General features: G+C 36.2%; 4 protein-coding genes across 4 annotated transcripts; 2 read left to right on the top strand and 2 right to left on the bottom strand.

Moving 5' to 3' along the window:
- Nucleotides 1-23,591: 23,591 nt before the first annotated feature.
- Nucleotides 23,592-31,610, top strand: LOC113709221 (SH3 domain-containing protein 3-like). The gene is made up of 10 exons (XM_027231929.2): nt 23,592-23,889; nt 24,202-24,324; nt 25,467-25,536; nt 25,703-25,848; nt 27,590-27,691; nt 27,849-28,046; nt 28,121-28,183; nt 28,264-28,353; nt 28,439-28,513; nt 31,295-31,610. Exons 1-10 carry the CDS (start codon nt 23,830-23,832, stop codon nt 31,412-31,414), a joined length of 1,047 nt encoding a protein of 348 aa, XP_027087730.1. The 5' UTR covers nt 23,592-23,829; the 3' UTR covers nt 31,415-31,610.
- Nucleotides 31,611-47,442: 15,832 nt separating this feature from the next.
- Nucleotides 47,443-55,205, top strand: LOC113709473 (ABC transporter B family member 9). Its single transcript, XM_027232245.2, has 12 exons — nt 47,443-48,189; nt 49,359-49,413; nt 50,117-50,292; nt 50,562-50,783; nt 50,883-51,121; nt 51,419-51,944; nt 52,039-52,312; nt 52,400-53,063; nt 53,152-53,380; nt 53,457-53,723; nt 53,811-54,074; nt 54,227-55,205. The coding sequence occupies exons 1-12, from the start codon at nt 47,935-47,937 to the stop codon at nt 54,869-54,871; spliced, it is 3,816 nt and encodes a 1,271-aa protein (XP_027088046.2). The 5' UTR covers nt 47,443-47,934; the 3' UTR covers nt 54,872-55,205.
- Nucleotides 55,206-55,811: 606 nt separating this feature from the next.
- Nucleotides 55,812-61,161, bottom strand: LOC113710286 (argininosuccinate synthase, chloroplastic). The gene is made up of 11 exons (XM_027233206.2): nt 61,023-61,161; nt 60,232-60,428; nt 60,084-60,124; nt 59,893-59,971; nt 59,212-59,353; nt 58,740-58,788; nt 58,371-58,553; nt 57,821-57,895; nt 57,512-57,697; nt 56,582-56,670; nt 55,812-56,455 (listed from the first exon to the last, which is right to left on the bottom strand). The coding sequence occupies exons 2-11, from the start codon at nt 60,296-60,298 to the stop codon at nt 55,897-55,899; spliced, it is 1,470 nt and encodes a 489-aa protein (XP_027089007.1). The 5' UTR covers nt 60,299-60,428; nt 61,023-61,161; the 3' UTR covers nt 55,812-55,896.
- Nucleotides 61,162-63,969: 2,808 nt separating this feature from the next.
- On the bottom strand, nt 63,970-69,945 carry LOC113710120 (ABC transporter B family member 9). The gene is made up of 11 exons (XM_027232959.2): nt 69,871-69,945; nt 68,873-69,048; nt 68,530-68,751; nt 68,187-68,425; nt 67,431-67,956; nt 66,959-67,232; nt 66,252-66,885; nt 65,904-66,132; nt 65,549-65,815; nt 65,207-65,470; nt 63,970-64,742 (listed from the first exon to the last, which is right to left on the bottom strand). Exons 1-11 carry the CDS (start codon nt 69,872-69,874, stop codon nt 64,095-64,097), a joined length of 3,483 nt encoding a protein of 1,160 aa, XP_027088760.2. The 5' UTR covers nt 69,875-69,945; the 3' UTR covers nt 63,970-64,094.
- Nucleotides 69,946-72,089: the final 2,144 nt, after the last annotated feature.

Raw genomic sequence — 72,089 nt, 5'->3', positions numbered from 1 at the left:
TTGCACGACTTAAAATTAGCAAAACAAAATGGCTATCTTCACTCTAGCAGCTCCAATACCATTCTTCCCAGCTCCAATTTCCATTCAAATTGACTAATTTTCCATTTAATGATGAAATTGGTTAAAATTTGACAGTTCAAATACTAAATGTGCTTTGTCAGAAAGTTTGAGACGAAATGCGTCCATAGTCCAAAGTTTACGGATGAAAAACTGGCATTTTCCCAATAATAGAAAAAAAAAAACAAGCTGATAGATGATCCATTAATGTTCAACTATCATCAAGTTAGTGTGTCAACCTATGAGTTGAACCAATTTGACCTTCTTACATTCATATTCCTGTCAACCCAATAATGATCCACTTATATCTAATTCATAATAAATCTATTAATATTAAGTCGTATTTGAATCGTATTATTGTGTTGTGCCAGAAATTACCACCCTTATGAGAGAATCAGTAGCTAGGGGGAACAAAGAGAAAAAGAGAAAGTTTTGGATGTCTTCTTGATGATAAACATTAAAAAGTTACATTTTCTTTCTTTTTGTTTAAGTTTCTTCAAAGAAATTACACGTGGCATTTGTGTTAATTCGTGTAAACTTGCATAGAAGCCTAGTTGATTATAGGGATAATTTGAGAAACCTCCCCTGAGATTTCTAACAGTTTTGTTACCCTCTTTTGAGGTTCTAAAAATATCACTAAACTCCCTTGAAACCAACTTTCTTATAACAATTTAGCCCAATTCAAAAAAGTAACAATTAAGAAAAATTTTAGGTGTGAGAAGATTTATTTATGCCAAGAGTACTCCTCAACTATTACACTAGTTGGATTAAATATTTGATCTAACTTGTTAATTTACTTATGGGGCCATTACTACACATGGTCAATAAAAAATTTCCATCATCCATAACAAAAATAACAACTTTCAAAATTTAACAAAACAATTTTATTCCATACCTTAAGATACCACAATTACAAAAAAAAAATTAGTCCAATTGAAATCTCTTTATTTTTTATTCCTTTTATTTATCAAGTACATAAATTGGAAAAAGGGATGCCTAGTATTGGATCCCTTTTTAGAGGCCAAATTAGATTTTCTTTTTTACATATCAAATTATGGTTAATTAGTTTGTAAATGGCTTAATTGTTTCTCATCTCGAAATCCATTAATTTATCAACTGCATTACATTTGATTTCTTTTATTTGTCAAGTATATAAAAATTAAAAAAGATGCACCTAATATTACCTATTTTTAGATGGCGAATTAATTAACTTTTTACAATCCAAATTATGGTTAATGTAGTTAGCAAACATTTAACTCTTTTCCTTCAAATATATGTGTAATTATTCTAAATTATAAGGGTAATAGAGTCATTTAGCCATTAATGATATAAGCATTGGGTCCCAAATGATTGACAGGGGAGGCGAGTAAAATTTTTAAAATCTCAGGGGAGGGCAGTGAAATTGTCAAAAACTTCAAAGGAGGTTTCTAAAATTATCCCTTGATTATAGTCTTGGTATGTTTGTATGAATTTAAGCAAGACAAGTTTTTATCATTTTATGTAACCACTTTTCAAGTAAATTTGTGCAATACTTATGGAATATTTAAAATCCATCTCTTATATACAAAAAAAGCTAATTGCTACAATGAAGGATTTCTAAACAGCCACTAAGTCCAAGGATGGAAATGCCACAGCTGTTATTGCAACTAGGGCTGCATGTTGCTACCACAAACCAGGGATGTAATCGAACCGAGCTGCTCGCGAGCTAAAGCTTGACTCGAACTCGGTCAAACTGAGTTCGAGTCGAGTTCGAGCAGCTCGATAAGATTATCGAGTCGAGTTCGAGCATCCAGAAGCGATGCTCGAAGGCTCGACGAGTCTTATCGAGCATTTTAATTTTAATTATTTAATATATTATTATTATAAAATTACCCTTATACCCAAAAGAATTGTCGAATTTACGAAATGTTTCAAGTCATATAAAAATTTTAAAAGGGCAATAATGTCTTTTCACTAAAAAATTATCAAGAAAATGAAATTTAATAACTTGAGCTCGACCGAGCTCGATAAGGCTTGCATGGACTCGAGCCTATGCGAGTCGAGCTTGAGTACTGCGAGCAAGCTTCGAGCTCGAGCTCGAGCTCCAATAATACTACTCACTCGAGCTCGAGCACCTTTTCTGTATGTCGAGTCGAGCTCGAATATGGCGATACTCGAGCTCGACTCGACTCGATTACAGCCCTACCGCCAACTATAAATGGTGGCCTAGCCTGTCGTTGCATGGTTTTTGTGGTGGCAAGGTGGTGGTCACTAGTGGTGGTAAAATTAGTAAGTGTTGGGTAAAAGGGATGTGAAATTTTTTAAGAAAGTTAAGTTTTCAAAAATTGATTTCTTATTGTTCGAGAAGAAAACTTATTCATGATTTATCTTTCGTGAAAATCCCAAATTGCCATTAACAACTTTTCGACAACAATATTTATTTATTTGAAAGTATATCTTCTAAGAAATCCCTTGCTTTAATGAGTCGCTAAGTGATTAGTTTTAAAAGAAAACGTAAACTATTAGTTTTTGAATTTCTAGATCATCATAAAGAGGGTATTTATCAAAGCTTAAATCATGTTTTAAGGGATTTTTTAATTTATTATGTAATTTGCCATGAAAACTCCATGATTTGACAAAATAGATGGAGTTACTTAATAGGCAGCTCCTTGCTCATCTTATTTGGTTATATACTTTGTTAATGAAGATACATTTGACTAAAATGGCTATGATGAGGTGTGGATTAGTAGACTGAGTAGAGTGTTTAAAAATTATTTTGAGTCTTCTGACATTATTTCTAAACAATGTCAAACTATTTTTAAGCATAGTCTTTTTTTCAAGTATTTTTAGTTAGTTAGTTGGTTGTTAGTCTAGCCTATGATATATAGATTTGTACTTTGACAAATTATTGAGCCTTTCTACTGCAATGCCAATTATACTTCTCCTTCAACCTCTTTTTCTTGTGCATTTATATATTAGTGTTACTTCAACAGCAACACCAAATTCAACAACATGCCAATACTTTTTAAACATCAAGATGTTCTTGATTACTATACTCTAACGGTGATAGCGACCATCAAAATTTAGAATGACTAATTGCACAAAACATTTAGAAACCATTTGTAAAATTTTGTTTTTATCTCGCTTGCTTGAGGACTCTCACTTAAAAAACTCCATTATCTTTTATTTGTACTAGTATTAGTAATAGCTTAGAGAAAGAGAGAGAGAGAGAGAGAGAGAGCAAACAAGAAGTTCTCTTAACTTCTACTCTTTAGGTCTGCACACCTATTTCCTTCACCGTGTACATGTTGTATTTTGACTTGCTACAGCCTCCTATTAGCTCTGATTAGGATAAGATGTAAGAACCAAAACAACCGTGTTCAATTAAATTATGAGATGTGTGTGATATTTTGTAAAGCCAAGATGATTCTATCTCTGATTGCCCATTTCTCTGATGTTGAATTGGTAGCAATTCCAATGTTTCTGCTAAACCTAGCCAATCACTATCCTAGATGATATCTCAAGAGCCCACCAATACCTGCTTTCCCTAGATTACCTAGTGAGGCACCATTTGTGTTCAACGTGACAAAATGGGCAGGGGAAAAAGACCAACAAATAAGAATTTTATTTTTCAAGGAACTTGGTTGCTTAGAAGGTCCAATAAAAGAAAATTCAGATATAATGAATAAATAAAGTCGTAAAAGATCTTTAGTTCTCTTAATAGGATAAAAAATGAACATGTTTTAGTTATACCATAAATTCCAGCAAGCAAAAGGAAATAATGTGTCCTAAGGGATAGGATACACACTTGCTCTTGTGTTTTGAAAGCAACCCATCTTTAACTAGTCACAGAAAGAGAGATTAGTCATACCCATGCTCTGGGAATTAAATCTAAGAGAGTTCCAGAATTGAAGAGCCTCGGAGCAAAGTCTAATTACATGCTCAGAGGTCTTAATATGTCACAAAAAGGACATGAATTATCAGTAATGTTGTATCTCGAATACAACATATTTTTAGTAGGAAGTTTGTCAAGGAAACACAACCAAATAAAGTGTTTAACTCTCGATAAAGCTTGAATGCTCCAAACCCAAGAAGCGTTGAGTGGTTCAGAGATAGACTGATAAGGCTTAGAGAAGTGGAAAGCAAGCTTGTAAGCTTTTTTGGAGTAGAATTTGCTACAGCCCAAATAATGGCTTCTAGGCCATTATTATCTTTTTGCTTTAGAATTGCTTTGATTTCCTGAGTGATGGAGTCAGGGATGTCAAAAGAGATAGCATGCAAATTCCAAGGCTAGTTTGGACCAAAATAGTTTTTAACAAGGAGTACATCCTCTCCTTGAGCAAATGGACCTCGAATGAGATTTCTAAGGAGCCCTATGCTAGTACAATTTTCATGCGAGAACCTAATGTGAAGGCCATTTTTGATAATTCAATGTCTACTAACATTGAAAATGTCAACCCTTTGGAGAAGGCAATTTTGTTAATGGATCTAGGGCATTTTTTGAGAAAGAGTTTCCTACGGATGGTAGAGTTACCTTGATCTACATATTTAGCCCTAAAAATGGTGGCCTATAAGCTGCTATTATCATTGTAAAGTCTCCAATTGAGCTTGGCTAAGGCAGTCTCATTTGTGGCTTTCATCTTCTCAATGCCAAGACCTCCTTGATTTTTAGGTTGGGTTATAATGTCCCAATTGGTAACGCTAATTTTCTTATATTTATTAGCCTACACCAAAGAAATGCTTGTGAATTCTATCAATACTCTCACAAAAGGAACGAGAAAGGGGTGCATATGAATGTAAAAAGAAGGAATTGCAAAGGTGACTTACTAGATAAGAGTTCTTGTAGCAGCTAGAGAGAGGAGATTGGCTTGCCAACTATTGAGTTTTTACTAAATTTTTTCTACACTAAAATTGAAATAATTTTTACTGACTCTCTCATGGATTAGAGGAAACTCAAGGTACAACCAAGATTGCTAGCCTCTCTAATGCCTAGAGTATTGGAAATTTATTGTCTAGTTCCTTGAGAAGTGTCGGGGGAGAAACATATCCTAAACTTGTCAATGTTGACTTTGAGACTAAGTTGAGAACTCATCTAACATTTCTCTTATAGAGCAAATTTTGGAGAAAAGTATGATATCATCAGCAAATAGGCAGTGTAATATGGAGGATCTATTTTTACAGATGGTAATTGGTTCCCATTCTTATGACTATAGACTTATTGGATCTTAATAGAAAGGAATTCCATTAGGTTACCAAATTTCCCTCATTCTTAGAAAGAATACCATCAAGTAGTTTTGGCTAAGTCCAATTATTCTAGTTTGATGGCTGATGTGCGACCTGATCCTAATTGCCTTTATCTTTGGGTGTATTAAGATGATTATTTTTTTTTCTTCCATTAGTCTTACTGTTTAATACCGATGCCGAGCTAAACTTTTGCAGAATTTCGATTCTTGGCATGGTGCGCATGTTGTGACATTGATTTGGAACTCCTGATCCTAATGCTGGTTGGAGAGAAAGGTTCATTACTATTGAGTGCACATCCTTCTTCTAGTTCTATCTCCCCTGCATCTAGGTGGTGTTGCTCATAGGAGGACTTAGGATCTGCAAATTTGGATTCATCTACATAGAGCAAATTGTGATGTTTATGCATCCCATATGTTCATGCCAGGATCTGCAAGTTGGAACATTCTCTTTTCTAGTTTAAGCATTCGAATAGGTAGAAAAAGTTGAATCATAAGAATCATTAGATTTTATTTAACCACCAGTATGTCGGATCTGGTTGATTTCAATGTGTGGGACTAAGATTACCATACAAGCGTGTTACATAAGTTTTTTTTTTTTTAAATCTTCAATGTGTTTGTTAAAATGATAAGGTAGATTAGGGCATAATGAAAGTAATTGCCTAATCATTCCTAAATTGATTAAAATTATGGATAAGGTCTGCACTCAATGATATAGAGTGAAAGATATTCTAGAATTGTAGTGACATTTTTTTTTATTTTCTCTCTATTCATCATAGGCTAGTAACCTTTTGTAGATAACTTAAAATAGAGATGAATAAAAAAAGGAAATTCCTCTATCGATGCAAGAAAATGAAAGGGCAAAAAAAGAAAGATTCTGCTTAAGAAAAAGTTTACATACTTGGTTTATTGTTTTGCTAAAAGAAAAGGTAACACTAACTTCAATTGGTAGCTAAGGCAAAGAAGTTTCTACCTAGTGATGGGTTTTATTTTTTCCTAGTATCTTCGATGGGTAAGCCGAAAAAATCAATATGAATTGGCTATTTTTCAATGCCGTATTATGCTCCTTATACTTGGACTTGGGAGATACTTTAATTGAAGTGATAAATTAAATAGAAGCAAAAAAATTCAGACAATAAACAATTATTGGGATGTAAAGGCCAACTAATTTATGCATTGCTTTGATGATCAGCTATGAAATATGACACGATTATTTTGCTATATTATCCAAATAGTACTGTTCTTTTCTTAATAAGTTTTCTCGTAAATGCTTTTCATTAACGTGCTTATGTTTATTTATATAGTTATAAAAATGTTAAAGGATCCATTTGCGGTTCAATTGTGGGTATGCAAATGCAAAAAATGGCGGTAGTTGCTTCAAAAAAGTTACTAGAAAGTAAGAGAGTTTTTTATAGCACAATATACAAAATGAGTTAGCACTCTTAAAGCAAAGAAATCTTGAAGTTGGTCATAGGAGGATATGACAAAAGTGGAGTAAGAGGGTAAAAGATACATTTTGTTATATATTTTTATTTTATATGTGTTACTGTATTTAGTGTACAATGAGATGTTCTTTAGCTATTCTTAGAAATAAATGGTAGTTCATTTAAGTTATTGTTGAAGGTAATTTGACCTAGTAAGATGCACCTATTTGGCGTTCTCTTTCAAGGATAGGCAATCTTTAGAAGGGGTTGGATAATGAAAAAAAGTAAATTGTATGGAAAAATAAATGCAGTGGCTTGCTATATGTCGATTCAATTATAACGCCTAGTTTCATTGTCAATGGGTAATGAACAGTTTCAATCCATGGACTTGTGAGTTGTAGATGGATAGAGGAATTAGCCAGTGAAAGAGATAAATATCTATACAGTACTTGGTGTGACAGCCCCACCTTCCCCTAAGGCGTACCAAAGGGGTGAGCGGACTGCCTGCCCAACTCTCACCAGGACTACTAGCGCGACTATGTACAGTCTAAAACGTTCCGGAAGGTATTAGCGCACTCAAACTAAACAAAACCATGAAATGAAAACGGAATATCGGAGCCGCACATGAACAGTGCCAATCACATTTATACATGTAAGGTTTCCAGCTTACAACTCAAAAGATAGTGTTAAAACAAAATAATTTAGATTTTCCAACCATCAAGGAGCTATACAAAAGTATATTAAACTAGCTCAACTCGACTTCAAATTCACAGTTTCCAAAAGGTATTCACATCCCTGTAAAGAAAACAAAGGCAATGGAGTGAGCTTTCGCCCAATGAGGTACACTCATGCAGATCAGTAAAGTTCACATAAGCACAAATTTGCTCAGTCCAAAGGTTCAACAAGTAATCCGAACTAACATTACATTTAAATTCAATAAAAGGATACGGACGGCTCTCAAGAGCCCTTTTCCTCGCTTGCCGTACTTGATCTCGCCCCGTTGACCCTCCGTCAACGCTTAAAGAAGTAACCAATACCGTAGACCCCACTTTCTCCAATTTCCATCCACCTCACATACCCCTACCGGGCCCGAACTCTATTCAGTTTACAATGGTAATACTCGAGTATACCGGAATCAAGGGTCTCATACCCAATGATTCCATAGAAACAGTCCCCACGACTTATCAATCTCCTCGACCATGCCCTTGCTGGCTCGAGTCAATCGACCGCCAATGGGGTTGAACTCAGAGTAAACAGTAAGAGTCGTTAGATACATGTCCAAACGACACCAATTCAAGTATATTCAAAGACATTCAATTGATACAGTAACAGTCACATAAGCCATTGAATGTAAGAGTGATAAAGTATACCCTTAACTCAACCAAGCTCATCACTACACACAAGCATTCAAGCCATAGATTTCAAGTATAGCGAAGCCATGAAGTAACAAGTATGTGAGTAATACACTCACCAATCAAACAAAAGGAATTTTACAAATTTTCGTCCAATGAACGCCTTGGGTCACCGGCACGCCCTAAAACATTCAAGTAAACACAATGAGACTCGAATACGAGTCATAAACCGAATCCACATACTACTAGAGTAAAATCAAATAGAACGTATAAGTGCAAAATCAAACTAGGGAGAGTCCGGAAATGAAGTTTAAGCCCTAAACCCGAAAGGCAGATTTGATGTTATTTAGCGTAATGGACACAACCGGAGCTACAATTATCGGATTAAGGTGTAATTCATACCGTTTCGAAGCTAAGATAAAGGGCTACAACTTTACTGAAGACCACTCAGTCCAGTTCGTGGTGTAACTAGGTCAAAATTTCAATGTACCAAACTAGAATCGCACAAACAGGTTAGCTAACCACATTTTGGTTAAACGACCATAACTCGGGCTACCGAATCCAATTGGGGCCTTTCCAGGGCCGTTAGAAAGTGAAGACACAGCACTACAACTTTTGTGTTTTGGCCAAAATCAAACTCAGTACGCATCAGGGTGAACGGTCGCGGTCAGTTTGGGTGAACTGCCAACCCTGACCGCCGAATTCCTACCTAGGGCAGTCTGGGTATTTCCATCTTTTCACAAGTTACCGAGCTCAGATTGGGCTGAAATTTTACAGGAAACTATAAAACATTATTTCCTACAACTTTCATGTTTTAACCTAAGACTAATTCGGCCTTCTTCCTATCCAAACAGTACCGGGCATAACAGGGTTAATTGAAACCCTAATCTGGAATTTTCCGCACAAAGTGGAAATTTTCCGCAATTAGCTATAATTTACGCAATATAACTTCATTCTAGACTATCCCAAGCCATCATCCATGGCCACACAATATTAAACATATAAAAATAGAAAAATCAAGAATAAATATAAAAAATTTACCAATCTCTACCAAAAGTCAAGAAATCTTCCACAAAATCACATATTTAACCAACACAAGTTATTAATTTAATATTACCAAGACCAAAGATGGAGTTCCTTAGCTACTCACCTTGCAACCTCAAGAAAGGAAGCTACTTAGCACCACTTTCTTCCAACCCATTTCACCAACTACTTCAATACCACCTAGCTAAGGATTTTTATGGAGTGATTTGAAATTTTATCGGTTAGATTTGAAGATTGGAGCAAGTTTTGGAAGGAATATGTTGAAGGTTTTTCTTTCTTTTCTCTCCAAGATGTTCGGCCAAGAGGATGAAGAAAGTGATGAATTGTTGGTCAATTTTGGTTAATTGGTAAAGTAAATGAATAGTAGTCAAAGTCAAGATTAAATCACAAGTTGACACTTGTCACCCTTATTTAATGCAACTCTATCCTTTTGTCTCTCCAATGATAATCCATCTAGGTAACTTCTAATTATCTCTTAACACCTGATAAATTAAACCCGGTATACACAACTTAACCTAATTGGCCGAATTTTATCGAATTTATCGCACTAGTGGGTCCCACATCCGGTATATACTCTTAAAACCTTATAAACTAACATATACTAGAAAAATGATTTAAAAATCATATTTACTCATAAAAATTATTTTTAAAATTTTTCGAATAAAGAAAATGTGGAAAAGGGTGCAATTAAAAGAAAATAAAACCTAGAAATTAAGAAAATTACGGGTTCTCACACTTTCTCCCCCTTAAAAGAATTTCGCCCTCGAAATTTCTCACCTTGATTCACGAACAGTTCAGGGTATTTCTTTTGCATTTCCTCTTCCACCTTCCATGTGGCCTCCTCTACCCCATGGTTTCTCCACAATATCTTTACCAAATGAATCTGTTTGTTTCTCAGCTCCTTAACCTTTCGGTCAAGCAACTGTACATATTTCTCTTCGTAGGTGAGCGATTCATCTATTTCGATTTCCTCCGACTGTAAGATATGAGACGGGTCGGGATAGTACTTCTTAAGCATCGAGAAGTGGAAGACATCGTGAATTCGGGATAGACTGGGCGGTAGTTCTAGCCGATACGCTACTTTACCCATTCTCTGGAGAACCTCGAAGGGTCCGATGAACCTCGGTTGCAACTTCTTCCCTCTACCCGCTGTGACGCTCCGTAACGGTGTGATTTTGAGGAAAACACGGTTCCCGACTTCAAACACCAAGTCTTTTCTTCGATTGACTGCGTAGCTCTTTTGCCGGCTTTGAGCTGTTTGGAGCTTTTGTCGTATCAACTCGACTTTTTCTCGTGCCTCCTCCATCCATGGAATAGTCGTTGGATCTAGGGTTTTCCTCTCGCCGACTTCATTCCAGTAGATCGGTGATCGACATTTCCTCCCATAAAGTGTTTCGTATAGTGCCATTTGAATTGACGAATGGTAGCTGTTATTGTAGGCAAACTCTACTAAGGTCATATGTTAACCCCAATTACCCCCAAACTCCAGAATGCATGTCCTTAACATATCCTCGAGAGTTTGAATTGTTCGCTCTGATTGTCCATCCGTCTGAGGGTGATAGGTGGTGCTTAGGTTGAGTTTGATCCCCAGAGGCTCTTGGAATTTCTGCCAAAACCTAGATACGAATTGGGGATCTCTGCCTGAAACGATGCTCACAGGAACGCCATGTAGCCTTACGATCTCGTCCATGTACATCTGAGCCAATTTCTCCATGGAGTATTTCATGTTTACCGGCAAGAGATGGGCCGATTTGGTTAATTGATCGACGATCACTCAAACGGCATCGTGTCCTCGTTGTGTTCGCGGCAAACCTGAAACGAAATCCATTGTGATGTTTTCCCACTTTCACTCGGGTATCTCAAGGGGTTGTAACAAGTCCGATGGTTTTTGATGCTCCGCCTTAACCTGTTGGCAAACGAGACATTTTTGCACGTACAGAGCGATCTCCTTCTTCATGTTATCCCACCAATATGTTCCTTTTAGGTCTTGATACATCCTGCTACTACTCGGATGGATTGTGTATCTGGACCGATGAGCTTCCTCTAAGATCTCCGTCCTTACCACTTCATCTTTAGCCACCACCACTCGGTTTCGGTATTTTAGAATACCCTCGGAACTAAAGTTGAAGTCGTTTGATTCCCCTTTTTCCACATTCTCTCCCCACTTTCGCACCATCGAATCCTCCTTTTGCGCTTCTTTAATTCGCTCCAGTAGGATGGATGTTACCTTAATATTACCAAAAACCACCTTATGGCTCCAAAGGCAGGGTTTCCACTCGCAAATAGATTCTAACAAATCCCACTCTTTGATCATTAACCCTGCTACTTGAGCCTTACGACTTAAGGCATTAGCTACCGCGTTCGCCTTCCCGGGATGGTAGTTGATAGTGCAGTCGTAATCCTCCAGAAATTCCATCCACCGTCGCTGCCTCATATTCAATTCTTTTTGTGAAAATAGGTACCTAAGGCTCTTGTGGTCTGAGTAAACCTCGAAAGTCACCCCGTATAGGTAGTGTCTCCACTTTTTCAGAGCGAAAACAACCGCGGCTAACTCAAGATCGTGGGTTGGGTAGTTCTATTCGTGGGGTTTCAATTTCCTAGAGGCAAAAGATATCACATTCCGATTTTGCATCAGTACACACCCCAGATCTTCCCGCGACGCGTCGGTATAAACGGTAAAATCGTCTATTCCGTTTGGCAAAACTAGAATCGGTGCCATTGTTAATCTTTTCTTTAACTCTCGAAAGCTAGCTTCACACTTGGCATCCCACATAAAACGACCATATTTCTTCGTCAGATCGGTTAATGGACCGGTCAGTCTGGAAAAGTCTTTAATGAAACGCCTATAGTACCCAACCAATCTTAGGAAACTACGGACCTCCGTGGGATTTTTCGGCCTCTTTCAATCCGTCACGGCCTCTACTTTTGCTGGGTCAATCGAGATCCCCTCTTGAAAAATTAGGTGCCCTAAGAAAGAAATTTTCTTCAGTCAAAACTCACACTTACTGAACTTGGCGTATAACTGATACTCTCTTAGGGTCTGCAGAACAATTCTTAGGTGCTGTTCATGCTCCTCGCGAGTCTTGGAGTAGACCAAGATGTCATCAATGAAAATAACGACAAATCGGTCCAAATAGGGATTAAAAACCCTATGCATTAGATCCATGAAGGCGGCAGGGGCATTGGTCAGTCCAAAGGGCATAACTGCGAATTCGTAGTGCCCATATCTCGAATTGAAAGTAGTTTTCGGAATATCCTCTTTCTTAATCAACAACTGGTAATACCCCTGTTGAAGATCTAATTTCGAGAAGACCACTGCTCCTTGCAACTGGTCGAACAACTCATCAATATGGGACAGTGGATACTTATTTTTAATCGTCACATTGTTTAGCCCCCGATAGTCTATACACATCCGCAGACTCCCGTCATTCTTCTTCACAAACAGTACTGGGGCTCCCTAAGGAGACCCACTCTCTTGGATGAAACCCCGCTCCAAAAGGTCTTGTAACTGCAATTTCAGCTCCTTAAGTTCCGCAGGGGCCATCCGATATGGGGTTTTCGAGATGGGCGACGTTCCCGGTAACAGGTCGATTTTGAATTCGATCTCTCTTTCCGGAGGCAGAGCTACTAACTCATCAGGGAATACGTCCGGATATTCCTTTATTATGTGCACGTCCTCTACCTTTACTTTGTCGGTGGGGGTATTGATTAGAAAGACTAAGAACCCTTGCGCCCCTCTACTTAGCAGTTTCCTAACCCGGATACCCGAGATCAAGGCGGATGAGGCTAACCTGCCCCTTATATCTAACCTTAAGGTTGCCTCACCAGGAATGCTGAACTCTACCACTTTCTTCTTACAATCTAGTTGGGCATTATACCTGGCTAACCAGTACATGCCCAAGATCACGTCATACCCCTTAATGGACAAGCTTATCAAATCCCCAATAATCTCCTCTCTCCTACCCAAACCTCACAGTCTTTATAAACCAGACTAGTAATCAAACGATGATCCCCCATAGGCGTACTAACTTCTAGGTCGTATGGTAAACTAGCAGGTTTTATATCAATGCCACACATGAAATTAGAGTTAGCGAAGGAATGGGTGGTACCGGGATCTACTAAGACCTTTGCAAAGCGGTGGAATACAGGGATCGTACCTTCTACGATCTCGGAAGATTCCGGGACCTGCTGTGCCTCTAACGAGTACACTCGAGCCGCGACCTTGGGTTTCGTCCTGTCGCCCTTAGCTGGTCCAGCATTGGTCCTCGGTGGTTGTTGACTTCCCTTTCCATCTTGTTTTAAAATTGGGCATGTGGCAAGCTGATGGTCTGCGCTTCCGCAACGCAGACACTTTCCCTCCTTCTTCCAGCAGTTATCCTCCGAGTGGTTTGACTTTCTGCAATACCCATAGGGTCCACGGGATGCCGAACTCGATCCTCTTTGGAAGCCTCCTCCCTGGTTTCTCCCAGTTGAGCCACCCCTTGACTAGACCCCTCTACCTATACCCGACTGCCTTCCTCCTCCGGCTACCCGTCCGAACTTGGGAGGGGCACTCTTATCTCCCTGTCCTGAACTGTTGCCAGGAAAGTCTCGCTTCTTTGCCTGGAAGTTTCTTACCTGTAGCCTAGCGCTTTTCACCCGTTGAGTTTTCTCTACGGCCTCACTAAAAGCGTTAATCTAGGCCACCGCAAGGTCCTTTTATATTTTCACGTTCAGACCCTAGATAAAGCGCCTTATCCGCCGTTGCTCGGTCATGATTAGCTCGGGGGCAAATTTGGATAGGCGGGTGAACTGGCTCTCTTACTCTGCTATGGATTGGGGCCCCTGACGAAACTGAATAAATTCACCTTCCTTCCGTTCCTGAACTAGAGGAGGGAAGAATTTTGTGCTGAATTCTCGCATAAAATTCATCCAGGTCCTGGGCATTTGCTCCCGTTCTCACTTTTGCCGAATAACATTCCACCAGGAACGGACTGCCCCTTCAGGATACGGACGGCTCTCAAGCCCTTTTCCTCGCTTGCCGTACTTGATCTCGCTCCGTTGACCCTCCGTCAACGCTTAAAGAATTAAACAATACCGTAGACCCCACTTTCTCCAATTTCCATCCACCTCACATACCCCTACCGGGTCCGAACTCTATTCAGTTTACAATGGTAATACTCGAGTATACCGGAATCAAGGGTCTCATACCCAATGATTCCATAGAAACAGTCCCCACGACTTATCAATCTCCTCGACCATGCCCTTGCTGGCTCGAGTCAATCGACCGCCAATGGGGTTGAACTCAGAGTAAACAGTAAGAGTCGTTAGATACATGTCCAAACGACACCAATTCAAGTATATTCAAAGACATTCAATTGATACAGTAACAGTCACATAAGCCATTGAATGTAAGAGTGATAAAGTATACCCTTAACTCAACCAAGTTCATCACTACACACAAGCATTCAAGCCATAGATTTCAAGTATAGCGAAGCCATGAAGTAACAAGTATGTGAGTAATACACTCACCAATCAAACAAAAGGAATTTTACAAATTTTCGTCCAATGAGCGCTTTGGGTCACCGGCACGCCCTAAAACATTCAAGTAAACACAATGAGACTCGAATACGAGTCATAAACCGAATCCACATACTACTAGAGTAAAATCAAATAGAACGTATAAGTGCAAAATCAAACTAGGGAGAGTCCGGAAATGAAGTTTAAGCCCTAAACCCGAAAGGCAGATTTGATGTTATTTAGCGTATTGGACACAACCGGAGCTACGATTATCGGATTAGGGTGCAATTCATACCGTTTCGAAGCTAAGATAAAGGGCTACAACTTTGGTGAAGACCACTCAGTCCAGTTCGTGGTGTAGCTAGGTCAAAATTTCAATGTACCAAACCAGAATCGCACAAACAGGTTAGCTAACCGCATTTTGGTTAAACGACCATAACTCGGGCTACCGAATCCAATTGGGGCGTTTCCAGGTGTGACACCCCGAATATTAGGAGGTTGTTTGTAAAGAAGATACTAAAGTGTATTTCTTTGGGTTTGATTTAAAACCTTATTTTGTTTTAAAAGATTAGAAACCCTAATATTTTAATCAAAAACCCTAGTTTATTTGTGACTAATCGATTTTCTTAAATCTCTCATATTTTAATTGAAACCCTAATTTTAATCACTGGAATTGTAAAATCTCTCACGTTTTTCTTAAAAATTTGCTTTTATTTGGAAATTATTTATTTATTAAAGCCCTACCACCCAGTCATTCCACAATAAGTGCAAATGAACCTAGAAAGTAGGGTTTCACTTTTCGATTTCAAGATTGGAGCAAATTAGGGTTTTCGCGATTTTTTTCTTAGGATGATTTTTCGATACGAAGCAAGGATCAAATTTGGTGATTAAAAGTGACTTTTAGGTGAGAAATAATATGTGATTAGGAGCAATGATATAAGGTTAGTGAATAAGAAGTAAAAACCCTAGTACGTGTGTTTTAAAGAAAAACGGCGCGAACCGGCGGGTACCACACGTTACCGATTGAACGTACCACTTGACCACCACTTCTTACCACATGAGCTCATTAATACTTGAGCAAAATATCCCCTCAATTCCAGCTGGCTTTGACCGAAATTGGTGACCAAAAATGCAAGGGAAAGTGAGAGAAATTTGCATGGCTTTGGTGGTGCCAAGTGTCACCACCCTATGGCTCTTTGCTTATTTTTTTTTCTTGCCATTTATCCTTCATTTCAGCTTCATTTCCTTCATTTCTTTTCTGGTTTTGGCCGAGCTTAAGAGGGAGAGAAAGAGAGCAAGAAACAAACTTCCTTCTTCTTGATTTGCACCATCCAAGTGAGGAACCAAAATTCTAAACCGATTAAAGTGGGAGTTGTGAGCTTGAGAAGCTAGGGGAACCAAGAATTCCAAGAGGAGGTGAAGTATCACTCTTAAAAGCTTCATTTGTTGAGGTATAAGGCTAAACCATGGCTTTGAATCTTTTATTTTGGTTTAAGTTGTTGTATAATTCATGTTGTGGTTGGATTAGTAGTGAAACAAGTTGTTATGATGATTTAAATGTGATATATGTGAGTTAGGGTTTGAGGTATTTGCTGCATATACTTGTTATATGGATGATATATGTGGTATTTAAACTTATATAAGTGGTTGTGGTGATGATTGGAGCAAGAAATCAAGAAAGGTTGCATTGAATCCCAAAATTCCAGATTTCTGGAAAATTTCAGCTCTATTCTGTCCGATTTTATTGCACCATGTTAGAGGCCGAATTAGGCTTAGTATAAAACATGAAAGTTGTATAGAATGATATTTTATAGGTGTCTACAAAATTTCAGCTCAATCGGAGTAACGTAGACTATGAAAAGACCAAAATACCCTCACTGCCCTAGGATGCATTCCAGTGTTCCGTTTAGACAGTTTAGTCTTTTAGCCGTGCCTATTCACTATAATCCGTGCTGATTTAGCTATTTGTCAAAACATGAAAGTTTTATAACTCTGTCTTAGCTTTTCAACACCTACAAGAACACCTTAAACGGACCTTGGTACCCTGAGATATGACCATTCTAGTGCAGTGCGGTTAATTAGCCGTATAGTTGGAAGTTGGCTCTGTAAATTGGGAATTTGACCAGGTTACACTGGAAATTTGACTAAGTGACCTTCATGAAAGTTGTAGGCCTTCGTCTTAGCTTCGAAATGGTATAATTTGTACACCAATCCGATAAGCGTAGCCTTAGATGTGTTCTTTCTGTAAAAACCCGTCAAATCTGTCTTTTGTAAACTTCATTTGCGCACTTGTTATTAGTTGATTTATGTTCTTGTATTGTTCTGAGCCTATGGAATGGCTATTGAACTGAAATTGTGTTATGGATAAATTTGGGTTGGATTGAGTAAAAGAATGAAGTCATAATGGCTGGAAATTAGGTAAACACAAAGGGCATGCTGCCCAAATTTACGCTCGAGAACTAGAGAACTATACTTGCGACTTGAGTAAGGGTTAAGAGTAATTACTACTTGAACCCTCTAGGATATTTGCGTCTTCTTTTCGAGGTATATAAGTAAGAATTTGGCCGAACTTGTACCCTTGAGAAATACAATCATGACTACTAGAAATACGTTTTCCTGGTACTTTCGACTCAAATGGCATTTCCAAGTATAAATGTTACAAAGTTATATAGTTTGAAAAGCGAGCGAGTGTTTCACGAATATTCTCCAAGTGAATTTCCATGTCTTGATTCTTATTGAACGAAACGTCTACGTTTCGAACCTTAGTTGATTTTTAAAGTCCTGAAACAAAGTTTTATCGCAGATTTGGACTCCAAACCCGGAGTATAAACCAGACGTGATTACTAGGGGCACTTCATTTTGGTGAGTGCTTCCAAATACCTGATTGAACTGGACACTTGTTTCCAATGCTTGATCAATATGATTAAATGATATATGATTGGCTTGATCGGACAAGAGTGTACTTTATCGCACTTGCCCTTACTTGATATATACTTGTTTATTGTTGAAATTGAATTGATATACTTGTTCATGTTGTGCGCACTTCCTGGAATTCCAGAAACCCTGCGGCAAGTTACTCGAGTCGAGCCGGCAAGGGCTTGATCGATTGGGTAACGAACCCTGAGTCTCTTGTTTGTCGAGTGGAGTGATATCTCCTCGACTAATCGGTATACTCGAGTATTACCACCCGTGTTTCTTGAGAATTTTGGGCCCAGTAGGGGGTTTGAATAGTGGACGGAGAGTAGTTAAGTGGTGCTCTACTGGATTGGTTCTTTTACTTGAAAGTTGACGGAGTGTCAACTACTACGTGATCAAGCTCCTGATGATGAATGGAAGTTGGCTCCTAAGAGCCATCCGTATCCTTATGCTTTGGAATGATTGTTGCTTATTGGATTATTGTTTATTCTGAAAAACTTTTACAATCGCTCATTTTGAGATTGCTACTTGACGTGTTATTGCTCACTTTTATGAACTCTTCATGCTCGTTACTTTGCTATATCGAAAAGTTGTACTTATAAATAATGGTCAATTTGCTATTTGGAACCTCACTGGGCTTTTAGCTCATTCCACTCCATTTGTTTTCCTTTCAGGGGTACGAGCGAGGCGTGAGATATGTAAAGACTAGCATAGACTAGTTGTTTTTGACTTTTTACTTGTACTCGCGCTATTACTCGAATAGAATGTTTTGTATCTGGATTGTATACACTTCGAACCAGTTTGGGTATATTGAGGTTTTGTATCTTGATTGTGCATCAATGTAAATTATAAGATTGAATTGCGATGTTATTTATGGTCTATGGATGTATGCATGTGATGCGAGTGAGTGAGTCCTGGCGAGAGTTGGGCAGGCGGTCCGCCGAACCCTTTGGTACGCCTTAAGGGGAAGTGGGGTCGTCACACCTGGGCCGTTAGAAAGTGAAGACACAGCACTACAACTTTCGTATTTTGGCTAAAATCAAACTCAGTACGCATCAGGGTGAACGGTCGCGGTCAGTTTGGGTGAACTGCCAACCCTGACCGCCGAACTCCTACCTAGGGCAGTCTGGGTATTTCCCTCTTTTCACAAGCTACCGAGCTCAGATTGGGCTGAAATTTTACAGGCAACTATAAAACATTATTTCCTACAACTTTCATGTTTTAACCTAAGGCTAATTCGGCCTTCTTCCTATCCAAACAGTACCGGGCAGAACAGGGTTAATTGAAACCCTAATCTGGAATTTTCCGCACAAAGTGGAAATTTTCCGCAATTAGCTACAATTTACGCACTATAACTTCATTCTAGACTATCCCAAGCCATCATCCATGGCCACACAATATTAAACATATAAAAACAGAAAAATCAATAATAAATATAAAAAATTCACCAATCTCTACCAAAGTTAAGAAATCTTCCACAAAATCACATCTTTAACCAACACAAGTCATTAATTTAACATTATTAAGACCAAAGATAGAATTCCTTAGCTACTCACCTTGCAACCTCAAGAAAGGAAGCTACTTAGCACCACTTTCTTCCAACCCACTTCACCAACTACTTCAATACCACCTAACTAAGGATTTTTATGGAGTGATTTGAAGTTTTATCGGTTAGATTTGAAGATTGGAGTAAGTTTTGGAAGGAATATGTTGAAGGTTTTTCTTTCTTTTCTCTCCAAGATGTTCGGCCAAGAGGATGAAGAAAGTGATGAATTGTTGGTCAATTTTGGTTAATTGGTAAAGTAAATGAATAATAGTCAAAGTCAAGATTAAATCACAAGGTGACACTTGTCACCCTTATTTAATGCAACTCTATCCTTTTGTCTCTTCAATGATAATCCATCTAGGTAATTTCTAATTATTTCTTAACACCTGATAAATTAAATCCGGTATACACAACTTAACCTAATTGGTCGAATTTTATCGAACTTACCGCACTAGTGGGTCCCACATCCGGTATACACTCTTAAAACCTTATAAACTAACCTATACTAGAAAAATGATTTAAAAACCATATTTACTCATAAAAATTATGTTTAAAATTTTTTGAATAAAGAAAATGTGAAAAAGCGTGCAATTAAAAGAAAATAAAACCTAGAAATTAAGAAAATTACGGGTTCTCACACTTGGACTGCTATGTAGCAATCCTATCCCTGCAAGGTGCTATAAAAAGAAGATTCTTGCAGGCATAAAAGATTATTAAAAACCAAAGGCTTACAATGTAAACTGTAAAGGATGACAGTCAAGCTCAAATTCAAGATAAAGTTTGTGCTTTTTTGTCTATAGGTGTTTTTTGTTGCCTAAGTCAAAGTTGAACATCTTTGTTTCATTATGGTTACCTTTGGTAAATCTTGATTCCATTATAAATATGAATTGATGTTAGTACATGTTAGATTTTTATGCATCTACCCAAAAGAATGGAAAACTAATAGTGGAACTGATGATAACAAACAGATTCTCAGACATGTATTCTTCTTTGTGGTAATGACCTAATTTGTTATTCATTTCATATGTTAAATTTTGTAATGGCTAAATATTAACCTTAAAAATTGATTCATTATATATTAAGTAAGGTGCTATACTTCAATTGGGTTGACATTAAACACCACAACATAAGAAAGACAAGTTCAGCTATGAGGGCCTGAACTATGAAGCATTTAGGTAACGATATCTCATATAGTTGAAGCAGCATAAGAAATTTGGTCATGCAAAAGTATGTGATAAGTTATTAATTGAAAGTCTATTTAATCATCGCTAGCTATTGTTGTATTAATTATTCAGTTCATTTTTTTTACTTGATGGCAATTGTAGCATGGTCAACCGTACAGCTCTACTGCCGATTGTCCTATATTAGCTAGCTGCAAGGCAAAGAAAAATACAGCAATAGCTAGTCCTAATAGTGATGCCATGTCAATACTTGAGGATTTAGGACTAGGAGAACTTGTAGTATGATATGATTCAGCCCTTTGTATGAACAATAATTGAATATGTTGATAGTAATAGTTGTATGTGGTTCTAAGTGCTAACTCTTTAACTTGTTTCTAGAGCGGTCTATGAGAGCTATGTTTAGTATGACATTTGATCTCACAATGGTACCAATAGCAAAGGAAGAGCTCGGTAGAAAGGCAGTGAAGGCTCTTATATTGAAAGTATTTCATGAGAAAGACATACAGCTATTGGTAGATGGTCATAGTTGGCCGAAAAAATGAGAGGGCGACTAAGAGAAGGAGGAGGAATAGAATGAAGGCAATGGAGATAAAAACTAGGTGAACTTTGATGTCAAGAATGAGGAATGCAACAAGGAGTATACTGAAGAGAGAGAAGCCCCACAAGAGCCTGTGGCCAAATAGTTTGAGATTTGTAAGGCTGGTAGCAATGATATTAGTATCGAGGGATCAATGACAGTTGGTAAACACACAGCTCTGAGCATATTGACATATATATCATTACAACTAGAACTCCCATGTGATAACTAGATGCAAGCAAAAAGTGAACTACATGATCGGCTTACTCCTCTAAATGACAAAGGTAATTGCACAATAAATTCCATGTTATTGACTAGCCAAATAGTCATGCATTATATGTTGTTGCAAACTTAATGCAACTTTATGCACTATTAGTATGATTGATCAGATGTTTCAAGTTTTGTACTATATTGATTATTTGTTGTGGTCATCTGTAATGATGTAGTCGAAGAAGACAATGGCGAGACAGCCTTGAGAGCAATCATTGTCATGAGGGACGGTGATGCTATAGAAGGATGAGAAGAAAAAACAAATCCCGATGGTGAAACAAAGTTAGTTGAGAATATTCCCGTGCTAATAAATGTTCCTATATAGCATGAATGCACCATATACTACATATTCGCCAAAGATTCCAATAGATAGACAATTTGTATAATAATAAACAGCCTTAAGGCATTCAAGAAATAACATTCAATCATTTAAAGAATACGAGATCACTTAGAGCTATTCATTCAGTCTCGGCCCATCCCTTCTTTATAACTTTCAATATTTGAAAACATTTGAAAACAAAAACTCCTACGGTGATCATTTTATTTAGTCAGTCATTCAGTCATTACATTTCATTCACTGGCCAGTACTCCACTCGACTTCGTGGTCATACTCGAGTATACCAAAACAGTGGCTCAGGGTTACCAACCTACCCGACCGAATCCGCTTCTGGTTCGAATAGACTAGCAACGAAGGGCAAGGGCCCAATTCAGCCAATGTGATAAAAGTACACATGGCTTACATTCATGCTCAAGTAATATTCAATCATTTGACTATTGAAAAATTCACATTCACTTAGGTCAAGTGCAGTAAAGTACACACTCGCCTATCAATAGTATAGTGATAATTGAAATGCATTTAACAGTCAAACAGGTAAATAACCCCACAATCAAGGCATTCAATTCACAAACACAAGGAACATTCACCACTTGACCTCAATGTTTCCACTTCAAACCCTGATTCGTCTTCTCAAGTCCTGTGGTCATATAAGTTTTCAAGAGTCTATTCATTTAAAGTCAAGATAATGAGAAAATATAAGTTTGAAACTTCACTTAACAAACATAGAAAATTGTAGGTTTAACTCTAATATAACTTCCGAAAGGGCCGCGGTTTCTTGTTCAAATCAAGGAAAAATCACATGTATGATAGGTCCATGTTTCAAGTATAATATGGAGCAAGAACATGTCGATTATAGTCAAAAATTTTGAAGACAATGAGACAAGATTTTTGAGGCACAAAACTGGAAATTTCGAGCAACAAAAATATGTTGGAGAAAACTCATTTTCCTTCTCTTGTCCTCTTTGTTTTGACTCAAATCCAAAATACAAGTGAAGATTTAGATATAACAAAGTATCTTGAGCAAAACCTTGCCAAAATCACCACAAAATTTTGGAAATCAAAGCAGGAAAATGGCCCTTTTCTAGCTGGCCAACTCTAATAGAAATTATAGCAAGTTTTTTCCAAATTTTCTAACAAAACTTCCAACTTCCAACCTTATTTTTTTGGCGAAACCACTATCAATCATGATATCATGTCATGACATATATGAACCATTTTCTTAGCAAACAAATCCATCAAAATTTCACATATTCAAAATTCTAAACTAAACTAGCTAGATTATGCACCAAAGCTAAAAATTGCAACATAATCTTGACAAACCATGAAATCTTCTGTAAAAGTCATGCCTTTTACCTTATAGAGTATCATCCATTAATTAGATGCAAAAACAAGTGAAGAAAGATAAGATTGCTATCAAGTTTACCTCTCAAATCCCACAAAACAAAGTTGAAAATTCACAACATAACCTGAAAATCATGAAATCCATTGTACAAGTCCTTCCTTTAGCTTCTGTAATATCATATATCAAATAAATTCAAAGATAAGGGAAGATTTCTATGAAAATTCGCCTCTTTACCTCCAAAACCTTAGATGGACAGCCAAGCAAGAAGTACTCAAGGGTTTCTTCCTCCAAAACTTCTCCAATAGTTTCTTTCCAAGTTTGATTCAAGGTTTGCTGGAGTAGACTAGGGTTTTCTCTTGTTTTCTCTCACTAATCAAGCTAGAAATCAAGGCTTGAAATTGGAGTTGGTTTTCCCCTCAAGAATTTTGGCCAAGACAAGATAAAGAAGGAAGAAATAGTGAAGAAAGAAAAGGAAAAAAAGAAAAGCTCAATAGAATTTCGGGGCCTCACAGGATTTGACTTTAATAACTTTGGACATTCTAGGATAATTAGAAAGAGGTTTCCTTAAAATTTTGTGAGGGATGGGATTTTCAAAAATGAGAAAAGGTTTTTTCAATTCTAAAGTTCATAAATATTCTAAACGATTCTTACGGGTTAGAGAAGGAGAGAAAGTTTTAACCCCTCCCTCCAAAAAATAAATAAATAAATAAAGAAACCCCTTAAACAACACTCATTTTTTTTCAAAAAAACTTTTTCCACTATCAAGTTTTTTAAAGGACACCCCAAGAAAATGCCCATTGATTTCTGTATATTAAATGGAAGATTTGGTACATAAGTCCTCACAAAATGAACAGTTCAAATTCACCCTTTCAATGAATTGGTCATGCTAACGGACCGTTTTTACTAATTAACAAAAATTCGCAGATGACCTGTCAGTAGATCTTAGCAACGTATGTTTCAAGAACTCTTTTCAGTCTCTACTCTCGGACAAAACTCTTCCAAAGTCCTAAAACACGCACAACACACACTGACTGGGCGGAAGGGAGGGAGCTGCAAGCAGAAGCAATGGATGCCTTGAGAAAGCAGGCCAGCAAGCTCCGAGAACAAGTTGCCAAACAGCAGCAGGTACCCCTATTTTTTATTTTTCTATATGCCAATACCCTGAATTATTTGCCCAGGAAAATGTGTGAAATTTTGAGTGGCTCTTGATCCAGTAGCAAAATTGGATTGCATAAGTGCATATTTTCTGGGATTGATCATAAGATTAAACATTTTGTCCAGAAGGGTTTCTTTCTCATATATCAAGAATATAAGTGATTTGCTTTCTAGAGAGGTTTTGGATTTTTGGGTTGATGGTTGATACTGAATTCTGTAGCGGGTTTGGCAATTTTATTCGTTTACATTTAATGAAGATAGAAAAAAAAATGGAACTTTCAGGCTGTGATAAAGCAATTCAGTGGCAGCGGATATGAGAGTTCAGATGTGATGGTAATTGATGAAGTGGAGATGCAAAGGCATCAGCAATTGGAGAAACTGTACAGGTCTACTCGTGCTGGAAGGGTAAACATTTTCTTGATATTGCACTAATCACAGTTTGATGCTAGTTCGTTAATGAAATTCCATGTAGATTATTTGAATTTCACGAGGTTATTTGGCGTGATTATTGATTGTGGGATGTTGGATCAGGTTACTTCTTGTATGCCTGAGTTAGTTGCTCAGTTTTGATTGAGCATTCATCTGGTCTTGTTGTCCCAATGTATTTGTTGTGGCCCTATTTATTCATCTGGTCTTGTTGTTATATAGATGTGATCAATCAAATGCTTAATTGACACTTTAAAAATCATTGAAATGTTGGGCTCATTTGGTGAACTTTTTCAAAACACTTATTCTCAGGCAATTGATGGGATTAATACTCTGGCATTTGATCTCTGCTTCTACCCCAAGCACTGTTACCAATCTAAAACTACCGTTTTCTAGTTTGTTCTGTCCCTGATTTGCCTATGATGACTGACACTTACTTTTAATATGTATATGAAATCAAATTTTGAACTTCGGAGTCCAAAGTCATCAGAATTTCATTTATTTGATTGGACGGAGTGACATTGGAGGCCATAATTGAAAAGGGCAGTGTTTGCATTTTCACTGGATTTTTGCTGGCTGGACCTTGTGTCTAAGTGTAACTGTGTTGTGCACCTAAATTACTTTCTTAAAGAATTAGTTTTCAGTTAAATTTGGTTTTGCTTTGTACATAGATGGAATTTTAGTTGGAATATTTTGATTGCAATTGACATGTATTAAAAAACGGTTTGTGTAGCAGAATCTCAATTGATCTGTATATTACTGATAACTTGGTATCTCTTTATAATACAATAAAAAAGCACTAATGTTATATACCTCAGTTTCACATTATGACAATTTAATTCTCTGTTCATTTTGGTTAACAGTAAGGTAATTCTTTTCATGAGGACCATGAACCCATGAACAGAAACCAAAAGGGTGGTAATTGGTAAACTGCTGCATTCCAAGTATAGTGCTTTAGCAGATTTTGAGATCACTTATTTGATCAATGAGTTTGAGGGTTCTGAGCTTCTATAACCATTCTTACATTCCTATAATATCTAGCTTAGATTACCTCTTTTTCAAAGTTTAAAATCTTTCATACTATATTTGCTTTAATTGAATATCAACATTTATCCATGCAGGATTTTCAGAAAGAAATCGTTAAAGCAGCCGAAACATTTACAGCCATAGGGTATAAGCATATTGAAGCAGGTTTGAATTTGATCTTCTCTGAACTTCTTTTATGGTATATCTATTCAGGAATGTATCTAAAAGTAGGGTCTTAAACGTTTATATTTGAACTGGTCCTTTTTCTTCTTGATGGCCCATTTGTGCTATCAGAATTATCTCACTTTGTTTGCTTTGAAATTTTGTTTAGGCAATAAATTATCTGAAGATTGTTGCAAATATGGAGTTGAGAATGGTCATGATGAAATCCTAGGTAAGGCTGCAACAATCTATGGTGATGCTTGTAAACATGTGGAAAAGGAGCAGGAAGACCTGAACAGGATGTTGTTTTCAGAGGTTGGTTGTCTGCATAACTGAATTAGAATTTCTATGGTAGACAAAGTAGCTGTAAAGATGTGGCGTTAGCATACATGTCTTCTAAACTAGCTGAAGTTGCTGAGTATTCACAATTAATACTGTGTTAAGAATTGTTTCACTTTATTCACAATCGTCTGTCAACCATTCACCCTGCTCTATCATTTTATATATTGTTGAGACTATGCTTTTATCCTTGCTTATTGGGTTGAAATCTTGCTGAAAAGTAATGGATTTAAGTTCCTTCATCCAAAAATGTCAAATTTAAAGTTGGCTGGCTAACACTGTTGGCACAGAAGAGGTTGAAGCTGATAACCGTGTTGACAATTTCCAAAAAGAAAATCTAAAATGATTACCGTAGGAGGTTTGTCATTTTTGCCCCTCTTTTGGTCCCCCTTGTATAACTGAAGTGATTGATGATCATCTATCCATTATGTCCAACTTTTATTACCGGCTTATGCGCAATTATCTTAGATGCTCCTCTGTGGAGAAGATCAATTGATCTTTTACTTTTCTTTCCTTCTACATAGGCATTAGGATTAACTTCTATCATATATCAGAATGCTGGTTTTTCTCTGTCTTAAGGTTATCAATCAATTGACCTGTACCAGTTGTTAAGATATTGAGTTTCTGTAGTTTAATAACAGTGTAGGATACAAGCTTTCATTTGCATACGGTTAAAATGATAGATATTGGTGGAGGACATTGCAGAAATGCTGATTACAGAATATAAGTTGCATAAGATAAAAGTAAGAAGAAACTTAGGAGAGAGCACTATTTACCACTGAATGTGAGCATTATTTCAACTCTGATGATAAGAAAAAATTGATAGATAGAAAGACTAGTGACTATGATTTAGTTTAGGTAAAAAACCGTTTTAGTCATGCCCGTTCATGCCACAAAATCAGTGCTCTACCATTGACCTTGTATTAATTCCTTGTTCAATTTAAGCGCATATTAGTTAAGCTAGGACCGCTAGATAAAAGCTCATGTGTCAAAGAAGAAACTTGCTGAGTATTTGCCCGACTTGTCATAAAAGATGATTGTCTGGTTGTGGATCTTTATGCTGGAGTCTGTACAATGTGTCAAAGAAGAAACTTGCTGAGTATTTGTCCGACTTGTCATAAAAGATGATTGTCTGGTTTTGGATCTTTATGCTGGAGCCTGTACAATGTGCGACTTTTAAGTGCTTACAGCAGTGTGACAAACACATAACTCTAAAGTTCCATTAAATGTGGTCAGCTGCATTTGGGTGGGTTTGGAGTTGGTACTTGTTTATCTATCGGTTTATGATGCTATGATCCTGGTTACTTTAGTACTTCTTCTTTTTAGCCCGAATATATTGATGAGTTTGGTTGTTTTTCTGACTTCTAGTACCATTCTTTTCAGTCCTGTTGGATTCAAGTACCTATGCATTCTGCTGTCATCTAATGTTCTATTTGTCTTTCCCTCTACCCAAATTTAGCTTCTGTTGCATTTACAGCTGTGATTTTCTTTTTCTCAGTTATCTTGATTGGTTAAGTTGTACCAGTGATTGTTACAAGAAATTCCATACTATAAATTACCATGAAAAGATATCAATTATCAATACAAGAGATTTTTCTAGTACAATTTAGAATAAAGACTATATAGGTTGATATTTGCATGCAATTAGAAGTGCAACTATTGCTTTTATAACTACATGTCATTAATTTATGGCTACAAAATATTCTTTTGTAACCAGGTTTTAGAACCCTTGCGAGCAATGACAACAGGCTCACCTTTGGAAGAAGCTCGGCATCTTGCTCAACGTTATAGTCGAATGAGACAAGAAGCTGAGACCCAGGTATTACAGATCCTTTTTTTTTTTTTTTTGCTTTTGAGCAGGTATTAGAAATCTTGGTATAACCTGTTTTTGATTATTCATAAAATCTCAGCTTTTTTGCTTTAGAATATGAGTATTTTAACCAGAAAAGCATGAATGAATTTCAAAAAGCGAACAGGCGGCGGAGGTTTCTAGAAGACAAGCACGAGTAAGGGAAGCTCCAATTCCAGAAAATGTAGCAAAGCTGCATGCAGCTGAAGCTAGAATGCAGGAGCTCAGAGCAAACATGGCAGTACTAGGCAAAGAAGCAGCTACAGCATTGAGTTCTGTAGAAGCTCAGCAGCAGAGGCTAACTTTTCAGAGGCTTGTAGCAATGGTATGAAAGATCTGTTACCATGCTGTTGGGATATTGAAGTTGCTTTGGTGGTTAATTATGAATTTTGTTTTAAGGTCGAAGGAGAAAAAATATATTACGAGAGGATAGCTGCTATTCTTGGTCAGATTGAAGCTGAGGTCGGTAATGCATTTCTTTTTTGATGAAAGGATGTTTAATGAGCAAAAAATTTTGGTTCATATAATTTTTATGGCAACAGTTGGTATCAGATAAGCAACGGAAAGAAGCTGCTCCTCCTGTAATTGCACCTGATCATGGATCTGAGAAAACCAAATACTTTCTGGCTGAGGTAACTAGTTATTTGTACACTTATAGCATTTGTCTTTCAATTATTAGTAAAGCAGGATTTGCTCACTTGTACTTGTTTCGTGCAGGCTAGGCATGCTTTTGATGCTGAGACTGAGAAGGAGCTGAGCTTGGCAGTGGGGGATTTCATTGTTGTTCGACAGGTTGCTTCACTCTCAAGTTAATTTCTTGTTCCTGTTTCTTTTAATTGAGGTTTAGCTTTACAGATCAGATAGAATTAGGTAAACTATACCTATAAGTGCCAGAGCAAAGACATTCCCCAACCCTAGAGAACCCTTGAAGCTGCTGACGAGTGGTTGCCTTTCATTCTCTATGACAACTTATACTCCCTGTTATCAAGAAACAGAATATCATTCAGGAAATAGAATTCCTCATTTTGTCCATAACAGAAAACAAAAAGATATCTTTCACAAAGCTCTCCTGGGCTGGGGTGAACCTGGGAGGGGCCTGGCTGCCCAAGATCCAAAAACTTGTCCTTTTCCTTTAAGATTTTGATAATAAGAATGCCTTTTAGAATTTGAAAATTTGCGCTGACGAATTCTTAATAAATTATACATTATGTCAAAAATCTTTTCAAGTGTAAGTTCTATACTATAGCTGTGGAAATTTAATCTTACTGCGCCTTCGATAATTAGTTTTAGAGCCTTAATTTTCACTGTTCAAGCTACAAAACATAAATCTGGAGGTGATATGGACAGGAAATCCATACTAAATATCTTAAAATACCTTGCTAGAACTTATTAAGTAGAAAGTATTTTCCCCAACCACCCTTCTTTCATTCTGACCACCAGCTTCTGCTCCCTCTGGTCAATAGAGCAAGTCCTTGCTCCATGCCTCTCTTTTCCCTGAAAAGCCCTAGTGCAATCTGCGAAATTGTTCCATCTCCTACAGCCACTGGCCCGCCGCTCCCCTCGCTGCCTGGCCCCAAATAGGACCCTTAACACCCAGACTCCCACTCAGAATACAGTCCACCCCATGACGATCCCCCACATCTGCATTGCAAATAAAATTCAACAACACAAACTCCTCATTTCATTGCCTCCTCTTCTGATGTCTAACTCCTAGGACATAAGTTTCAATCACCTCTTAAGCCACCAGTCCCCTTATCCTACCTCTGTGCAGAATAAAGATTACCAAGTTTTAGATCTTTATGTTAACATATTAGTTTTGCATTAGGACACAAGTGTTGCATACTTAATGGTCAATTTCCAGTTATATATCAATATGATTTGGCTTCTTGTACAATGTGTTTTTTCTGTATGTTTGTGTATCTAGCCTTGCATTTGTTGTTGATGTGGAGACGGTTGGTTGAGGAGAAGGTTGCGAGCCTGTGACAAATGGCTGCAAAGGAAGGAGGGTGGGGGGCTGGGCAGGGAGGGGATGGGCTGGTCAAGGGGGTTTGGATATTGCATGGTGGCAGGGGGGTAGGAGGTCAGGCAAAGATGGGAGTGGAGAAGGGAGGGCAGTTGAAGGAGGAGACTATGATTTGGGGAGTGGGGGAAAGGGGGACATGGTAGTTGGATTGTGGCATTTCTTGTTCTTCTCTTTTTGCTTTTGGAAGTTTGGTTTGAGTATACATGATGGTTACTGGCATTTTGCATATACAAGGGAGGTCAATCTTTGTAATGATGAAAACCATAGGGGAAGCCACTTAATTTTGATAAACCTCAAAGTACAATTTTGTAAATGTAAAATAACAAAAAATAAAGAAAGATGAAAGAATATGATAAAAGAGCAATAATGAGTTCAATCTTGAGTTAAAACTGACTTAAAGAAGTTATGTTGGTTAATTTATCCTTATTATCCTATGGTTTTAGGGAGATTAGTTCAATTTTGTGCAAGTTTTCTCAATCTTTGTTGGGGTAAGCCATAAGCATACAGATGATTCTGAATTAGATAAAGAGTGATTCTGAATTGGTCTGGATTTGTCCGTTGTTCTGATTTTGTGTTCTTTGTTGAGAGCATTCGTTTGCTGAAATTACTCTCTTTAGAGATCTGAATCCACAAGATTATCAGCCAAAACCAAAATCAAGTCAAACTCTATGCAGAACTGTAATTCCAGAAGATCTAGCCAGTGCACTCTTTAGTCACTATAAAAACAGTAAGTGGAAAAGTTGATTAGTTTGAGATTCTTCTATAGAATACAAAGGCACAACAGGATGACCTGATCTAAACTGAGAAGAGAGTGTTTGGGATTGAACTTATGTAAACTGTAAAACTCAGAGCAAGCGACACTGAAAATCAAAATTTGAGAAGTGAATCTTATCCCATAAACCCACCATAAACCAGTTTGAGTCCATGGAGGTTGTGCTTGTAATTAACAGGAAAGTGCAATGCTGTCTGTTTCTAAGGAGCACAGAAGCACAGGACAAATAGCTTATGTTCACCGAGCAATCAATTTGAGGGAAAGAGGGAAGGGGGCATGTAACAAGTTGCCCTAGTGGTTAACTATGCACATTTTATGTAACCAAAATGGAATTAAGCTTTATTTGCACCAAAAATTATTTCCAAGAGATCAAGCAAGCTTTAGTTGATACTACTCAGAAGATACTCTTTTCCTAAGGAATGTAAAAATAAGAAGCAAAATAATTAATGATAATTGGGAGGTGGGTTGAGGAATGACAGATGTGGCATGTAACACAATGCGCTTCCTTTTTGACAGATATGGGGTATTAAGGTTAAAGTTGCACATACATTCACTTTACCCTAGTGATCATGCTTGCGTGTATGTAATGCTCCATGCAATGATCACATTTTAAAATGCTTCATGAACCAAAACTTTGTTTTTTTGGTTGGTTGTAACTAAATTGATTTTGTATTTAGCTAATTGATAATGCACTATTATGAAATTGAGCAGTAATATCTTCAACAGAAATCGTACTAGTTTACTTGTATAGTGTTCTAAAGTTTCAAGACTTGTCCAGGTAAGCCCATCGGGATGGTCAGAGGGGGAATGCAGAGGTAAAGCTGGTTGGTTTCCATCTTCATATGTGGAAAGACGTCACCGCATTCCAACAGACACTGGGGCAGCAGAAGTTTTCTAGTTATACATTTGGCTGGTGAATTGAATTCCCTTCCTGGTTTGAAATGCAATTAGTCTGTCTCTATTTAATACAGCTCCAATTTGGTAGTGTTAGATAATGGTTGTTTATTCCATGTTCCTTATTCTATTTTGATGAGATTAGAAAGTAAGCAGAATATTGACGTATACTTGAAATGCATGTATCTTTAGTTTGCATCGTTTTGGGTGACATGTAGAATCTATCTGTATTTTTTTTGTTGTTACATGGTATCACATAATCTGGAAAACTATTTCATGAGAAAATGGTCTCTATGAATTTCCTATTCTTTCTTATTTTTTTGCTCTATCTGAAACAGAAGAGAGAACACAAATTTGATACATTGCCATTCTGGTTGTTCTTCTCTGAGTGTTGCTACGTCTAGTGGGTTGACTGCACAAGCATCTGTGCAACCTTTAGATGTATACGTTAATGTGCATGGGTATTGTTGTGCCTATTGTTGGAAAGAGTTCTGATGCTTATGGCTGGATTAAGGGGCTTTTAAGCTTTTCTAAGTTAGAGACATTGTGTGGTGATAGCAGCTGATTTAGTGTTATGCTGCTGAAATTGGTTTAGAAAGAATGTTAAATCTGAGAACATGCATGTGTTGATAAGGATGCAACCAAATCAAGTTTGTGTCAAAAGAAATGTTGTAAAACAAGATCAAAAAGCTTACGTTTGTATACTCCATCCAAAATGAGAAGGGTGTTCTCTGAAAATATTATAGTAGCCTTGCAGCTATTGTGGCTACTAACCAGTCATTATTCCAAAAGAATTAATTGAATTGAGCAGAGCCAAATATTTTGATTTGTGTTAACGAAGAACTTTCTCATCTTTGAATGAATGGTAAATAGCCTCTTCAACATTTTTCAATGGTTCAGAAGTTTGTACATATGTTGAAGTTTTGCTATTTGATAGCTTGAGATTTTGATCATTTGTTCAAGTTTGAATAAGCTCTTATTAGACAAATGGTAATCAAACTCAGCCTACTTCAGCTAAAAGAATTTATACTCACCGAGCACTAATAAAATAGGTTAACTAGCTGTAGAGTTGTTCATTTTTTTCTCAATTAACTTTGAACTCTAACGAAATTCTTTTAGTCAATTTATTAGTAGCTTGGTCATACTTTTTAACCCTATGTTGGCAATTTCATTTCTTAAGAAGCTGCAGGATGTAAACGTCAACAACTTCAATATGATTCTTGAATGAGCTTATTTCACAACTTCTATCCTTGAGCCAAAAAGTACTGGAAAGGTAGAACCAATCAGGCAAGTTCTACCCAGAAAAGGGATGGAATGAATTGGTTGAGAGATTGCACAATCTTCTTGCCACCCTTAGCCCGGAATTCCTTTCATATTCAACACATAGCAAAAATCTAAAAGTAGACAATTTTGAGATTTGCAATCACTCATTCTTCTATGAAGTTTAAGGACTAATGCCAATTTCCATTATTATGGAAGTAATAGCTAACTTTAGAATCCTGAATATCCAAAATAAAAGCTAAGACTGGGAATCAACAAAAGCACTAGGGATGTCCTGTGCTAATACATGCCCACAAGATGCAGCAAACACCAGCAACTGTTTAATCTCCTCCCCCCCCCCCCCCCTCTTTTTCTGGTTTCATTTTGAAGCCTATGAACAATTTCATGTTAAAATCTATTTAATGACTAGTATTATTTTCTTTCGGTTTTCAAATTCGGGGGATTCTTTTCATATATTTTAATCGTTTTCTTCGTACACGTAACACACGTTTAGACCTATCATTATTGTCTTATTACTCACCATTCTCTTAAAATCTATCAAATAGTAATGAAAGTATAACAAAATTTATCAACTACGTCAAGGGCACATATATATATATATATATTATATTTGACACAAACATTGATCTCAAATGAACTTCTAAAACAGTCACAAAAAGGGCTTAAAAAAAAAAGAGGCCTCCACCTGATAAAGGAGAAAGGACCTTAGGTCCTCATGAAACTAGTTTAGTAAAAAGGAGGCAACCTTTAAAGCAAATAAAAGATTACGATTATTACTTAAAATGGTGTTGGATTCTGTCGGTCTTATTTTGTTATTCTATTTAAGAATAGAGTAAATCTTTCCTACACTGACGGTGTATACACTATCATCGTTGGATTCATGACGGTGTATACACTGTGACAGGTTTTCCTTGTCTATGCTATTTAGGGTTAATATAACAACTTTCATATTTCTAATTTCTTTGGTTTATGTTTGTTGAATTTTAAGAGCAAGAATAAAATCCGGTGTTCCAAATCTGCTAATGAAATTGATCTTGAGACAGGATTTGTCTATTTGGTGACTTAATAAAAAATGGTCCAGGTCTTATAATAAAAAGATGGTCTAGGTGTTATTTTGGTGCAAAAGGATAATTTAATGAAAGCGTCGCCAAAAGAAATACTATTAGGGTTTACTCAAAAAAGAAAAAGAAAAAAGAAAAGTCTGGACTTAAACCGGCTAGTCTCCTATTCGCACGAGGAAAGAAAAAGATCCCTTCCTTAGTCTTTTATCCTACTTGGGCATTCCTAATACAAAATAAAACGAGAAGATTTGTTTGAATTAGGAATTAACAACATCTTGCAAGAGTTCCAACTAATCAGCGACAATTTCATGGGATGCGGGCGGGCCACTTCAAATCCCAAGGTATCCAGATGTTACCGCAAAAGAAGACGTGCCCACGTCATATTGACAGAAAATTTCACTTGTAACTCATTTGAATGGTAACTAACTTTTTAAAAATTAATATAAAAAACAAAATATGAGTAAAGTAAAGTCTATCAATTAATATAATATTTTGCCAAAATTAAAAAAAAAATATTCACAAATATGATAGCATAATTAGCCTTCTATCACATATTAAATGCCAAAATTACCCCAAGGCAAAATAGATGATACTTTTTGGATAATATTTTTTTTAATACACTATCAGCGTTGCAAGAATTTCATTACACTAGTGGGATTATATACATACTAATGATTTTCATTTAAATTTAAAATTCAGTTTTTGTACACGTGACATCTACATCGATTAGTGTCAAAAAAAATCTCTATGCTACTAGTGCATAAAATATTAATCTCTTTTTTAATGTACATCTCTATGAAGTTTTAAAATTTCCAAAAATGACAAATTCTAACATGGTTTAAAGCCGTTGCCTTTCTTGTCTGTAATTCAGATCCAACAAATTTTATTCATTTTTGTTCAAGCGAGACTGTAAGCCTCAAAAGTGAAGAAGGGAAAGGGAGGGGATTTTAGTAACAATCCTACCAACTGAATTAGATCATTAAAAGGCATTTAAATGGTCAAGTTTTGCCCAAATTGCTAATGTTCTTTTTTCCTTTTAAATCACTATATGCAAATGACTAGAAGTGATTAAAAGCAAAATTCAAATTGCATAGCAACATATATTTACTTATATAGAGAAACAAACAAAATGGGAGGAGTTTCAAGCACATGCAAGGCTGAGTGTTAGATGGTGATGAAATTTTTAAATAAAATAGAATTAGTTGAATATAACATTATGTTTTCTTATGAACGGCACTTTTAGATTAATTTTGTCACTTGAAAAGAATAATTGTATTAAATTTATGTTATTCTCGATCCCTCTTTTGTTTTTTATTATTCTTTGTAGCATATTGTCTCTTAACTTTTGAATTCATAAATTTTAGGGATAATTTTAGAAACCTCCTCTAAGGTTTTTGACAACCCTGAAGTTTGTAAAATTATACAAACCTCCCTTGAGATTAAGTTTTTGATAACAAAATTAGTCCAATTAGAAAAAGTAACATTAAAAAGTATTTTAAGGAGAGAGATGAAACTTTTATTCCATAAATACCTCTTATGCATGCATATAATTTGTATTAATAGAAGAATAAAAATAATTAAAAGTTAAAAATAATTAATATACACATTTCACCACTCAAAAAGTTTACATTTAATAAATTAGATAATACAAATAAGCAACAAAACTCCACTAATGATCACAAGATTCAGTAGAATGGACTAGTCATCCCTTTTAACATGATGTTTGCTATAATTCTTGTGATTTTGAACAAAAAAATATTTGAATATTTGAAAGAAAGGAGGGAAAAAAGGCAAAATTTGAAATTTTTTCGTTCAAAATCTCAAGAATTATAGCAAACGTCATGTCAAAAGAGATGACTAGTTTGTTTTGTTAAATCCTGTGATCATTAGTATCCTAAATTATCCCTATATTTTAATTGCATATCATGGACATGCATTGGAGTTTGGATTGGCTCTAATGCATCTAACTGAAATCCTACTTTTTGATGCTAATCAACATTTTCATTATTGTTTGAATACAAATTCCGTGGAAACAAGTTAGGCAATCTAGTGGAAGCACAAAACGTATACAAAACGGTTTAGGCCCACAAATCAAGAATTCTCTAGCAGACCCCTTCTTTGGAGCCTAAATTTTGGTGTCCTTTATGTTTCATAAGGAAAGAAAAATATAACAATCCTTTTTAAAAGCCTGAACTTCAGAACATTTTATCTTTGTTGAAGAGATATTAATTAGAATTTGACTTAAAAACCATATACGTTTGCCTATGAAGCTCTCCTAAATGGAGTTACACATTAATTTCTTGGAAACAAAGTTAGGCGCACGTTTGCCGAACATAAATTTTAGGTTCATAGCCTACTACAATCAAAACTTAGCAGTTTAGACTTTTCTCAAATTCAATATAAAGTGGAAGAAAAGTCAACAATTGATCTGCATTGTTTGCACTAAACCTCCGAATTCTCGCTTTGAATTTTAAATTTCAAAATATGACACTTTAATCTCTAAATTATAAAATTTGTCATACTTTAGTTTCTAAAGTATAGAACTTGTCCATTTTAATCCCTAATGTATTAAATATGCTCAAATTTAGTCCCTAAAGTATACCCATAGACATAAAATCTATCTCACTTCCTTAATGATATTTACTTAAGTGAGACAAATTTTATAGTTTAAGAACTAAAGTATCCATATTAAAGTTTTAAGGATCAAAGTGAAAATTTGGGTATAGTTGGAGGGTATAAAATGGAATTAACCATAAATAAATCCTTTCCTCCCATCATAGCGCATCCTAAGTATGTGCTCCGTGCTCGCCCGCCCGTTTTCTTTTCTAGTTGGACGCATTGATCGAAAGCTGTAGAAAGCTATAGTCCAAGAGGCAATGGACAAAGATCTTTTATAGCTAGTTTGGGAGATGGGATTTGATAGGAAAAGAAAAGAAAGTGGGAGGAAGAAATATTTTTCTTTCATTTGTGAGTTTACTCATGACAGAAAACAAAGGATTTGGCCTAATTTGGAGGGATTTAGTGTGCTGTTACAGTTGGAAAATTTTTCCGCCTGCTTATGGCCTGATTTAGATTGAATGTCAAAGAAAGCCTAAAATTTTTTCACAATACCAATTCTATCCTTAGATGAGCATCAAACTAAATTTTACTGACATATATATTCAAAATTATTCAATTTTCTTTCCTAAACTCCCAAATAACATCAAAATCGCTACAATTCTTTTCTCTTATTTTCTTTTCTTTCATAACTTAAGTTTTCTCATCTTTTCTTTTATATCCTATGCTCCCATACTAGCCATTAAAGAGCTTCCCACCGGAGGAATTTTTTCAATGGAGACACTGGCTGAGAATCCATTGGGTACCCCTGGAGGTTGAGGCAATGTAGCAGAGTTTGATAAAGAAGGATCCACACTTTTCTCACGCAGCAATGAGCAGTTCGTTCCAAGACCCCAACCCTCGTATAGATATGGTTGTTTTGGAGGCTCAGTTTTTTTTTTTTTTTTTTGTATCTTTATGTTTTAGGAAATTAGAAATACAATATTAATCCTCCTTAACCCCCTTTTTTTTGGTGGATTTCCTTGTCCTATAAAGGATAATTTAGATTAGATGCTTATACATGAATTGCACTTGTCTAGAAAGAAATTTAAGGCCAAGCCCTTCGTGCGCTTAGATTGATAATATTACGGCAAAAAACCAAATGAAATCGCATAATTAATGCTATGTTAAGCCTATTTCGCTGGATTGAAAGGAAAAGGGGAAGAAATGCCAAAGATTCGCCACTTGCCAATCTTAGAACTTGTCCATTTTAATCCCTAATGTATAAAATATGTTCAAATTTAGTCCCTAAAGTATACCCAGATAGGCATAAAATCTATCTCACTTCCTTAATGATATTTACTTAAGTGAGACAAATTTTATAGTTTAAGAACTAAAGTATCCATATTAAAGTTTTAAGGATCAAAGCAAAAATTTGGGTATAGTTGGAGGCTGTCAAATGGAATTAACCATAAATAAATCCTTTCCTCCCGTCACACCGCATCCTAAGTGCGTGCTCCGTCTGTTTTCTTCTCTAGTTGTACGCATTGATGAATTGATAGATTGCAATTTTATCATTTATTTTATTATTATTTTTTCCTATTACCTGACCCAATGTGGATTAATTGTTGGATTCTACTCACTTTTAGTATTTTGCATTTATTTCAGGGAGTCGAACGAAAATAGGATAACAAGTGCCAATTTTACAGAAAAGGAGTTCAAGTCACAGAGCTTATCCCAGGGGCATTGTTGGCAAAGGAAAACTTCTGCCCATTTTGGTAATTGCTGGGGAGGAGAGCGCAGAGAGCCTTTTTTTTCCGGGGAGCCGCCGCATATCTAAGAGATTAGAGAAGAAAATTAGAATTAGGAACAGGGGATGAGCACTACCTTTAATCTTTGAGCTTTGACTTTTCTTTTGTCACCGTAGTAGCTTTTCCTTCTTCATATAAAGACCTCTAGCTTAGCTTTTTCTTTTTGGACTTTTCCTTCTTAGCTTTTGGTAGTGGAGTTTTACTAAGCATGTCAGGAGCCTTACGGAGAATTGAATCATTCTCTGTAGTTGCTGGTTTTTCCTTATTCAATCGAACAAATTGAATTCTCACGAACAAGGCCAATGGCCGCTACTGTTGCTTCAATTTCCTGTGGATTTTGTTCATTAAATATGAACTAATTTTTTTACTCTAGTCAAGGAACAACGGAGACTTTGGTTCGCCTAAAAATTGTGAAATCGATTTAATTTTATTTTTTTCTATTATTTATTGATATTCGCATATTCCTTGATTACAGTACTTATGATTATTTAATTAATTGATTGTCTTGGATCTGGATAATTAATTAACTTTATAATCTATTGTCAATTAGGGCATTAAACCCGTAATTGTTTAATTGCTTCAAAATAGTGTCAACTGGTATGATTAGATTTGTGTCAGGGGAATACGCGGGTTAATCTAAAATAACCCTGGTAGTACGTTATTTGATTAGAATAGAGTTCCTCTAATATGTAAGGCAATTGGGGAATTAAATCTTACGGGCGTACCTAAGATTATTTTTCAATTAGGACAGTGATTAACGGGTGTACCTTAATCATCGGCACAGTAAGGAGGGGTTGACTGTCATCGCTTGTTTGACAGTTATAACCTATTTATTAGTAAGTAATTGGAATTGCCTTTATTTCAATGATCAATTAGGTGAACCATTGTTGAAGTTATTTCTTGGCTAGATCATTAGTTATCATTCATTTGACTTTAGTAAATTATTATTTAATTTTTAGTAGTTTCTTGGATTTTATTTACATTTATTTGATTGTTACCTTCTACACAAAAATACCCCCCTGGTTACTGTGAATTTGAAAAGAAATAGTTACACCCAATCCCTGTGGATTCGACCTTACTTACCACTATTTACAAAAATTAACTTTAGTTGAGCAGGTTTTTATTATTGTACAGGCCCAATACCCTGTCAATTTTTGGCGCCGTTGCTGGGGACTGGTACCGAGTTAATTTGTTTCTTTTTGAGTTCATCTTGTTTTCATTTTCTATTTATTTTTCTCTTATTTTTTTATATAGTTTATGGCTGCTAACATTCCGTATTTTGATGATAGACTGGACTTTATTCCTGAATAGGGTTATGAGACTCGTGTTTTTCCTAATGATCAATTGGCTGTTGCAAATTGTGGAACTTATTTTGCTTCAAGTTATTCAACCGACATATGCCCTGCATTTCAAGGTAACCTAAGTGTTCTAATTGATACTTTTGGAGATTTTTCACCTCGATTTCAAACGTGGTATGACCTTTACTCAAACAGGTATGATCAAGGATGGTGGGATAATTTCAATTTTAATTGTGCGACCGGGCCAATGGATTTTCAACAGTAAGAGTCTCAATAACCACCATCCATATCAGGTATGTCTCTTGAAGAAATGATTGAATTACTAGCTACTAATACATATCAATTTCATCAGGAGACACAAACGAGTATTCGTAATATGGCGGATCAAGTGCAACTATTGACATCGAGGATGGCGGATCAATTGCATCTATTGACATCCAGGATAATGCAATTAGCTTCTCACATGTGTGAAGAATTACCCTCACAGACCAACATCAACCTTGAAAAAGATGAGAGTGCAATTATCCGGGCAAATAACATGGAACTGCAAGAGTTTCAAGAAAACGGATCTAAAGATGCAGTTGAAAAGGAAGCTGAAATGCAAGAAATGAGACTTCAGTATCAACTCGTTCAAGTGAATGAATCCAATGAACAATCTCCAAATGCGGTGACATCTCCTCCATTCCTTAATCAATATTCTCCTAACTCTTATTCTTCAATTCCTGTTAGCGAAATTGACTTTATTAAACCAGAAAATTTTGAATTTCATGACAGGAAAAAATTAAGAGTAGCGATGGCAAGATATCTTAGACCAATAAATGCACGTGAGGGAGAAGTGAATGGAGAATTCAAATTATCGTTGACTTGTTTGGCACCATTTACTAGTCCATGGAAGACTGTAGCTCGTGTGCTCAAGAATTACTCTATTTACGAGGGTTATCAGAATTATATAGAGGATGAAGTATTAAAACGAGCCACAAGATTTTATCCTCCCTGAACAAACATGACAATGTTTAGTCAAAGACGTAAAAGAAAGGCCCTCATTGGGAGGCAACCCAATTTCTTTTAGTTATTTGTTCGATTTTGTTTGATAGTTTAAATATGTTTTTTTTGAGTTTGACTGATTTTTTGCTTCAATTTTCGTTTTTGATGATTCGTAGCTAACTATTTGACATGACGCGCCCGCATCAACTGGGCGCATGGCACATTGCGATTTCCTGGTGCTTAGTAAAAAGGGTTTCGATCTCCTTTACGTGCCCGCATCAAGTCATCCGAAGAGCTCATCGTCAGAAGGGTTCTGACCCTCATGACGTGCCCGCGTCAAGTCACCTGGAAAACTCTTCACTTCGTTCCTTCATGATGTGCCCGCGTCATATTCGCGGAAAAGACGGGCATTCAAAACCTCAGAAAATTTTGATTTCCTTTTAATTTCAAATTTTGAAATAATACATTTTGCCTAAAAAAAATTAAAAAATTAAAAATTAAAAATTTTTTTTTAAAAAAATGTTTTGAAAATCTTTTTTCCTGTTTAGCCGTAACTTCAAATTTTGAAAATCAACATTCTCGAAAAAAAAAGAAAAAAAGAAAAAACCAAAATCTATTTTATTTTTATTTTTCTCTTTTATTTTTCTTCCTTTCTTTCCTTTCTTTCTTTCTTCCTCTTTTCTTTCGTTCTTCTCCCTTGTTTCTTCCTCTTGTGCGACCGAAACTCCGCACGCGGCCGCCTTTTCAATCCGTAGCCGCGCCGTTGTCCATCGCCGCCTTCCACTCTCATCACCACAGTGCGCCTACTCTCCACCCTCTCCTGGTGTCCGCATCTCCAATCTCTCTCCAACACCTCCAGTCTCTCCCTCTCCTCGCAACTCTCTTTTTCCCCTGCCCGCTGCCGCTATCGGTGTCCGAAGCCCAGGCGACGCGCGTCTCTCCTCGTCGTTCTCTCTCCTTGCCGCCTCCTCCTTCATCGAGACCGCGCCAGCCGCCTCCAACTGTCGCGCCACCGCCGCTGCTGAAGACCGCGAGCCGCGCCGCCATCGCACCAGCATTACTCACCCCACCGCCTCCAAGCTCCGTAGCCGTGCCGTCACCCACGGTCTTTGTACCCTCCAGCCACGCAGCTCACACTCCACCTCTCGCACGCCTCCACCAGCAGCCTCGCTCGTCTCACCACCTGTCCATCTTTGACAGGTGGAGGTATTGAAATTTCTCCCTCGTTAATCTTTTTCTGGGTCTCAAATTGCTGGATTGTGTTGCCGTTTTCTTGGGTTCCTTGGTGCATAATAGTAGAAGGTGACTAGCTTGTTTTTCACTTGTGCTTTGTTTGGGGCTTCTATAAGCATTTTTGGGTTGGTCATTGTCGTTGCCTTTGGCAGTTCATTTGTTTGGGAGTATTTGGGGGGTGATTTGGGAATTGATTACCAATTGATTCTCATTTTGATTTCTTCAAATTTTCGGTACTGATCGGTGTGTTTGGATTTATCAAGTGATTTATCAAGTGATTTCGGTGCGTTCACCAGTGGCACTGGTTGCGGTAGTTGCCCTGCTTTGTTCTTGTCCGAATTTTGATCTGCTATTGCTGGAATTGTCGATTTTGCGTTGCGACATTCACTGTCCAATTGGAGACTTTGTTGAGATTTTGGGTGGACAGAGTTTTGCATTTGTTGGTTGAATTGAGTTATGATGTCTCAGAACTTGGATGCGTACTTCCACTACATCGGTTTCCCTCCACCGTTCCCGCCTACCCCTCAGCCACTCGAGAGGGAAGTTTCATTGTCCTCTTCACTTTATTTACTTTATTACCTCCATTGAGGGCAATATAGGATTTAGGTGTGGGGGGAGCAGTTATGGTGCTAGTTTTTCTAGTTTTTAGTTTTCAGATGTTCTTCTTTTGTTTTTAGTTTGTTATTTGTCTAGTCTTCGTTTACTTTCTTTTTTTAATGAATACCAAAGTTTGATATTGGATTGTTGACTCTATGTCTGCTATTGCCAAGTTTTAGTGATGAAAGTGTATCAAGTGGATGTGGTTGAGTTCGAGAATATCTCTTTGGTAAATAGCGAGGACTGTGTGACTTTTATGATTTTTGATTAACTTTTCTAGACATAGGGAATGATTGTTGGCATTTTCATGTGAATTAGTCTGGTTATTAACTCTAGTTCTCCATGTTTGAAGAAATGAGGCTAGCTGCTGCTAATTTTTTTTTTTTTTGCTGTGTTATTTTGAATTATTGTGTTATTTGGCTGTGAATAAAGTTGACTGTACTCCGCTAGTCTTTACTACTGAGTAACCGGGGATCCTCACCTAAAGTGTCGATTTTCGCGTCAAAAAATAGTAATTTCAATGAGTGCGTGGTCATATAGCGATAAGAGTTGAGTAACCGGGCTCCTTCATCTTAAAAATGCTGGAGTTCGTGTCAAAAGGCTCCAATGGCTAGAGACCAAGTTTTTTGTGTTATCAACAAAAAAAAAAGAGGAAAAAATTCGAAAACGTGAAAAACAAAAAATGAAAGTGGTGTTAGTGTGTGACAGAAGTTAGCTTGCCGATTTATGGATCTAATGTTGAGATTTTGGTTAATATTTGGACCACTTGCTGATATTGTGCGTCATTCCTTTTTCTTAGATTAGTTAACCTGGAATTGAAGGAGTCTGTGGTTTAGAAGCTAACCGGGGTGGTGTTTCTCGGATTTTGATCACCGCTGCTTGATATATGTTTTTTCCTTGATATCTTGGTAATATGGTAGATGGAGCAATGGCCATTATCAAATATTGGTGTTTGTTTACTGTTCTCATACTTGAGAACAAGCATGGTTTAGGTGTGGGGGAATTGATAGGTTGCAATTTTATCATTTATTTTATTATTATTTTTCCCTATTACCTGATCCGATGTGGATTAATTGTTGAATTTTACTCACTTTTAGTATTTTGCATTTATTTCAGGGAGTAGAACGAAAATAAGATAACAAGTGCTAATTTTACAGAAAAGAAGTCCAAGTCACAGAGTTTATCCCAGTCCGGTTCGGTTCGTTGTTAGGGTTGACCATGCTAGAAAACTAGTCCAACCGTAAAACCGTCGAAACCGGATTGAACCGGTTTTTTCGGGTTTTCAAGTTTTCCTTTTTTTTTTTTGACGTTTTACAAAATGTAGCTTTCAAGATTTGAACTCATCACGTTTGTAATAGATGACCAATATAGTAACCATTATACTATCACATCTTATTAATTTTTTTTATAACTTATTTATATAAAACAAACACTAATATTTCTTTTTTCCATTTTTCTTATAAAATCTCATCTTCTCATGGCTCTTTTTTTTTAATCTTCAACTCTCTCTCTCTTTTTCTCTATCCTCTTTTCTTTTGTCACTCTCTTTTTAATCAAACATCTTTATTTTTAATTTATTGATGTTTTCTTACATCTTTTAATTTTATTTTTGTCCATTAAATTAAAAAAGTTAAAAAAGAATTATTTTTCTCAACCCAAATTATTTAATGCCACAACCACTTACTTTTATCTCATTTTTTGTTTCTTATCAAGTTTGCATTTCTATTTTCGATTCTATTGACTTCTTTCGAAATCCAAATTTTCTTTTTTAAATTGCAATATTTAAATCCCAAAACGTAAATTAAAATTTAAGTTCACAATATCTAAATTCTCATAGACGTGAATTTTGTATAATTTCAAAATATTGTGATATTTTTGGGTTGGATTTAAGATTTTTTGGTAGATATAATTGAAATTGAGATGAAATTTATTTGTTTTAACTTATAATTCAAAAATAAATAATTTATTTTTAAAAATCCAAGTTATTCAAAAATAGTAAACTTTTTATCATGTAAAGTATTAAATTAGTCTATTACATGTCTTATTTTGTGCATATATATATTTATATAAATTATTTTTTTTAAAATTCATTGAACCAAAGTTGAATCGGTCCGATCGGTTGAACCTCAACCCTTTCATTTCACCGGTTCAATTAACGATCTGATTTTTAAAACATTGGAATTAGGAACAGGGGATGAGCACTACCTTTAATCTTTGAGTTTTGACTTTTCTTTTGTCACCGTAGTAGCTTTTCCTTCTTCATATAAAGACCTCTAACTTAGCTTTTTCTTTTTGGACTTTTCCTTCTTAGCTTTTGGCAGTGGAGTTCTCCTACGCATGTCAGGAGCCTTACGAAGAATTGAATCATTCTGTGTAGTCGCTGGTTTTTCCTTATTCAATCGAACAAATTAAATTCTCACGAACAAGGCCAATGGCCGCTACCGTTGCTTCAATTTCCTGTGGATTTTATCCATCAAATATGAACTAATTTTCTCACTCTAGTCAAGGGACAACGGAGGTTTTGGCTTGTCTAAAAATTGTGAGATCGATTTAATTTTATCTTTTCCTATTATTTATTGGTATTCGAATATTCTTTGATTGCAGTACTTACGATTATTTAATTAATTGATTGTTTTGGATCTGGATAATTAGTTAACTTGATAATCTATTATCAATTAGGGCATTAAACTCGTAATTGTTTAATTGACTCAAAATAGTGTCAACTGGTATGATTAGATTTGTGTCAGGAGAATACGCGGGCTAATATAAAATAACCCTGGTAGTGCGTTATTTGGTTAGAATAGGGCTCCTCTAATACGTAAGGCAATTGGGGAATTAAATTTTACGGGCGTACCTAAGATTATTTCTCAATTAGGGCAGTGATTAACGGGCGTACCTTAATCACCGGCACACAGTAAGGAGAAGTTGACTGTCATCGCTTGTTTGACAGTTATAACCTATTTATTAGTAAATAATTGGAATTGCCTTTGTTTCAATGATCAATTAGGTGAACTATTACTGAAGTTATTTCTTGGCTAGATCATTAGTTATCATTCATTTGACTTTAGTAAATTGTTATTTAATTTTTAGTAGTTTCTTGGATTTTATTTGCATTTATTTGATTGTCACATTCTACACAAAAATACCCCCTGGTTACTGTGAATTTGAAAAGAAACAGTTACACCTAATCCCTGTGGATTCGACCCTGCTTATCACTATTTACAAAAATTAATTTTAGTTGAGTAGGTTTTTATTATTGCACAGGCCCGACACCCTGTCATTGATCGAAAGCTGTAGAAAGCTTATAGTCGAAGAGGCAATATACAAAGATCTTTTATAGCTAGTTTGGCAGATAGGATTTGATAGGAATAGGAAAAAAAGTGGGAGGAAGGAATATTTTTCTTTCATTTGTGAGTTTACTCACGACAAAAAACAAAGGATTTGACCTGATTTGGAGGGATTTAGAGTGCTGCTTGAGTTGAAAAATTTTTTTACCCACTTATGGCCTAATTTGAACGAACGAAACGTCGAAGAAAGCCCAAAATTTTTTCGAAATATCAATTCTACCTTTAGATGAGCACTAAACAAAATTTTAATGATATATATATCCTAAATCATTCTATTTCTTTTTTAACCTCTCAAATAATATCAAAATCGCTACAATTCTTTTCTCTTCTTTTCTTTTCTTTCCTAACTTAAGTTTTCTCATCTTTTCTTTTATATCCTATGCTCCCATACTAGCCATTAAAGAGCTTTCTACCGGAGGAATTTTTTCAGTGGAGACTCTGGCCAAGAAACCATTGGGTACCCCTAGAGGTTGAGGCAATGTAGCAGAGTTTGATAAAAAAGGATCCACACTTTTCTCACGCAGCAATGAGCAGTTCGTTCCAAGACCCCAATTTTGGAGCCTCAGTTTTTTTTTTTTTTTTTTTGTATCTTTATGTTTTAGGAAATTAGAAATACAATATTAATCCTCCTTAACCCCCTTTTTTTTGGTGGATTTCCTTGTCCTATAAAGGATAATTTAGATTAGATGCTTATACATGAATTGCACTTGTCTAGAAAGAAATTTAAGGCCAAGCCCTCCCTGCGCTTAGATTGTGGGGGTGGGGGGTTGATAATATTACGGCAAAAAAACCAAATGAAATCACATAATTAATGCTATGTTAAGCCTATTTCGCAGGATTGAAAGGGAAAAGGGGAAACTTGCCATTCTTCCACCTTAAATGACGTGAACCAACAAAAAGGATATGACAAAATTTTGGAAAGAAGAAAGGGCAAATGGAAAGAAGAGCAAAAGACCTATAAGGCCATCAAATTTTAGGTGTATACATATTTTTTTTCCTCCAACTAGGTACGTTTCGATTAGTCATTTTCAAAAAAAAAAAAAGAAAAAAAGAAGAGAAATATTTTTTTATACTTATACTACAAACACGTTTTCTAACCATTTTTTTTATCTCATATATATCATATTGCAAAAAATTTAAAATAGTATAATCTTCTATCCAAATAGACTCAACTAAAAGCATATGGTTACAACTCTTTTGTCCATTTTGAATTGTTAAGCTTAACAAAAAAATCAGTTGGATAGATAACTAGCTAGGTTAGTGCAATTGGCTGGAGAGTCAGTCACCCTTAAGTTACTCTCGCTGCCAAGGTTGAACATCGCATCTCATTCTTGGCAAGTAGGCTAATGTTTTTCCCAGTCTAAGTGGGCTGCTAGAGCCACCATCTGTGTAGTAATGCTAGTCAAAGTTGTATTACATTTGGATTCATCCTTTGTTACTTGTACTCCACTCTCTATTCTGGATTTCGATTGTAGTCTTGTACTCCTATATTATACTTTTTTACGTTAATTATAATAATAATATTGATGGAAAGTTGCACCATTCAAGGGTTGAATCAAAGCAATTATTGATGGAAAAGTTAATTGTACTAAATAAGGTGGGTTATTCGATCAGTGATAATAAAGTACATACATACGAGAATTTTAGAGAAGTTAAAAGTTAACTAAAGTATATTTTTCGATTAGAAAAAGCGGATTATAATTTAGGATGAAACAGATGAAAAAGAAAAACAAAACGGTAAAAGAGGGACGTGAAAAGTAGTAGTACAAAACTTCAAAGCGCGTACAATCCTTTAATGCAAGATAGCTCGGTCCCATCTTCTAGAAGTGTACAAAGTTCATACAATGTATTTACACTATCGTGTGCGGCCTACATGTGAAAACGGAATGGACGGAAACATAGAGCCAGCTAGCGGTACACAACTAACTGCACGCACGGGAAGGAAGCCTCCTTCTAGAAGGATTGCTTGATGAACAAGGGAAAACAAATAAAACTCAACATTCTTGACGCTAGCCTATGATTTCTATAAATAGACAAACGCGGCCAAGATGTTTGATGAAATCTGATGAAATCCAGGAACACAAAAAGCCAGTTAGGATCACAAGAAACCAGTCGGGCAATACTGTTTGCAAGAAAAAATATATACTTATCTTACAAGCCAAGACTCAGGCTCGGTCCCTTCGGGAAAACGATCAATCCTCCCTCCATTTTCTCTTTCCAGGAATTTTCCGAAAAGGGAGAGTTAGATATATAGAGAGAGGGAGAAGATTTAGCTTGGGCCCTTCAGGAAAACAATCTTCTTTCCCTCCCTCTTTTTATATCTACAAGTTCTCAGTAAAGGGAGAGAGAGATATATAGAGAGGAAGAAGGCCTGAGAATGCCCGAAACGGAGTCGGAAACTACGCCGTCGGCGACAACGGGAAAATCCCAGAATGCAGATCAACAGAAAGTGCCATTTTATAAGCTTTTCACGTTTGCAGATCGTCTTGACATTGCACTAATGATTGGGGGAACACTCGGAGCCATTGGCAATGGTATGTCTCAGCCTATCATGACCCTGATATTTGGGAAGCTTATTAATACCTTTGGTGGTGGCAGTGGAAAACCAGATCTCTTAGATGAAATCTCGAAGGTAAATTTTCCTCTTTTTTTTGTGCGTGTTTTTTTTTTTTTTTTTTTTTTTATGTTTCTTGGCTTTGTTTTTTTGTCAATTTCAACCATTATTCTTCGTTTGCATGTGAATAATGATGGAGGAGGAGGGTTCTTCACCAGGGAAAATCCCTTAAAAATTGTGGGGTACTGTGTGAAATTCTAAGGTCTTCTTAGGGTACCAAATTCTGCAATTCTGAAATTCGAAGTTCTCTATTGTTTGTTAGATGCAACGTTGCTAAATCATGTCTAGGCTCTTAATTTTGTTCTTCCATGCAAGAAATATTCTTGATTGACAATGACTTTCCATCTCCATTCCCATATTACCTTTGACTACACTTCATATTTGTAAGAGTCAAATTTAGACAGGAGACTGAAAATGATCATTCGAATCAAGACATTCTTGCTTCATTCGAAAATAATCTCTTTCCTTTACTCTCAAAATTAATTGCGAAATTTAATGTTATAATGTTACTAGTAACGGTTGCCAACTAATAAATGCATCACGTACCAAACGGATTCATACACAGTTGTTTTCTTCCTAGAAGCTATGCACTGATTTTAAAAAGTATTAGCATGCCCAGCATTTGATAACTGAAATGAGTTAATTACGTAATGATTACTCGAATATAATGTCATTATTGATGTCTACTGGAAAATTTTCCCAACAATAGTAGTAAATTCTGAGCAACTTGCTTGCTATCCTGGAATGTTTTAGCTTCATGGAAACAGTATCAAAGAACGAATGTATGAGTACTTAACAGAGCATCCCGTTCTGATTTTCTCTGAATACGATAACTTTTAAGGTGCATACTTTTACTCTCTTTTTTTTTTGGAAAAATTAATCCAAGTGATAGTGAATTTTGGATTAGCATGAATATTTGCTGCTATTTAATATGAAGCATGAATATTGGTATTTGTTTTAATGAAACACCAGGAGAAACCTTCTCTGAAAACAATAACTTGTAAGGTGCATATTTTTACTTTCTTTCTTTCTTTTTTTTTTTTGGCAAAATCAACCCAAATGACACTGATATTTGGATTAGCAAGCCATATTTGTTGCTATTTAATCTGAAGAATAAAAATTGGTATTTATTTTTTAAATCAAACACCAAGACAAACGTACTAAATAGTTGTTGCTCTGAATTTTAGGTGTGCCTTGATTATGTTTACTTGGCTATCGGCGCTGGCATTGCCTCCATTTTACGTAAGTCAAGATTGACTCCTTACTTCTTTTTTTTTCTTTCTTTTTCATTTTTGTTGAATAAATTGTTATTCTTTGTTGACTGAATTAGGCAACACTACAAAGTTCTTAGCAGTTTCTCCAGCTGCTTAGTTACGTGCCACGTGTAGTTAGGATCAGGCTAAACTAAACTGTAGCAGTGTTAGGTGAGGCTATTATAGAGGGGAAGAAATTTGGGATGGCAAGTGACGTTGAAGATGCTTCGCAGAAATTATCATGGCCGAAATTTTACCATAATTAAACTCTCTTGCAATTTTCATGCATAGTAACAAGTCTTTCTGCTGCCCTGGAAGAAGAGGTATCTAGCTTTGGGACCAGAACTGAGGCCTCTGGTATAGGAGGTGTTTTGGTCAGCAGCAATTAAGTGTATAGCTATATTAATGGGTGCTAAAACTAGCTAGAACTAGTAATCATCCTCCCCTCAAGAGGAGGATAAAGCAATCAATCACTAGTCAAATATTTACGCTTGTCATTTAATGAAGTAAGCAACCCTGGCATGATTAATTATGTATCACAAAATATAATGGTCAATGGCTTTTGCCTTTTAATTGGGAAATGGATTTCAAGAAATTGGTTGATGCAGAATTTTGGTTCAACTTTTTCTAGACGGTTTAAAATATACGTTTACGTTTAAACGAATAAGCTAAGATTGATGGAATGTTTACAGAGATGTCGTGCTGGATGGTAACTGGAGAAAGACAGGCGACCCGCATACGTGGTTTGTACTTGAAAACAATCTTGAGGCAAGACATTTCATTCTTTGACACTCAAACAACGACAGGAGAGGTCATTGGCAGAATGTCTGGAGACACAGTCCTCATCCAAGAAGCCATGGGTGAAAAGGTGAAATTTATAGCAAAATGCTAATGCACTAATTCAGTTTTAAGATAGTCGTACACCGTCATAACTTGATACCAATACAAAACTCACCAGTGTTATATATTTGCAACATGCAACATAGAATTATTGTTCCGGAAGCACCTTCAGATTATAATCTCTCAAGTAAGGAAGCAAGTGGTTTTTTTTTTTTTTCCTGATATTTTGGTACTACATGCATTTTCTGATGTATAGAACTTTAAAAGCAAATTCCTGATGCTTTGCCTACATGACAGGTAGGGAAATTCATCCAGTTTGCATCAACATTTCTTGGAGGATTTGTGATTGGTTTCATCAAGGGGTGGCGTTTGGCAATAGTCCTATGCAGTTGTATTCCTGCTCTGGTTGTTGCTGGAGGAGCTATGGCATTGTTCATGTCCAAAATGTCAAGCCGTGGCCAAATTGCTTATGCAGATGCCGGAAATGTATTAGAACAAACTGTAGGAGCAATTAGAACGGTAAAGTCTTGCTGCAAAAGCTTGTTTTGGATCGGTGTAATAATTTGTAGCCAGTGAATTAATTCATTTGATTTTTGTTCTCCATTTAATGTGTCATAGGTTGCATCATTTACCGGAGAAAAGCGAGCAATCAAGAAATATGACGACAAACTACAGGTTGCTTATGAGTCGACAAATAAACAAGGACTGGTTTCAGGACTGGGACTTGGCACGATCTTGCTGATTGTCTTCTCTATTTATGGACTAGCAATATATTATGGATCCAGGCTAGTTTTAACCAAAGGATACAATGGTGGGGATGTCATTAATGTCATGATGGCCATAATGATGGGAGGAATGTAAGTATAGAATGTTTTCTTTTAATCTATTTGATGTTCGAACTTTTCTTTTCTTTTTTTTTTTGTTTTTCTGTGTTCTTGAGTTCATTGTAATTGGGCAAATATCAAGATTTTGAGGTTAATTATATGTTTAATAAGCTTGGATTTTGATCCACTGTATACAAGATTCTAATGCTTCAGGAGATTTGGCAAAATATATGAAATCAGTTGTAACTTGAACAAAGCTATGGATTCTAAGCGATGATGGATTAATGCATTTCAAGAGCAGTTTTAACTCATTATTTCTATTGGAATCAGGTCATTGGGCCAAACATCTCCCAGTCTAAATGCATTTTCAGCAGGGCAAGCTGCAGCTTTCAAGATGTTTGAGACTATCAAGCGTGTACCCCAAATTGATGCATATGATAATAGTGGGATTGTCTTGGAAGACTTGAAGGGTGAAATTGACCTCAAGGATGTATACTTCAAGTATCCCGCAAGACCAGATGTGCAAATTTTCTCTGGATTCACATTGCACGTTCCTAGTGGCACGACTGCAGCTTTAGTAGGGCACAGTGGAAGTGGGAAATCGACAGTTATCAGTCTCTTGGAGAGATTTTATGACCCTGAAGCTGGGGAAGTGCTTGTTGATGGCGTGAACATTAAGCAGCTGCAGATCAAATGGTTAAGAGATAAATTAGGGCTAGTGAGCCAGGAGCCAATCCTATTTGCAACTTCCATAAGGGAAAACATACTGTATGGAAAACCAGGTGCAACGGACTCAGAAATCAGAACAGCAATTGGGCTGGCTAATGCTGCGAAATTCATCGACAAACTCCCTAAGGTAAAGGCTCTTGATTATTTGATTTGTTCGAATATATGCAGATTCTCGATTTCTCTATCTGTCCATGTTGAGAATCTGGTTATCTTCTCTATAGGGGCTTGACACAATGGTCGGCGAACATGGAACTCAACTCTCTGGGGGACAAAAGCAGCGGATTGCAATTGCTAGAGCCATTCTAAAGAACCCAAGAATCCTTCTTCTTGATGAAGCGACAAGCGCTCTGGATGCAGAGTCGGAACGCATAGTACAAGACGCCCTTGATAAGGTTATGATCAACAGAACTACAGTGGTTGTTGCACATAGATTGACGACTATCAGAAATGCTGACCTCATAGCAGTAGTACATGCTGGTAAACTCGTTGAACAAGGTACAGACGTTATGATTTGTGAATGTTACATTTTTTTTTTCTCACTTGGGGCAATTTATGAACTTTCCTCCAAAAATCATTTGGTAGGAACTCATTCCGAGTTGATTAAAGATCCTAATGGCGCATACTACCAGCTTGTCCGTATGCAAGAGGGGTCCAGGTCCAACCAAGCTAAAGGAAATTCCACAAAATTGGACGTAGAGATATCAGAAGCTTCTATTGATTTAGATGACAGTTTACATAGGAGTTTGAGCCAAAGAATGTCTCTGAGATCCACGAGCAGAGGATCATCAAGACATTCCTTCACTCTCAATTTTGGAGTTCCTGGTCTCATTGACATCCATGAAGCAGAAGTAGGACAAGATGTACATGGAACTGATGAAGCTGACTTGAAGAAGAGCCAAAAATTCTCACTTTTACGACTCTTCAATTTAAACAAACCTGAGCTACCATTTATGCTGCTTGGTTCCATTGCTGCTTGTGGGCATGGTGTTGTCTTCCCTGTTTTTGGGCTCTTACTCTCAAAATGCATTAGAATTTTCTTTGAACCTCCACATGAACTAAGGAAAGATGCGAGATTTTGGTCACTGATGCTTGTTGGTTTAGGTGCTTTGACTTTGGCAATTGTACCAGTGCAGAATTACCTTTTTGGAGTTGCAGGTGGTAAATTAATACAAAGAATTCGATCTTTGTCATTTCAGAAAGTAGTCCACCAAGAAATCAGTTGGTTTGATGACCCTGCAAACTCGAGGTGAGTTTATTCATTTGTTCTCATGGCCCAATGCCCTTTGCTTTAATTCAGGAGTTTAAATTGGAATTTTTGTTTCCCCAAAAAACAGTGGTGCTGTGGGTGCGAGGTTGTCTACTGATGCTTCAACTATGAGGAGTTTGGTGGGCGATGCTTTGGCGCTAGTTGTCCAGAATCTGTCGACAGTAGTAACTGGGCTTGTGATCTCGTTTACTGCTAATTGGATACTAGCATTTATAGTTGTAGCCGTATTACCCTTCATTGGATTACAAGGATTTCTCCAGGCGAAGTTCCATAAGGGCTTTAGTGGAGATGCCAAGGTAATCCCTGCACATTACACAAAGCCAGGAAAAAGAAAAGATGCAGTGAACTGATACGCGTCTCAATGCTCTGCAGGTCATGTATGAAGAAGCAAGTCAGGTAGCAAATGATGCTGTTGGCAGTATTAGAACTGTTGCATCATTTTGTGCTGAAGAGAAGGTTATGGACACATATCAAAAGAAATGTGAAGGCCCCATGAAATATGGTGTTAAGCAAGGAATGGTCAGTGGCTTTAGCTTTGGACTTGGGTCTTCTGCAAACTATTTAGCAACTGCATTCATCTTCTGGATTGGAGCTCGTCTTATTGAACATGGGAAAGCAACCTTTGGTGATGTATTCAAGGTAAGGTTCATCTCATAAACCTCACAAGAGTAGGCTTTTTTGCATCTTTATCCAAATCTTTTATTATCTAACACAGGTTCCATACAGGTTTTCTTTGCATTGACAATGGCAGCTTTGGGAGTTTCCCAGACAACCGCTTTGACTCCAGATATTAACAAAGCTAAAGTTGCTGCTGCTTCTATATTTGAAATTCTTGATAGTAAGCCTAAGATTGATTCAAGCAGTGATGAGGGTCAAGTGCTTGCTACTGTGAAGGGTGACATTGAGTTGCAACATGTAAGCTTCAGGTATCCAACACGGCCCGATGTTCAAATTTTCAAGGATCTGTGCCTATTAATTCCTTCTGGAAAGGTAACTCCCAATGATATTCTTTTACTGTAAGCTTTCTTTTTCTCAACCTACTTTCTATAAACTATTAAAAAAACTCAAAAGGATGGCTCATCCTATATAGGCACATCTAATATGCTGTTATTTGGACTCACAAACATTCAACTTGTATTCAGACTGTTGCCCTTGTTGGTGAAAGTGGTAGCGGGAAGTCCACAGTCATTAGCCTAATAGAGAGGTTCTATAATCCTGACTCCGGGCACATATATCTTGATAATGTGGAATTGTGGAAGCTGAAGATAAATTGGCTCAGGCAACAAATGGGGTTGGTGGGTCAAGAACCTGTACTCTTCAACGAAACAATTCGGGACAATATTGCCTATGGCAAACGGGGGAATGTAACAGAGGAGGAGATCATTGCTGCAGCAAAAGCTGCAAATGCACATAACTTCATTTCCGGATTGCCTCAGGGATATGATACTTCTGTTGGAGAAAGAGGGGTCCAGTTATCCGGTGGACAGAAGCAACGGATCGCCATTGCACGCGCAATACTCAAAGATCCAAAAATCCTTTTGCTAGATGAGGCAACAAGTGCTCTTGATGCAGAATCAGAACGTATAGTTCAAGATGCACTAGATAAGGTGATGGTGAATAGAACCACAGTTGTTGTCGCTCATCGCTTGAGCACAATAAAAGGGGCTGATATCATTGCAGTAGTCAAGAATGGTGTGATTGCTGAGAAAGGAGGACATGATACGCTTATGAACATTCCTGATGGTGTCTACGCATCACTGGTTGCACTTCATATGACTTCAACCTAGGCCAGCTACTTCATAATTCTACAATAGAACCATTTTTTTTCCCCTTCCCTGATCCCTCCACTCGTGGTAGAAACAGAGTCACGATACATAAGCTTCATGGTACGCTTGTTGATGCGTGCACCTTCAATTGCTAGTCAATGTTGCAACTCTTGGCACATTTTTTTTTTTTTTTTTTGGAGTTTTATCACTTTGGTTTATAGATATGGTACTCAAGCTAATATGCTGATTTTGTATATAGAAAAGGGTTAGCAATGCAACCACTTTATGTTTATTTTTTTTTTACTAATGCTGATTCTGTATATAGAAAAATGTAATGGAACCACTTTTATGTTTAGTTTATTTTGTTTTAATCTTTCTATCAATGTAAGGTTTATTACTATTAATAATAATATTCCGACAATAATAAGTTAAAATAATAAGATTTATCTTTCAAACCAATGAATATAGCCCATGTGTATATAACCCTGCACCATTTCCTTGTAAACTCTCCGCATTACTCAAATCTCTCTGGCATAAAGCTTCAGATCATCCATCTTTAGATATTATAGATCTTGAGTGGACTAGACATATGCAAATTTTTGCACAGAACTTTCAAAATCAAAGCGAAGAACAACCACTCTCCATCAGGTTGGGAGTTAGCCACCAACCTAGAAGAGTTGACCACCACATTAATTGTGAGGTGTGAGGTCAAATATTAAAACATTACCTCCCATCAACGTGCCTCAATATGAGGTTTGTTTTAAATTCATATGAATGTGTGATGCATCTGTCTAATTTGATGGTGGTTCAGTTCTCGTCAAGTTCCCCGACTCAGTTGGACCACTCCATAGAGTAGGTTCCCTCCCCACCAAAAGGAGTAAGAGTAGGAGTAGGTTAGGCTAAACTATACGTGCCATTACGACCAAACAAAAAAAAACGAAGAACAACCAATACCACTATCTAGTCACAAGACGGTTCTAACAAAATTGCAAAATATGGAAACCCCTGCGGATAACTTATTTGTATTACTACAAATGGAAGCAAAACTAATCATATCTACCCTTGTCAAGCATGGCTCGGACTCTCATCGGCAGTCCATAAAGCCGAATGAATCCAGCAGCATCAGCCTGATCATATATTTGGCCACTCTCAAATGATGATATATCTTGTCTATACAAGCTAAATGGACTTTCTCGACCTGCTACGGATATAGATCCCTTGTAGAGTTTGAGCGTCACAGAGCCAGTAGTGGTTTTTGTAATTTCCTCCATGAAGGCATCCATTGACTCACGAAGTGGGTCAAACCAGCGGCCAGCATAGACTAGCTCAGCATATTTTAGTGCGAGAGAATCCTTGACTTGCATTGTTTCACGATCAAGTGTAAGTGACTCGAGTTCACGGACTGCTGTAAAGAGAATGGTTCCACCAGGGGTTTCATACACTCCACGACTTTTCATTCCGACAAGACGATTTTCGACCATATCTATTCGCCCTATCCCGTGCCTTTTACCAATTTCATTTAGCTTAGAGAGGAGAGATGCAGGGGAAAGCTTCTCTCCATCAACTGAAACTGGAAGTCCAGCATCTATCCCAATTTTCACCTTCCTGAAAGGACTCGGAATTTAAAGTGGTTGAATATTATGCAATAAAATAGGTCAGATATTTCAATACCCAATCAGCACAAATTTTTTGCTCTGAACGAATCATATACTATACAAGGTGGAGCCTTACTCAGGTTGATCAGGTGCATCTTCTGGGTTGACACTAATCATGTACATGTCCTCCTTTGGCTCATTCGCGGGGTCTTCTAATATGTCTCCCTAAACAAAAATATAGTAGCAAGCAATGGCAACTACATTTAGGTCGTAGATCATCAGTTCACAAAACTAAGAGGATGCAAAAACAACAGTTAAACAAAAGCGATTCTCATTAAAACAACGACGCAAATAGCAGGATATGAACAGAATCTGGCACCAGATCTGCTTTTCTAATGAACAATAAGACTAAGTTCAGAATGTTTCTAGAAAGAAACCAAGTTAAATAGCTTCTTTCCTGTTTGGTTCACAGGGAGATTCTGAACCTTACAAAGGGGAAGGAGGAAAGGGCAGGGATTGAGAGTTGAACCCAGGGCCTTATGGTCATTGGCAAATGTCCCTACCAGCTAAGCTGGGTCCTGGGGACAAGTTAAATAGCTTATAACATCTGTTTTCGCCTACTTTTAAAGCCATGACAACCTAGTTGGCATCCAAACAGATAAAACCATAGTAATTACTATGTTCTAATGTTTCCAGGCTCACTATTTTGCGTTCTATTATCTCGAGAACCTTAGCTGCTATTTATTTATGATTTTTTTACTAGACCGAATTGACTAATGATTCAATAGATAAGATCACCTTTCTATCTTTGGGAAGGAAAGTAGTATGCAAACCAGCTAAGCCAAGATAATAGGTGAGCAAACTTCCCAACCAGGATAGCAAGAACTTCACACTGAACTGAATACCAGAATGTTATAATTTACTAGCATGACATCTTGGTGAAGCTGCTAGTCAAGTGCTTTGGGGTTTGCAATGAAAGCATTCTGCTTTCTTGTATGCCTAAACATCATTTAAAAAATCATAATAAGCTGGAATTACTTTTCAAGAAAGGTAGTCATGCTATTACCTCATGACTGAGATGCCACAGGTTTCTGTCTCTGCTATAGATTGATTTCTTTGTAACTGGAACTGGAATACTGTGTTTCTTAGCATACTCAATAGCATCTTCTCTACCCCTTATTTCCCATTCCCTCCAAGGGGCAACAACACTAAGTTCGGGATTCAGAGCAAAGAAAGTCAGCTCAAAACGTACCTGCAACAGCAAGAGTCAGGTATACTCCCCAATAACATGAACTACTAGAAACATCACATTGTTCGTAGAAGAAAATATGATCAAATAACAATCAAATTAATAAAGATCAATTCTGAAGCATGCCTGATCATTGCCCTTTCCTGTGCATCCATGTGATACTGCATCTGCTCCAACTTCTCTCGCAACATCAACCATTGCCTGGGATTTGTTAAAAAATTAAGGTGCAAAGCTAAAAGAAAATTTAACGGACAGATAATGCCACCTATGAAATGAGAAACCCTACTATAAGAATATTGTGTAAACGCAGCACCATGGAGCTTTAACATAGATTAACAAAAATGCTTCTATAGCAAGTTTCAAAATGATTCTGTGGAGTGTTGGATCCAATATTTGATCAAAACAACAACATACACACATTAAAGTTACTTCCTTGACAAACTGCTTAACAGAAATTAAGGGTGAAAGTGGGAAGAGGGTATTTTTGTTTTTTTTTTGTGGGTTTTTTTGTTGGGGGGGGGGGGGGGAGGGAGAGGAGGAGGACTTGCAAAAGACTCGTCTCCAACTGTTGCAAGGAAAAGAAGGAAAGAAAGGGAAGGAATACTCAAAGAGTGAAACTCTTTAAGACACACGACTCCATGGTGCATATTTTAGTTATTTACTTCACATAGTTTACCTTTGCAATTACAGGGCGAGCCATTGAGGTACCCAGTAAATACTTCCTCTCATAAATGGCGCCAGCTCTCAAGCAAGGAAATATGTAATCTTTCACAAATTCCTCCTTCAAATCTTTCACCACTAACTGACAAGCTCCACTTGCTTTTGCCTTCTCTTCTAAACCTTCCAATTCTTTAATACCCTTTAAATAGAATTCAGCATTAAGTGTCAGATACAGAGACAAGCTTCTAATGTAATCTGGCAATATTATGAACAATAGTGATAATCTGCTCCTAGAGAATAAAATGAATAGTAGCACATATACAAAGGAATGTCTACGGCACTAAATATGAAAAAAGTGTCCACAATGTAGCCCATTCTCACTTACTTGGCCGACATCTGCTGTGAAGCAAACAACCTCACAACCATAATTCTCTCTGCAACATGAAGAAAATTTAGACATGCAAAACACGAGCAGGATCAGAACAAGGAAAATAATATCTCTATTCATAGAAAGCATAAAATGAATATACCAGTCAATACAAACCAAGTATAATCCATGTAATTACCACAGTATATTAACTGAACAGAGAAATCTGTCTGCTTAACTTTTATCTCAACCTCACCCATTACAGCTCCATAAACAAGAAATCTACAAATTACACAAGCGTCTGCACTACTTCTGTACAAAATTCTATGTAATCACCCAATTTGGCTTCATTTGTTTTTTTAAAAGTAATAGGTACACATACAGCAATGACACATCCGAGTTCCCAGAGCAAATAGAGTATCACTCTTTAGAAAATGTCAATTTAGCAGTCATATTTGAGAACATAGAGAACATATCAATCAAAGGTTACCTGAGCCAAGGTACAATGACAGAGGTATCTAGACCACCACTATAGGCTAGCACCACCTTGTCCAATTTTTTACGTAGAACTTTCCCTTCTGTGACACCAACAGGAATTGACTCCTTATCACTGGCTATAACAGCACGGATAGCTGCATCATCAGTTAAGCATATGTGTCACATCAGAAAATATAGCTAATAAGAAACCTTATAGCAACTAACCCAAGAATTTAAAATACAATGCTAACAAAATTGGCAACCAATAAATGGACCATAAAATTTACCTATAACACCTCAATTTTGTCAATGATGCAAATTCGTATAAATATGTTAGAGAATAATAGTCATCATTCAGTACCAACCCAAATTCCTTTTCTGATTTTTGATATTCATGTTTGAGCAGCACAAAGATATTATAATGCAAATATAGAAGGGATGTCCCCAATCTTAACAAAAAACACAGACAACAAAAATTTATTCCCATCCATTTAAGCAAACTAACTTCTTTGAAACTGAATCTTGCCCATTATTCCCATCCATTTAACATTTCATTTTGGGGCGTGAACGGGAATGTTTACAATGAGAAAGATAAACAAGAAGCTAAGATTCAATTAATTAGTTTCTAAACATATAACACCATTTGAGTATTTCTTTTGCTCAAAATGAGGAAAAAAATGAAAAGACTGTATACCAAATTTATTGATGCGAATCGGAGCCAAATTCTTCGAGCTGCAGTGAGCAATAGAATGTCCACCCGCTTTCACCCCTAGCTGCCATTAGAAGAAAAAGAAAATAAGTGAAAAAAATTCAAAACCCAGCACTTAAAAAACGAGCAACAGAAAATAAAACAAAAAAAAATAGAAAAGCAGTACAATTACTTACCTCGTGCAAAGGTAGCGAGGTAGCCGCCTTTCCAGACAAATCTGCAGACAACATTAAAATCCCAAAATCTTTCAGGAAAACCCTTTATTTTGAAGGTAAAAAATGAAAGGATAAATCCAGAATTAAAAAGGTTGAGACCATATTTTACCTGTTCTGGAGGCATCAGGGAAGAGATTAAGTGAAGTACAAGATGAAATTGCTCGACACTGAGTCATTCTGTTCGAATGATGATACAAGGACAGAAATACGCCCTCAGAACCAGAGGTATGAGCAGAGGTGGGTGGAGGTGTAGGCGGAGGACCGTCAAATAAGCTCTAATTCTTCTTCTAGTTGTAAGTGGTGCAGCTGCAGGGTTTTGAATTTTTTAACAGATACAATAAAAGGGTTTTGAACTTTTCCTCATGCTGTTATCTTTTTTATTTATTTAATTGGAAGAAACAAATAGATCAACCAATTATGCAAGAGAACTACTACTATTAAAAAGTATCAATCACTCTGCTCTTTTCTTTTTCCATATATAAAGAGATATAGAATGATTATAGAATTACAAACAAATGCTTTAAATAAATTACAAACATTTAATACAGATCCGTAAAATAACATGAATCAACAGTATATACCACACCCCCATACAGGAGAAGTATACAATTTAACCAATCCCAAAACAAGAATCTAATAAATGCATCCATCACAGTTGGTGGGACCAGACGAAACATAATAACAGTTAAAATTCTGATATCAATTACATTCTTCAACTGTAAGCTTCTTCTCATTTTTTTTCTAGGAATCAAGCAGAACAAATGTAGGTCGTTCATGATGGATGATTTCTTGTTTAAGTTTACGATTACTAGAACTGTTGAATCAAAATGCTAGAACGGAGGCTTTGACCATGATTTTCAGAGAATTTTAGGGTATAAAAAAAATTTTAAAAAAAATTACCCGTGAGAGAGAGAGAGAGCTGGAAGAGCTGGAAAATGTCGCTTCTTTGGAGAGCGTGGGCGTCGCAGGCCTCGCTAGCTGGAAGAAGCGTAGGAGAAGAAGAGGTGCTCTGTTTTGATTCCGTAAGTGGGGTGGGGGCCGCACCTGAATAAGGGATGAGGAATATAGGGTTTGACAATAATGATATTTATTTTGCAACTAAGTCCCTTTATTTTGACTTTATTATTTTTTAACAAGTAACTTAATCTCTTTACAATTTTGCACTTTTTTAATATAATTTCAGCCCCTTGTACTTAAAAATTTTATCTTTTCTAACCCAACTTATGGTTCTTTTCAACCTAATTGCACATTTAATTGAACTTTTTATTTTTTTTAAAAAAATACACTTTATACCTATGTTACATGGACTTGCCATTCGTTCCCAGCACAAATAATCAGGGAGGATACAAAATTTTTGTAAAGTTACATGCTAGTGACCCTTTGGAGGTTACTAGCATATTTTCATTGGATAAAAAATATGGCTTTCTTTTTTTTTTTTTTCGGCTTGATGCCCATTGTAAAGTTACCAGAAGCCAGTCACTTATGGGTGACTATGACACTTCAAGGCTTTGATTGTGCTCATCCATGAAATAATATGATAATTAATATGTGCTTTTATTTTATTATTCATTTGATATATTAAATCCAACTATTATATGTTAACAATATTTGAAAATATTTTTATATAAAAAAATGTCTTTATTTAATGAAAACCAACTGCATTACCATGTACTTTCTCTTTGATCTCACTGATACCGATTGCTAGCTAGCTTTTATGGGTGCTACCACATGAGTTAATGATATCGTTAAAATGTTGGCCAAGTTTTTCAAAAATGATTTAGTGTATGCTGAGTTTAAGCAAACAACTCAAAAAATAAAAGAAGAAACACAATTGTAATATCTTAAAGAAATTTTTGTTTAATTATTTGGCTACTCACTATAATGGATTTTGATGTTTCAAACTAAACTGTTGACTAAAGTTAATTGATTTCAATTAAAGATGATGGCTGGACTTTTTAAAAAACAAAAAAGTGGTCATTGGACTTTTTATAAAGAAAATCACAAAATAACTAGAATATAAACAAACTTTCTATGTTTGATACTGATAAACTAATCAAATTTAAGATATTTATATTTAAAAATGCATTGAATAGTAGTCCATATTTTGAATAATTTATATTTAAAAATGCATTGAATAGTAGTCCATATTTTGAATAAGGGCTAAGTTTGGGAGTTTAGGATAGAAAAGAAAAGAAGGGAAAACTTAAGTTATGAGAGAAGAGAAGAGAAGAGAAGGGATTGTTATATTGTTTGGAAGTTTTGAGAATTAGTGGAATGATTTTGGATATGAAAGTCATTAAATATTTGTTCAAGACATTTTTAAGGATAAAATGGGTATTTTAAAAAACTTTCATAAGCTTCTTCCAACTTTCTCTCCATTTCTCTCCAATTTGGAAGGAAAAATTTTACATACTATTCATCCTCTTAAATCATTCCATTTCCCTTCTTTTCTTTCCTACTAAAAACTAACAAATGAAAGAAAAGCTAACTTTCTCTTCTTTCCCTTTCTTTTCTGTCCAAATCCTCCACTCCCAAACGAAGCCAGTCCAAACGGAAATTAATTAATAATTAGACAAGTTTTTTTTTGGTTGTGTATGAAAAAGAATTCAATTATTTATCTTGTTCAAGAAAATCCAGCTTTTCATTTTTTTGGTTAAAATGTTAATGACATTCAAAAAATTTAAAATTCAATTCTATACAAAATTTGGAAAAGATTAAATATAAGATAAATTTAGAAAAAAAAAATGAAAAAGGACAAATACTGAAATTCTACGTTACATAGACTCGAGTATGAGTACTAAATATAGGTACATTTTTAGGTGTCAGATTCGGATACATATCTCTGAAATCCCTTCCAAATACAAAATAGGACAAATATATATTTGAATTATGCAGTGTATAATTTACTATCAGGATTAAAATACATATAAAGCGGTGTATCATTAACTAATGCATAACTGTTACCAAAATCGCAATGTGTAACTTTATAATCAATATCACAAGCAATGTATAACTCTATCATCATTGATCACAAAGAATCATTAAGCTCGTAAATTCTTAAACAATACATAATTCTATCATCAACATCATATAGAATCATTAAGCAGTTTGTAATTCCATTAAAATGATTAACTCAATCATTAAGAAAAGTGCATAATTAATTATATTATTGAAGATCATAATTGATTATACAACTCTTCATGCACATTTATAAGTTTTTTCATGCACATACATATTATGAGTATACAATAATATATTATAGTGAATTATATAAAAGTGTATAATGAATTATATTATGCAGTCTCTTATAATAATCATAATAATTCATGTATTATTAGTAAACTTACATGCACATGATAATTTCTTTTTTTTTTTTTTTTTTTTTGTCGATACAGGGGTGTCCGGGTCAATCCTTACATGCACATGATACCAGTATAGGAGAATACAATAATATACTAACATAGTATGCTAGCGTGTGATGATATGATATCCATTTAATATGACTTTACAATTTGCACAGTCCCAAATTCCCAATAAGCACCAGTTCCCAAACTCATTAAAATTTCCTGGCAAGAATTCGGTGAGATGCTGTGTACAGCTTTATTGAAGAAAAGGCAAAGGATGTAGTTAAAGATGTAATTAAGCTTCAACGGGTTTTGAAGTGGAGATTGCCCAAGAGAAATATGGGGGACCTAAAACCTTGGCGATGCTCAAAAACAAAGTGGATCATTTCTACTTTCATTAGTGGCTTGAAGAAAGAAATCAAGCCAATGGTTAAGATGCTCAGACAAGAAACATAATAGTTGTTCAAACCCCAGGAATATTCAATTAAAAACAGAAAAAAAAATATAGCTTAATGCGAACTCTTTGTTTCTGAGTACAGTGAACGATTATCAATTTTCCAATACACACTTTTTGTAGCCTCTACAACTTATGGATACAGACAGGTATAAGCATAATCACATGGAGTAGCTAGATTGAGCGGTTCAGATGATGTGAAAATAAAGAGGCATAAGCCCCATTAGCTGTCTTTATGAGCTCATCATGTCTACCTTTCTCAACAATCACGCCATTTCTCAGAAACGCAATGGTGTCACTCCCTCTAATTGCTGTCAATCTGTGTGTCACAACAATTGCTGTTTTGCTTACCATCACTTGGTTTAGTGCAGCTTGAACTGCTTTTTCTGACTCTGCATCTAGAGAACTTGTTGCCTCATCTAGTAACAGGATTTTTGGGTCCTTCACTATTGCCCGTGCAATGGCAATCCGTTGCTTTTGTCCACCGGATAATTGAGCTCCACATTCCCCTACATGAGTATTATAGCCCTGAGGTAATGCTGATATGAAGTTGTGTGCATTTGCTAATTTTGCAGCTGCAACAATTTCATCTTCTGTTGTATCTTCTTGCCTGCCATATGTTATGTTGCGACGAATGGTATCTTTGAAGAGTATGGGCTCTTGGCTGACCAAAGCTATCTGCTGTCGCAGCCATTTCAGGTTGTAGTTTCGGATATCAATGGCATCCAATAATATACATCCTGATTTAACATCATAAAATCTCTCTACTAGACTTATTAACGTTGACTTGCCATTCCCACTTTCTCCAACAAAAACAACAGCCTGCAAACTCAAATTCCCTTGCGTCATATGTAAATTGGATGATAAGTGCCAAATAAATGAATATAGGTTGAATGGTAACTTGAACCATTTTGAATGTAAAAGGGAGCTAAAATAACAGCAAAACAGTGTTGCAGCATTATCCCATGTTTCATATCCTTGGTTGAAGCTTCCTCAGTATTGATTTGACTTATGTGGTTAAATTCCAATTAGTGCTGAGATTAACTGAATTAAACATAGTCCAATCCTATTAATCCTTTTCAATAAGAGCCTGGGTTTAACAGAAATGTGTAGTGTACAACTCTGATACAATCCAAGTCCAGTTGGAGCCTAAAACCAACAAGAGTTATAGAGTCCAGTGGATTGAAGCAGGTCTGACAACTATACACATCAGATGATCTACTGCGCATGAATTCAAAGGTACTAGCAGGAATTAAGAAAGAGATTCAGTGAAACAAACTTTGTACCTTTCCAGGAGAAATGTTCAAGGACACATCTTTCAGAATTTGCACATTTGGCCGAGATGGATAACTGAAGCTAACATTTTGGAATTCAAGGTCACCTCTTAGATTTTTCAGTGTCATGCCCGTTGTGCTACTGGAACCATTTGTCTCTTTGCTGTCAAAAATGTTATACAATGAACTAGCCAAAGCAGAGACTTTATTTGCATCTAATGCCGTACCATTGGCTTGTGCAATTCCTGCTGCTGAGGCTATGAAAGCCAAGTAAACCTGCAATCACAGGCCAGAGCTCCTAATTTTACACTATAAACTTCAATGAGAAAATGAAAGTATAAGTGCGCTATCCACCTTGAAAAGTTCTGCCACAGTTGATTTCTTGTGTTCAACAAGAACGGAACCAATGTAGAAACACAGGGCACTTGTGAAAAAGTATCCAAATTGAGAAATGCCAAAGTTGATACTTCTTATAATTCCTAGTCGGATCCAGTGTGTCATTTTGGTGCCAGATTTTTTCCGATATAACTCCATCACCTTATCTTCTGCACAAATTGATGCGACTGTTCTTATATTTCCAATGGCATCACTTGCAACTTGACTTTGCTCAGAATAAATAAGCTGAAAACAAGTGAAAATTTTGTTAAGTTGGTATGCTGTACAATCCTTATTCATGCTGCACTGTGAATACAAATATAATCTGATCAACCTCAGCATCTGCAGCAAATCTTTTGAGGAATTTTGTTTGAATGAAGCTTAGCATTGCCAACATAGTACACAATGCGACAAGTATCAATGCCAACATCCAGTTCTCCATTAAGGCTATGAACAATCCAGCAAAAACTGTTGATATATTTTGGATAAGGAGGGACAAGCCATCTTTCAAAAGGCTCTGCAACATTGAAGCATTGCAAGAGAGCCTTGCACCAACCGAACCACTGAGATTAAGCAATAAAAGAAGAAAATTTAGAAAAGTTGTCTACAACTTTGAATAACGATAAAAAAAAAAAGTATCTTAGACAATGTTGATGTACAGGTCAGCAACTAAGTAATTTACCTTGAATTTGAAGGATCATCAAACCAGCAAATTTCTCGATGAACAATCTTGTCAAATGATAGCAATGAAATTTGCTTTATCAGCTTACCACTTGCAGCTCCAAATGAATAGTTTTGCGATAATACTGCTAAGAATGTGATACTGCCTATGAACACATACATTTGTGCCCAATAACTTGAATCTTTTTCTTGCTGACTAGGAGGTTCATAAAAAATTGTTATAGCTGTTGCGAATAGGAACCCATATACTGGAAATGCTATCCCATGAACTATTGCAGAAAATGTTCCAATCAGTAAAATTGGGACAACATCTTTGCATTGGTTAGCAAGCCACTTAATTGAAAAGGTTGAATGCTTTTGAAATTTGTGTTCCTTTTTTATTTCATTTTCTCTGCAACTAACCTGAGTATTAATACCAGTATATTTTCTAGAAGAATGATTAGTACTTGATAAACTTTCTCTCGTAATACTCTCAGTGGATGACAACAGACCCTCAAAATTTTCCATTGTCTCAGTGATGTACTTTCTTGTTTCTCCATTCATCCGTTTGGAATTCTCAACTTGATTTTTCCCTTGTGAGCTAACTAGTTTGGAATAGTGCCCATCTTGATTTCTGATTAATTCAGCATGAGTTCCTAAATAGAAGACATGAAAGAGTTAGTAATGTTATCAGATAAATATTTTGACATGTTACAATGACATAGTTACCTTGCTCCACAATTTTTCCCTGATGCATAACTGCAATACTGTCAACGTTTTCAACACTTGATAAACTGTGAGTAACGATTATTGCTGTTCGTCTTGATGCAATCTTGAAGATTTCATCATAGATTGCTTTTTCAGTTTTTGTGTCCAATGCACTCGTTATTTCATCGAGAAGGAAAACTGTAGGGTCCTTTAGAATTATCCTAGCAATAGCAATTCTCTGCTTTTGTCCACCAGAGAGTTGAGCTCCAAGGTTGCCTACCATGGTGTCTAGACCCTGATAAAAATCTTACTTGATATATTTCCATGTCCAGTGATATAAAATCAAATATCCAGTAACTTATATCAGCATTAAGAAGGATCTAGTCAAATCTTTTCTGTATTATTTTGTAATCTTTACACCAACAGAAGCTTGTTCATCTCATCATGTATTTTCAAAAAATTAAGGGAGGAATAAAGAAACAAAAGTGTTCACCAGTGGTAAGTCTTTGATGAAGGCTGCAGCAGAAGAAGACTGAAGGGCTTTGTTGATTTCATCTTCTGTGGCATTTTCCTTTCCATATGCTATGTTCTCTCTTATTGTTGTGGCAAATAATACTGGTTCCTGACTGACTAAGCCTATCTTTTCCCTTAGCCACCTGAGCTGTAATCTCTTCACACTGACACCATCTATTAGTACTTCACCAGCATCTGGATCGTAAAACCTTTCTAGTAAACTAATCACTGTTGACTTCCCACATCCGCTTTTCCCAACTAAGGCTACATGCTTACCACTTGAGATGTGTAAAGATAGACCAGAGAATACTTCCACAGCTTGCCTTGCAGGATATCTGAAGTAGACATCTTTTAGATGAATTTCACCCTTGATGTTTTCCAGTACAATCCCAGTCGAATCAATAGCATTGATTTTTGGCTTTCTTTTGATTGTCTTGAACATGTTACTTGCAGCAGCTTTTCCTGATGATAATGCGTTTAAACACGACGAAGATTGTAACAATGCCCTAGTGCAAGAAGTCAGAAAAACTTGTTAGGGAGGTTATAATGTCCAATGGAAACAGTAGATACTGTTAGACTGTCAGATAAATTGCAAACCTCTCTCTTGCAGGTAGAATGTTTATTTTCACTGATTAGATAGGAGTAATTTGTGACAAAAAAATCCTACCTAAAAAATTGATTGGAATTCGCATGTAAAACTAATGAAATTTTACCATAAGAATAATGCTGAACTTACATTCCACCATACACCAGTGCAACTATAATGCTGATAACCTGTCCACCTGTGTAACCTTTCTTTAGGATTAATTTAGATCCATACCAAATGGTTAGTCCATAACCACCAAAAAGAATAAAAGACACTGTTCCTAATCCTAGCCCTGAGACCAATCCTTGTCTGGCAGAAAACACGTTGACTTTTTCCAGTTTCTTGGCATACTTAGTGATGGCTTCATTTTCTGCTGTTAAGGATGAAACCTTGTGCAAGAATTTGAAAATAATGTCAATTTTCTTCTCTAGGATAACAACCTAATTCAAGATCATGTCAAAGAACTAAAATGGAAGAATATCAAGTAACATACGGTTTTAATTGCTCCAATAGTCTCTTCCACCACACCTCTGGCTTCAGAATAAGCAGCTTGAGTGTTAGTGGACATTTTGGCAAGAATAATCACTGTAACCCCTCCAACAATGAGAAGAGGAGGAATCATTGAAATCAGGGACAGAGAAAGAAGCCATCCTCTAGCAAAGGCAATTAAAAACCCGCCAAGAAAGGTTGACAAGTATTGGATAGACTTTCCTATCTGAAAAAAAACGAATTGTCAAGCAAGTCCAGGAATGCGTGAAGGGAATAAGAGGAGAAATTCAATATTTATGTAACTTGAAACTGATTAGAACTTCTTAAGGGATAAAATGAATTATTACCTCTGCACTCATTGCATCTTGAATGGTTATGGCATCACTTGAAGCCATCCCAAGGGCTTGTCCCACTGTCATTTCAGTGTCAAAGTATCCAATTTCTTGTCTTAACAATGTTTCAAAGTACAAGCCTTGTAATCTAGAAGCCTGTCTTTCTCCTGTGATGGTCCAGCATGAGACCTCTGCAACAAAACCAGCAAAGAATGCATATTGTTCATCTAGAGGTTAACAGTATGTTCCTGCATTAATCGAAGTGATCAATGCTGTGATCTGCCTTAATAGTGAAAAAAAGATGAAAATGGAAAAGTACTAGTGTGTTAATATAGAGCGTGGTAAATTTGAAGATCATTAACTGTATATTAGACAACAAAGAAGATGGCAAAAGAAATTGTAGCCAAACAACACAAGTTACAAATATCAGAAGTTGAAGTAAAACAAACATTAGAAACTGGATTTCGGCATAAAAATGGTTGCTTGGTATTCTTTGCAAGATTTTCAGATTATTTGGCTCCTCTCTAAGTGAAGTAAACCATGTTTAAGCACATTACCAAATCAAATTAATCTGATTTTCATGATTTTATCTGTATGTAATACTTGTACACGAAATGGGACTAAAATTTATGATATGAATTAAAATTTGAAATCAAATTCCAGTCACGATGCATGTTTTTAATGAATATTTATTCCAATAGTACCGGATAGTACTATTTGTCTTCAATTGTTAATAAATTTTATGTGCTTTTTTTTCGAAAAAAAAAATAGATTAAACACGTATTTAGTTCGATTACAACGTATGTATATCAGACCCTCTTCAGTAAAGTAGTTAACAAGGTAACCTGTTAAAAAGGGTAGGTTTTGATTAACAAGTATGTCTAACCGATACAACTGATTAGGATTAGCGAGATCAAACCATCCAAATCCCTAGCTTCTAGTTCTATGTATTGCATTCCCATCATGCAAACTTATTAGTTAATAACAGAACTGAAAATTATAGTGACACCTACGCATTTGTGCAGCAATCCCTGCTCCAGCAGCCAAGTATAGTAGCTTGATAGATACCTGCAAATGCCAAAGATGTAAACTTCATTAAGTGCATGTATCGTGACTGGAACCCTGGATAGACACTTGTATCTTGACCTATTCGGTTTACTTGGTGAATGCTAGAAAAATAATAATTGAAGCTTTAGTATTTGTTTGTTTCGTTTAGATAGTGTTCCATGTGTCTTAATAGGTATGGTTGGTTACGTAGGTTTCGCTGTTATTAGTTTGGCTGTGAGTTTGATGTGATGTAGTCCTAATCATGAGCACAGCTACGTGGATCCAAGGGGATGCAAATGCCCGCACGTTACTTTGACAAAATTAGTTTTAAGGTTTAGAAAATTCAAAGATTCCAAAAGTTACTTATTATTTGCCTTCGCTAAAATTTAACACATTTTTTTTTTTTTTTATCTATATAGACCCTCAAACAATTAAAAATTTAGGATTGTTATCATTTACAAGAATTTCGGATATACTTAAAGTTCATTATGGAAATTATTTCAAGAATAAATTCTTTTAAAGTTTTTAAATTCAAATAGAGAGAATGATTTTCATGTTTAAATTTAACAACGATATGAACTTCAAAACCCAGTAAACTTAGAAAAGAGAATATATGTTTAACAAAAATATTCATTGATTTTATTTATATTATTACTTCATTTTATATGTTATCGAAGATTGAGTCCCCTTACTCTAGGATGTGGTTCTAGTAGTACTACTCTGTTTGTTCATATATATATATATATATATATAAACCCATAGGAATAAAAAAATTCAGCAAAACAACAAAGAGGCAAGGGGAATAACTTCATTGTCACTCAATAAGGCTTTGATATATATATAAAAGCCTATATGTAAAAGCCTTGTTGAGTAAATAATGAAGTATTCCCTTTTGCCTCTTTGTGGGTTTGCTGAATTTTTTAAACTTGGTTTTCATAAGAGGGGAAAGAGAAGTGAAAAAGGAAATTCAGTAGCAGAGTCCATCAATTAACATCCACGTACTGTGCACAGAACATAGACTTGAACCTAACTAAAAACTAAAGATTACTTGTGTACACAATTTTCGTGTATAATTTGTGGTTAACTTGCGAGTTTTTGGGTCGTGATAGAGACATAATAATTCAACTTGTGACTGGACTAATGTCCTTGACCAAATCCAGAGGCTGCGAAGGTGCTATACTATCTTTCTCGACGCATTTCTTTAGACAAAGACTTTGTTTCTTTTCCTATTCGGATGTTTTTTTGTTAGCAAATATCATTATTTTAAGTTATGAATCTTTCAAATCATTCCAGCAGCAGATCCGGACTATTTTTTCCCTAATGAAATTCAACTTTCATGTAGCAATAAGAGAACAAAAATAAATAGAAAACTTTGAAGAAGGCAATGAATTAATCTCCCCTTAAGATGTACTTGTGGATAATCTTACACATGGTTTCGGGAAGGGCGAGGAGGATGGGATCAAGGGCATTATAAGTTATAGTCTGTGTAGTTCAAATTGGTTCGGGCAATTCTCAGAGTTTTGGTTTAACGGCGAACTTAGTTGTACTAGTTAACAAATTCAATTTTATATCTAAGTTGTATGAATTTATACCAAAAATTATAAGAATTACATCAGCCACATTGAACTAGATAGAATCCAACTTGTGAGACCCTGATCCAAAATAGTGTTAGATTGGAGAGATAATGAACGAATATTTTCACTTCCATGATTGATACAAAAACTTCGAGTAATACAGATAGAGATGTGGTCCTTAATAAAAACAAAAACAGAACGGTACTTTGGCATATCTAAAATACGTGAAGGATTAAACTTACATATAGTACTTATTCCATTGTCAAAATTTTGCAGTAGGTTTGGATATGTGATAGACGACCTCCATTTAAAGATAGAATTCTCTTTTTTCCATATGTGTTGCGTATTCAAACATGTTAGTGTAAACTAATCATCAATGCTAAAAGTATTAATTCATGAATTATATATGACCACTTTGCTTATTATGTTTTCTAAAAATAGTAAAAATGTAGTTCAAAACATTGGTCATCATGTTTTGACTATATATAAAGTTTTGAAATGGTTAAGTATAGTACTCAAAAGCAGCTCAAGAACTACAAGTTAGGATACTCTTTTGAATAAATCTTTTATATACTGACAGTGTATACATTAGCGGGTCCAGATGCATGTCA

Source organism: Coffea arabica, chromosome 9e (assembly GCF_036785885.1).
Source record: "Coffea arabica cultivar ET-39 chromosome 9e, Coffea Arabica ET-39 HiFi, whole genome shotgun sequence".
Lineage (NCBI taxonomy): Eukaryota > Viridiplantae > Streptophyta > Magnoliopsida > Gentianales > Rubiaceae > Coffea > Coffea arabica.
This window is presented reverse-complemented; position numbering and strand designations above follow the sequence as displayed.

Coding starts and splice junctions, on each gene's coding strand:
- LOC113709221 (XM_027231929.2), top strand. CDS start 23,830: ATGGATGCCTTGAGAAAGCAGGCCAGCAAGCTCCGAGAACAAGTTGCC. Junction 24,325..25,466: donor GGTCTACTCGTGCTGGAAGG/GTAAACATTTTC, acceptor TTATCCATGCAG/GATTTTCAGAAAGAAATCGT. Junction 27,692..27,848: donor GACAAGAAGCTGAGACCCAG/GTATTACAGATC, acceptor AAAAGCGAACAG/GCGGCGGAGGTTTCTAGAAG.
- LOC113709473 (XM_027232245.2), top strand. CDS start 47,935: ATGCCCGAAACGGAGTCGGAAACTACGCCGTCGGCGACAACGGGAAAA. Junction 49,414..50,116: donor TGGCATTGCCTCCATTTTAC/GTAAGTCAAGAT, acceptor GAATGTTTACAG/AGATGTCGTGCTGGATGGTA. Junction 50,293..50,561: donor AAGAAGCCATGGGTGAAAAG/GTGAAATTTATA, acceptor CCTACATGACAG/GTAGGGAAATTCATCCAGTT.
- LOC113710286 (XM_027233206.2), bottom strand. CDS start 60,298: ATGACTCAGTGTCGAGCAATTTCATCTTGTACTTCACTTAATCTCTTC. Junction 59,972..60,083: donor CCTCGCTACCTTTGCACGAG/GTAAGTAATTGT, acceptor TTCTAATGGCAG/CTAGGGGTGAAAGCGGGTGG. Junction 57,698..57,820: donor CAGGAAAGGGCAATGATCAG/GCATGCTTCAGA, acceptor TTGCTGTTGCAG/GTACGTTTTGAGCTGACTTT.
- LOC113710120 (XM_027232959.2), bottom strand. Junction 65,816..65,903: donor GATTTGCTGCAGATGCTGAG/GTTGATCAGATT, acceptor ACTTGTTTTCAG/CTTATTTATTCTGAGCAAAG. Junction 64,743..65,206: donor TGAACATTTCTCCTGGAAAG/GTACAAAGTTTG, acceptor TTGAGTTTGCAG/GCTGTTGTTTTTGTTGGAGA.